Here is a 72,089-nt window from a genome sequence, read left to right as displayed (position 1 = left end):
GTTATTCACAAGGACATGTTGTTCTCTCTCACAATTCCCAAGCATGAAACGGAAAAGGGGATGTTCAGCTTTATTGACGATAAACAGATTCCAAGGGATCAAATGGTGGACCTTTGCACAGATGGGGCTCCATCTATCACAGCACTGCGGGCAGGCCTCTGCACTCTAGTTATGAATGTGTCTCCCTCTGCCATATGGAGGCATTGCATGTTACATCCACTGAGCTAGAATGGATACACCGAGAGCATCTGGTGGCAAAAGAGCTGAGCCAGAATTCTGAGATATGCAGCAGGTAACTTTGATTGTAAACTACTTTGCGCACTCCTGTTTGCAAAACTATGTAGAGATATGGGATCAGAGCATGACAATGTTCTATTACATACCAAGGCTTGGTGGTTATCGAGGGGGAGTGTTGGAAAGATTTTTCAAATTGAGAGAGGAACTGTTGTCATTCACAATGGATTTAAAAAACAGACTTTGTTGACTTTCTGTGTAATGAAAAGAAAATGTGTCTCCTTAAGTAACAGACATACAGTATTTGGGATACCGAACGAACTGAACGCAAGCATGCAGGGGAAATATAAAAACACTCTACAGATGAGTGACTGAATCAGTTAAATCCGTTTGATTGTGATCCTGGCTGTCTCGGTTGACATGCTGGTAACTGAAATCGAACATCTGATTGAGCTGTCACACGACCGAAGCATTCATGAGTCACTATGCAGGAGTTTTGGTTTCTGACTCGAAGGGAATACTGGGCTGCCTCCCTCCAAGCATTAAAACTCATTGTACGCTGATTCAGTTTTCACGTCTGCATTAAAAACAAATATCGATCCAGGTTGGGTGTAACCGGAGAAATGAGGGGAGCACTATCAACCACACCCGCTGACTTTGAGAAGCTCTGACGTGACATGCATCCATCACACATCTCATAAGTGTTGGTGAGAAAAGACAAATTATGTCAGACCAATTTGCAATTGACTGTCATAGCCCCACATTAAAAGTATGTGATAGTGAGTTGAGAATACAATCAAAAATACTGTTTTTTTCACATGGTTGGGGTCACGAGAATTTTCAGATATCAAAATGGGATCGTGAGCCAAAAAGGTTTGGGAACCCTCGCCTTAGCTGCTACATCCATTTTTGGACTTGTAAATTAATGATATGTACCCATTAATTCTTGAAGAATATAACGTGTAAATGCCTCATAAGCTTAATTCAACTGTTATACCACATCAGAACCCAAAATATAAGCTTGTACTACTTCAATGTTTGTAACCAAAGTAAATGTAAACAACCAATCTATAGCCGAAAAACATAGATTAAACTATAATTTGTATATAATGGATGATCAGTCTTTGCATCCATAGCATAGTGTATGGATTTGATAGTAGTTGCATTTCTCAAGCCCCATCCTTCAGCTTTTTACTGAAAATGTAGCGAGGAAAACACTTTGTTAATGTTTTAGGCCTTTGTTCAATCAGATCGCTTTAGCTGACATTCACATATCAGTTGTTTTGCCTGATGTCTGATCTGGGACTGCATTAGAGCTGTCCAATCCAGAAGTGGCTTTGCTTTTAGCCAAATCCTTTTAGAGCAAGCCAAATAATGTCATGTTTTAAAAAGTTATCCTAGCTCAGGATTCACTGTTTGAATGTAAGATGCCAATCATAAAGCAGACATTTCCATTGGCTTCATGGAGTCACATGAACAGAAATCCCATGCAGCCTTGTTCACAAGTTCGAACACATGTGAGATGTAATCTACACTTTGATTAGTATAATATTAATCCTAATTATTTTGTTTGATGATTTTTCAATTTGAGTGTGATTATTTCTATATTGCCTGTACCTTCCCATTCAGAACTTCTAATGCAAGTTGTGGTGGGTGTGGCTTCCTGACAATGATCTCAAGAACAGTTGCTCACTGATTTGATGGCTCCAACGCAGCTCCACCTCCTACACAGTCAAAACTTCCGCTGTGTGGGTGTCTGCTGTCACCGGTTAATGCTTGATCTGATTGAATCTAGGCCTTAATTAAGGATGACTGATTTAAACACTTTTTATAATATTTAAATAATGTTTACATTTTTAACTTGAATAATTCTTACATACTGTTTTACTCACTTCTTATGTATATATTGTTTTATAATCAAGGCTCACACCTTTTCTATCCACATACTGTCCATATACTGTCCACATACTGTCCACATATTGTCCATATACTGTCCACATACTGTCCATATACTGTCCACATACTGTCCATATATTGTCCACATACTGTCCATATACTGTCCACATACTGTCCATATACTGTCCATATACTGTGACGTCAATAAGGGATCATAGCTTTCATCTGGAGTCACATAGTCAGTCTATGTCATGGAGAAAGCAGGTGTTCTTAATGTTTTATAAACTCAGTGTATGATGGTGTGGACAGTATATGGACTGTATATGGACAGTATGCGGACAGTATATGGACAGCTAAATCCACTTTAATCAGTGTAGATGAAAGGGAGGAGACAGGTTAAAGAAAGATTTTTAAGCCTTGAGACAATTGAAACATGGTTTGTGTATGTGTGCCATTCAGAGGTTGAATGGTACCATACCCCATTCCTTTGAATGGGTTATGGTACATCACCAAGCTTAGGACCCTGGGACTGAACACCTCCCTCTGCAACTGGATCCGGGACTTCCTGACGGGCCTCCCCCAGGTGGTGAAGGTTGGCAACAACACATCCACCACTCTGACCCTCAACGCTTAGTCCCCTCCTGTACTTCCTGTTCACCCATGCCTGTGTGGCCGCACACGACTACAGCACCATCATTAAGTTTGCTGACATCACAACAATGGTTGGCCTGATCACCGACGACAATGAGGCAGCCAATAGGGAGGAGGTCAGTGAGGTGGTGTGGTGCCAGGACAAAAACCTCTACCTGAATATCAGCAAGACAAAGGAGCGGATCGTGGACTACAGGAAATGGAGGGCCGAGCACACCCCCATCCACATCGACAGGACTGTAGTGGAGCAGGTCGAGAGCTTCATGTTCCTCATCACTAAGGAATTATCATGGTCCACACACCAACACAGTCGTGAAGCAGGCCCAACAAAGTCTCTTCGCACCTCAGGAGGCTGAAAAGATTCGGAATGGGCCCTCAGATCCTAAAAAAGTTCTACAGCTGCACCATTGACAGCATCTTGACTGGCTGCATCACCACTTGGTATGGCAACTGCTTGGCATTCGACTGCAAAGCGCTACATAGGGTGGTGCGTATACGACCCAATACATCACTGGGGCCGTGCTCTCTACCATACCAGGCGGTGTCAGAGGAAGTCATAGATTGTTCTCTCTGCTGCCGCAAGGCAAGCGGTACAGATAGGACCCTGAACAGCTTCTATCCCCAAGCCATAAGACTGCTAAATAGTTAGTTAAATAGTTAACCAATAGCTACCCGGACTGTCTGCATTGAACTCTTTTGACTCATCACATTCGCTGCTGCTACTGTTTAATATGTATCCTGTTGCCTAGTCACTGTATACCTACTGTATATGTACATATCTACCTCAATTACCTCGTACCCCTACATATCGACTCAGTACTGGTACCCCATATAGAGTATATCACAAAAGTGAGTACACCCCTCACATTTTTGTAAATATTTGAGTATATCTTTTCATGTGACAACACTGAAGAAATGACACTTTGCTACAATGTCAAGTAGTGAGTGTAACAGCTTGTATAACAGTGTAAATTTGCTGTCCCCTCAAAATAACTCAACACACAGCCATTAATGTCTAAACCGCTGGCAACAAAAGTGAGTACACCCCTAAGTGAAAATGTCCAAATTGGGCCCAAAGTGTCAATATTTTGTGTGGCCACCATCATTTTCCAGCACTGCCTTAACCTTCTTGGGCATGGGGATGCCCCACAGATGCTCAATAGGGTTTAGGTCTGGGTTTAGGTTTTAGGTCTGGAGACATGCTTGGCCAGTCCATCACCTTTACCCCAGCTTCTTTAGCAAGGCAGTGGTCGTCTTGGAGGTGTGTTTGGGGTTGTCATCGTGTTGGAATACTGCCCTGAGGCCCAGTCTCCGAAGGGAGGGGATCATGCTCTGCTTCAGTATGTCACAGTACATGTTGGCATTCACAGTTCCCTCAATGAACTGTAGCTCCCCAGTGCCGGCAGCACTCATGCAGCCCCAGACCATGACACTCCCACCACCATGCTTGACTGTAGGTAAGACACACTTGTCTTTGTACTCCTCACCTGGTTGCCGCCACACACGCTTGACACCATCTGAACCAAATAAGTTTATCTTGGTCTCATCAGACCACAGGACATGGTTCCAGTAATCCATGTCCTTAGTCTGCTTGTCTTCAGCAAACTGTTTGCAGGCTTTCTTGTGCATCATCAATTTGATGCAGTGTACAGCGTATGGTCTGAGCACTGACAGGCTGACCCCCCACCCCTTCAACCTCTGCAGCAATGCTGGCAGCACTCATACGTCTATTTCCCAAAGACAACCTCTGGATATGACGCTGAGCACGTGCACTCAACTTCTTTGATCGACCATGGCGAGGCCTGTTCTGAGTGGAACCTGTCCAGTTAAACCGCTGTATGGTCTTGGCCACCGTGCTGCAGCTCAGTTTCAGGGTCTTGGCACTCTTCTTATAGCCCAGGACATCTTTATGTAGAGCAACAATTATTTTGTTCAGATCCTCAGAGTCAGTATGAGGGAGTGTGAGAGCGATGACACCAAATTTAACGCACCTGCTCCCCATTCACACCTGAGACCTTGTAACACTAACGAGTCACATGACACCGGGGAGGGAAAATGGCTAATTGGGCCAAATACTCAAATATTTACAAAAATGTGAGGGGTGTACTCACTTTTGTGATGTACTGTATATAGCCAAGTTATTGTTACTCATTGTGTATTTATTCCTCATGTTATTATTGTTCTATTGTTTAAATGTTTGCCCTTTGCATTGTTGGGAAGGGCCGATAAGTAAGCACCTGTTGTTGAAGAAGCATGTGACAAAGAACATTTGATTTGATGTGTCTGAAAACCATGTGTTTTTTTTCACAATACATTTTTTCATGTTTTTTTGTAAGGGTAGTGCACACCAGCACCAATCCAACGTACAAAAGCGCCTCTCAAAATGGACTGACCCAGCATGCCCCAGCATCATCACATACAGCAACTAATTTGCATGATAGGTGTGATAGACTGAGAGATACTGAAATATACACACACATTACATGACCCCCTTCTTAGACGGGAAACACACTCTGTTACATAGCCTGGATAAACACAACCTCTGAGACGTTGTACAGTAACAGAGAGTGTTTAACACAAAAACCTATTTGCAAATTGGCATCCTAAGTTATTTGGGGTCTTAACCCACGACCCATGTGACCTTCTGCTGCAATTGACTCAGGTGCTTGACCCATCTCACATCAGACACTGGTTATGAGTCTCTGTGTCTTCGACTGAGATTTTAGTCCTGACAGTGTCGGATTCCGTTTCATCCGTTGGCGCCCACAGTGTCACATTGCCGTCCACCCTTCTGCTGAGGGGTAATCTAGGCAACACTGGTTGCTTTTACTCTGAGCACCCTGTTTCCTTGAGGAGTTGTATGTCTGACTAGGCACAAATGAGTCAGTGCTCAACTCAGTCTCTTGTCCCGTACCAGTGCCCTCTTGTTCTGAAACAACCCCACAGTAAGGTTTGAGCCTGTTGTAGTCTACAATGGCATGATAAGGCCCATTACACTTTACTACTTCATAGCACGTCTGACAGTCTCTTTAGAATTTTTAAAGGACCCTTGAAATTCTTTCTCAACTTCCTCTGGTAGTCTCTGAGCCACACAATTTAATTTTCCTCATTCCTCTGGTAGTACTCTGAACCACATATATACATTTTCATTTTCCTCATTCCTCTGGTCTCTGAGTCACTTATACATTTTCCTCATTCCTCTGGTAGTCTCTGAGTCACACATATACATTTTCCTCATTCCTCTGGTCTCTGAGTCACATATACATTTTTCTCATTCCTCTGGTAGTCTCTGAGTCACACATATACATTTTCCTCATTCCTCTGGTAGTCTCTGAGTCACACATATACATTTTCCTCATTCCTCTGGTAGTCTCTGAGTCACACATATTCATTTTCCTCATTCCTCTGGTAGTCTCTGAGTCACACATATTCATTTTCCTCATTACTCTGGTAGTCTCTGAGTCACACATATACATTTTCCTCATTCCTCTGGTAGTCTGTGAGTCACACATATTCATTTTCCTCATTCCTCTGGAGTGTCACCTTTAGATCTAAATATTGTGTTTGTTTACCTGTAGCTTTTAGGTGATTCCTCTCCTCAGCTTCCCTTAGAATGTTTTTTATTTTGAGCACCTGCCCCCTGAAAGGTCTGTACACGGGCCTGTTAGCAGATGTACCTGTATAGTTGCTGATAAGAATGCAGAAACGAAATCTTCATTCAGTTTTAAGCCTAAATTGCATGCCCTTTATAATCACCATAATGAACTAACCTAATTTGTTGCCTATGCAAATGTTTTTTATATAGAAAAACTATATAGAAAAAAATGCAGCCTTAACTACAGTTGAAGTCAGAAGTTTACATACAACTTAGCCAAATACATTTAAAAACTCTGTTTTTCATAATTCCTGACATTTAATCCTTGTAAAAATGCCCTGTCTTAAGTCAGTTAGGATCACCAGTTTATTTTAAGGATGTGAAATGTCAGAATAATAGTAGAGAGAATGATTGATTTAAGCTTTTATTTCTTTCATCACATTCACAGTGGGTCAGAAGTTTACAATGAGTAATTACAATACTTGTTACACTGTAATTACACCTAGAGGTAGCGTTTCTGGTGGGCAGAGACTTTAATTCGGGGAGACTTAAAACCGTTCTACCTCACTTCTACCAACATGTCTCCTGGGCCAATAGGGGCGCTAGAACTAGACCACTTTTATTCTACCCACAGAAATGCCCTCCCACGTCTCCCTTGGGTAAATCTGACCATGACTCCATTCTCCTGCATCCTGTTTACAACAAAAGCTCAAACAGGAGGTACCAGTGATGTGCTCAATCTCTCCTTATCCCAGTCTGTAATTTCAACATGGTTCAAGCTGCCACCGCTGTCCGTGTTCCCAAGAGCTTCAAGGTAACCTGCTTAATGACTACCGTCCTGTAGCACTCCCATCTGTAATTATGAAGCGGTATGAAAGGCTGGTCATGACCCACATCAACACCATCATCCCAGACACCCTACACCCACACCAATTTGCAACAGATCCAACAGATCCACAGACAACGCAATCTAAATTGCACTTCATACTGCCCTCTCCCACCTAAACAACAAGAGAAATAACTGTGTGAGAATGCTATTCATAGACTACAGCTCAACACCATGGTCCCCTCCAAGCTCATCACCAAATTAGGGACCCTGGAAAAACAGCTACGCCACGTTGAGTTTCAACCCCTGGGGCCCCTCAGGGGTGTGTGCTTAGTCCTCTCCTGTACTCACAACTGACACTCACGACCAAGTTCCAAACTGCCTCTGGAAGCAACATCAGCACAATAACTGTTTGTCAGGAGCTTCATGAAACGGGTTTCCATGGCTGAGCAGCCGCACACAAGCCTAAGATCACCATGGGCAATGCCAAGCATCGGCTGGAGTGGTGTAAAGCTCGCTGCCATTGGACTATGAAGCAGTGGGAACGTGTTCTCTGGAGTGATGAATCACTCTTCACCATCTGGCAGTCTGACGGACTAATCTGGGTTTGGAGGATGCCAGGAGAACGCTACCTGCCCCAATGCATAGTGCCAACTGTAAAGTTTGGTGGTGGAGGAGGAATAATGGTCTGGGGCTGTTTTTCATGGTTCGGGCTAGGCCCCTTAGTTCCAGTGAAGGGAAGTCGTAACGCTACAGTATACAATGACATTCTAGATGATTCTGTGCTCCCAACTTCGTGGCAACAGTTTGGGGAAGGCCCTTTCCTGTTCAGCATGACAATGCCCCCGTGCACAAAGCGAGGTCCATACAGAAATGCTTGGTCGAGATCGGTGTTGAAGAACTTGACTGGCCTGCACAAAGCCCTGACCTCAAACCTATCGAACACCCCTTTGGGATGAATTGGTACGCCGAATGCGAGCCAGGCCTAACCGCCCAACATCTTTGCCCGACCTCAATAATGCTCTTGTGGCTAAATGGAAGCAAGTCCCCGCAGCAATGTTCCAACATCTAGTAGAAAGCCTTCCCAGAAGAGTGGAGGCTGTTATTGCAGCAAAGCATGGACCAACTCCATATTAAGGCCCATGATTTTGGAATGAGATTTTCGACAAGCCGGTGTCCACATACTTTTGGTCATGTAGTGTACACTGGAGTTGCTTACCAAGATGACATTAAATGTTCCTGAGTGGAATAGTTACAGTTATGACTTTAATCGGCTTGAATATCTATGGCAAGACTTTAAAATGGTTGTCTAGCGATGATTAACAACCGACTTGACAGAGCTTGAAGAATTTTTGAAAGAATAATGTGCAAAATATTGTATGATCCTGGTGTGCAAAGCTCTTAGAGACTTACCCAGAAAGGCTGTAATCGCTGCCAATGGTGATTTTAACATGCATTTCATTTTCAATACATTTCAAAAAACATGTTTTCACTTTGTCATTATGGGGAATTGTGTGTAGATGGGTGAGAATTTCAGACTGTAACACAATAAAATGTGGAATAAGTCAAGGGGTATGAATACTTTCTGATGGCACTGTACCATGTACACATTCCCTCACACACACTACATTGACACTCCCACACACATTCACATACATTGTATACGCACACACACACACACACACACAACACATACACATACCGTCCCAACACAAACACACATACATCAACATTACACACAGGCACACTCACACAGTTTTACACTCATGATTTCTGCTGCTTCTCTGTTCTTAATTTTACACTTATTATTATCTATCCTGATGCTTAGTCACTTTACCCTGCCTTCATGTATCTACCTCGTACCTCTGCACATTGGTCTGGTACTGGTACTCCCTGTATATAGCTCCACATTGATATGGTACTGGTACTCCCTGTATATAGCTCCACATTGATCTGGTACTGGTACTCCATGTATATAGCTCCACATTGGTCTGGTACTGGTACTCCCTGTATATAGCTCCACATTGATCTGGTACTGGTACTCCCTGTATATAGGTCATCATTGGTCTGGTACTGGTACTCCCTGTATATAGGTCCACATTGTTCTGGTACTGGTACTCCCTGTATATAATAGCTCCACATTGGTCTGGTACTGGTACTCCCTGTATATAATAGCTCCACATTGATCTGGTACTGGTACTCCCTGTCTATAGCTCCATATTGGTCTGGTACTGGTACTCCCTGTATATAGCTCCACATTGATCTGGTACTCCCTGTATATAGCTCCACATTGGTCTAGTACTGGTACTCCCTGTATATAGCTCCACATTGATCGGGTACTGGTACTCCCTGTATATAGGTCCACATTGGTCTGGTACTGGTACTCCCTGTATATAGGTCCACATTGGTCTGGTACTCCCTGTATATAGCTCCACATTGATCTGGTACTGGTACTCCCTGTATATAGCTCCACATTGGTCTGGTACTGGTACTCCCTGTATATAGGTCCACATTGGTCTGGTACTCCCTGTATATAGCTCCACATTGATCTGGTACTGGTACTCCCTGTATATAGCTCCACATTGGTCTGGTACTGGTACTCCCTGTATATAGCTCCACAGTGGTATGGTACTCATTGTATTTAGCTCCACATTGGTCTGATACTGGTGCTTCCTATATATAGCTCCACATTGATCTGATACTGGTACTCCCTGTTAATAGCTCCATATTATTCTGGTACTCATTGTATATAGCTCCACATTTGTCTGGTACTGGTACTCCCTGTATATAGCTCCACATTCATCTGATACTCATTGTATATAGCTCCACATTGATCTGGTACTCATTGTATATACAGTGGGGCAAAAAAGTATTTAGTACACTTCAACTATGACAGACAAAATGAGAAAAAAAATCCAGAAAATCACATTGTAGGATTTTTAATGAATTTATTTTCAGATTATGGTGGAAAATAAGTATTTGGTCACCTACAAACAAGCAAGATGTCTGGCTCTCACAGACCTGTAACTTCTTCTTTAAGAGGCTCCTCTGCCTTCCACTCGTTACCTGTATTAATGGCACCTGTTTGAACTTGTTATCAGTATAAAAGACACCTGTCCACAACCTCAAACTGTCAAACTCCCAACTCCACTATGGCCAAGACCAAAGAGCTGTCAAAGGACACCAGAAACAAAATTGTAGACCTGCACCAGGCTGGGAAGACTGAATCTGCAATAGGTAAGCAGTTTGGTTTGAAGAAATCAACTGTGGGAGCAATTATTAGGCAATGGAAGGCATACAAGACCACTGATAATCTCCCTCGATCTGGGGCTCCACGCAAGATCTCACCCCGTGGGGTCAAAATTATCACAAGAACGGTGAGCAAAAATCCCAGAACCACACGGGGGGACCTAGTGAATGACCTGTAGAGAGCTGGGACCAAAGTAACAAAGCCTACCATCAGTAACACACTATGCCGCCAGGGACTCAAATCCTGCAGTGCCAGACGTGTCCCCCTGCTTAAGCCAGTACATGTCCAGGCCCATCTGAAGTTTGCTAGAGAGCATTTGGATGATCCAGAAGAAGATTGGGAGAATGTCATATGGTCAGATGAAACCAAAATATAACTTTTTGGTAAAAACTCAAGTCGTCGTGTTTGGAGGACAAAGAATGCTGAGTTGTATCCAAAGAACACCATACCTACTGTGAAACATGGGGGTGGAAACATCATGCTTTGGGGCTGTACTTTCTGCAAAGGGACCAGGACGACTGATCCGTGTAAAGGAAAGAATGGATGGGGCCATGTATCGTGAGATTTTGAGTGAAAACCTCCTTCCATCAGCAAGGGCATTGAAGATGAAACGTGGCTGGGTCTTTCAGCATGACAATGATCCCAAACACACTGCCCAGGCAACGAAGGAGTGGCTTCGTAAGAAGCATTTCAAGGTCCTGGAGTGGCCTAGCCAGTCTCCAGATCTCATCCCCATAGAAAATCTTTGGAGGGAGTTGAAAGTCAATGTTGCCCAAACATCACTGTTCTAGAGGAGATCTGCATGAAGGAATGGGCCAAAATACCAGCAACAGTGTGTGAAAACCTTGTGAAGACTTACAGTAAACGTTTGACCTCTGTCATTGCCAACAAAGGGTATATAACAAAGTATTGAGATAAACTTTTGTTATTGACCAAATACTTATTTTCCACCATAATTTGCAAATAAATTCATAAAAAATCCTACAATGTGATTTTCTGGATTTTTTTTCTCATTTTGTCTGTCATAGTTGAAGTGTACCTATGATGAAAATTACAGGCCTTTCTCGTCTTTTTAAGTGGGAGAACTTGCACAATTGGTGGCTGACTAAATACTTTTTGCCCCACTGTAGCTCCACATTGGTCTGGTACTCGTACTCCCTGTATATAGCTCCACATTGGTCTGTTACTGGTACTTCCTGTATATAGCTCCACATTGATCTGGTACTGGTACTTCCTGTATATAGCTCCACATTGGTCTGGTACTGGTTCTTCCTGTATTTAGCTCCACATTGGTCTGGTACTGGTACTTCCTGTATACAGCTCCACATTGGTCTGGTACTGGTACTTCCTGTATTTAGCTCTATTCTTGAGTATTTTATTTTATTCCTCGTGTTACAATTATTTTTTTTGCCTTATTCTTTTTAAACTACATCGTTGGGAAGGGCTTGTAAGCAAGAACTTCACAGTGAAGTCTACACCAGCTGTATTCGGTGCATGTGACAAATAGAATGTGATTTGATTTGATAAGAGGGCACTGTAATGTAAAGTGTTACCCATTAATGCCATGGTGGAAAGGAAATTATCATTGCATACAGATGGGGACACAGCGACAGCATACACCCAGTTTGAGTCACTTCTGATTTGCTCTACAAGCATAAAAAGATGACAATATCGTATTGATTGTACCCAACTTCAAATGACTGGAGAGATGTATGTTAAGCATACCAGGCCTCGTGGGCATGAAGTTCGGAGGGGCCAGGGGCACATGCCCTGATTGCCCGTTCTGGAAACCGGCAGTGTTTGCATAACTGCACCACGTTGGGTAGGCTATTGGAGCTCGACAATGTCATTTAGAACGAAAAAATACAGGTAGTCTAATGCGAGTCGAAATCAAGGTCATGCCAACAGACACCTATTTAACTACAAGGGGGCATACTTTAGGGTTTTGGTTACTTTTAATGAAACATTTCGCACTGTTCATCATGGCGCACTGCCGGTTTACAAGTGCATAAAGACCATGAAACTCCTTCAAAGACTTTTGAGGCTACTGATTATATATGGTATATTCATATAAGAATTCAAACCGCAAACAAATACCACCAAAACTGAGCCTACACCTATAGGAATATCTCAAACACACTTTTACCTGACTTGGCGTTCTAGCTGCCGTCTGGAATGGTAGTCTTCCAAAGTTAACACTTTCCTTCTAGTTTATCCTAAATTAAGCTATTTGTACAGTCGTAGCCAAAAGTTTTGAGAAAGACACAAATATGAATTTTCACAAAGTTTGCTTCTTCAGTGTATTTTTGATATTTTTGTCAGATGATACTATGGAATACTTAAGTATAATTACATGCATTTCATAAGTGTCAAAGGCTTTTATTGACAATTACATGAAGTTGATGCAAAGAGTTAATATTTGCAGTGTTGACCCTTCTTTTTCAAGACCTCTGCTATCCGCCCTGGCATGCTGTCAATTAACTTCTGGGCCACATCCTGACTGATGGCAGCCCATTCTTGCATAATCAATGCTCGGAGTTTGTCAGAATTTGTGGGGCTTTGTTTGTCCACCCGCCTCTTGAGGATTGACCACAAGTTCTCAATGGGATTAAGATCTGGGGAGTTTCCTGGCCATGGACCCAAAATATCGATGTTTTGTTCCCCAAGCCACTTAGTTATCACTTTTGCCTTATGGCAAGGTGCTCCATCATGCTGGAAAATACATTGTTCGTCACAAACTGTTCCTGGATGGTTGGGAGAAGTTGCTCTCGGTGGATGTGTTGGTACCATTCTTTATTCATGGCTGTGTTCTTAGGCAAAATTGTGAGTGAGCCCACTCCCTTGGCTGAGAAGTGACCCCACACATGAATGGCCTAGGGATGCTTTACTGTTGGCATGACACAGGACTGATGGTAGCGCCCACCTTGTCTTCTCCGGACAAGCTATTTTCTGGATTAACCAAGCAATCGGAAAGGGGATTCATCAGAGAAAATGACTTTACCCCAGTCCTCAGCAGTCCAATCCCTGTACCTTTTGCAGAATATCAGTCGGTCCCTGATGTTTTTCCTGGAGAGAAGTGGCATCTTCTTGACACCAGGCCATCCTCCAAAAGTCTTCGCCTCACTGTGCGTGCAGATGCACTCACACCTGCCGGCTGCCATTCATGAGCAAGCTCTGTACTGGTGGTGCCTTTAGGAGATGGTCCTGGCGTTTGCTGGACCTGCTTGGGCGCCCTGAAGCCTTCTTCACAACAATAGAACCGCTTTCCTTGAAGTTCTTGATGATCCGATAAATGGTTGATTTAGGTGCACTCTTACTGGCAGCATTATCCTTGCCTGTGAAGCCCTTTTTGTGCAAAGCAATGATGACGGCACATGTTTCCTTGAAGGTAACCATGGTTGACAGAGGAAGAACAATGATTCCAAGCACCACCCTCCTTTTCCAGCTTCCGGTCTATTATTCGAACTCAATCAGCATGACAGAGTGATCTCCAGCCTTGTCCTCGTCAACACACACCTGTGTTAACGAGAGAATCACTGACATGATGTCAGTTGGTCCTTTTGTGGCAGGGCTGAAATGCAGTGGAAATGTTTTTGGGGTATTCAGTTCATTTGCATGGCAAAGATGGACTTTGCAATTCATCTGATCACTCTTCATAACATTCTGGAGTATATGCAAATTACCATCATGCAAACTGAGGCAACAGACTTTGAGAAAATTAATATTTGTGTTATTCTCAAAACTTCTGGCCACGACTGTACTTTAGTTTTCTGAGTCTACTTTAGCCTTACCAGCAGATGGTGCCATGGTCTCTCCAACAGGCAGACTTCACTGGCCTTCATAATGACTCTCCAACAGGCAGACTTCACTGGCCTTCATAATGACTCTCCAACAGTGAAGAGGTATTTTTATTTTATTTTTATTGTGCATTTATTTACGAAGGCAAGTCAGTTAAGAACAAATTATTAATTCTTATTTACAATGACGGCCTAGGTAAATCAAAAGGGGATATTTGATAGTTTTTATCAAAGTGTCGTCAAAATAAACTGCAACATAAGCTAATCGTTTTTCAGTGTTTTATGGCCACGTTTGGATGTATAACACTGAGAAAAAGAGGGGTCATTTTAATTATGTGCTTTCAAACAATCCATTAAAAACAGAGAATCTGCAAGACGCAGCTGTAATAGTCAACCATCATGCTGCGTTGTCATCTTTCGTTGTCATCCAGACAAGGCGGGGTTAAATGCCAGGTTACTCCATTTGTAGGTGGGGGAGGCCCTGTTAATGACATAGAGGGGAGTTGCCCGGGCTAGACCAGACGCACCAATACACCCTGCCAAGCAACATAGTCCTGTCGAATTAAACCCTCTCCTGTCCCTCATCAACAAAATACCCGCCGCGGCCTAGAAAACGTCTAAATCAGACAGCATAAGGTAAGAAATGCCATTTTTAATGTTAGACATTGTGGAGCGCCACTCCGGTGCCTTTGTTACAATGACACGTCAAGTCATTGCAGCAATGTATAAGCCATTTAAAGCTATGATTTAACCAGAACCGGACCGTTATATTCTTTCTATTATCATTATTGGCTACGTAGACATTGTGGACCGCCCCTCCGGTGCCTTTGTTACAATGACGCTTCAAATCAATGCAGAAATGTAGAAGCCTTTTAAAAGCTTTGTTTTAACCAGAACCGGACCTTTATATTCTTTCGATTATCATTATAGGCTACGAGATATATTCTGAAAACCAAATTTGCAGTCAGTTCTATACTACCTGGGATGTTTCGTTGGTTGGACACTATTTGCAGCAACTTTACGTGGGGGGGGGGGTCGAGTATTTTTTTCCCCCCTTCTGTTTATGGGACCTCTATTTCGTCAATGTTGCTTTGTTGTTCGTAAATGTGCGTAATTGGAGTAAAACAGCCATCGTTATGAATGACCAAATGTTAACATAGACACAATTATTTAAATTGAGCATTGCCATATCATGATATCTAAGGATGCCATATATGGACAGAGACGAGAAAACGTGGATTAAAACATAGGAAAAGCAATGACATTTGCCAAAAAAAGAGAGCAAAAAGAAAAGCTCATCAAACACAATATATTTGATAACACCATTATTATATTAAGTATGCTATACTTTCATGCTGCCCCTGTAGTGTAAAGTAAACTATATTTTAAGAAAAATAACATATTTTTTTACAACATTATTTACATTTGTATAGACATTTTATATGTACAAATTCTAGAAAGATTTTCTTCTTACATTATTTCTGGTCACTTTTCATTTTGGAATATCAAAATATTCCTCTTGTTAATGTATATTGTTGAAAAGGCTGAGAAAGGGCGTGTCAATCAAATGCCACACATTGCCCATTTGTTTAGGCCTACTGGGCATATCCCATCAACAGCTGGGCATTCTCCTATCTTTAAATGGACTTTGTAGACACCATAGTAACACTCACAACTCTAAAAACTGTTTTTGCGTGTGTGAGACAGAGCACTCTGGCACTCAGTCAGCAGGGGAATTGTTGTGTCTAAATCTTACACACACAGCTGTGAGAGGGCCCAGACCAAGGCCAGCTGTCTGACACCACAGATTTCAGCAAACCTAATCCCCATGTGACTCACTTTATCAAACTTTATTCCACTGTTAGCTGGAACAATAACCAATCATTAGTGTGTGTGTTTATCTGTGTGTGTTGATTATTTTATCCGAGAGAGAGAGAGACCAGTATGTAATATGTGTAGCATGAATGTTTGTGTGTGTGGATGAGTGGATATCTGAAGGAGAGGCCTGAGGGAGGAGCCTGAGTGGAGAAAATGAGTCACCCCTGAATCCTCCACTAAGTGCTGAGAAATGTATCTTGCAAACAGAATTTTAGATTATCAATGCATTATGCATTGATTTGATAACGTAACCCTTGAACTCTAAGATCTGATCGATGAGCAAAAATTAGGGAACATCCAAACAGAAAAATTCTAAAACATCCTCTCTCCTCATTTGTTCAATGTAATCACACGATTGGTTTATAGAAACAGCTATCAGTTCAATGCAGTGGATCAAATCCAGCATCCCCCTTCCCAGTTTGAAGGCTTTGCACCAGCCAACCCAGAAGCTTTTCTTCAGTTCATCTGATACTGAGGAAAGGGCTGGTTCACGGGGGAGGGGTGCACCATATGCAGGCCAGCAGCAAGTCTCTGGGGGTGAGAATCCTGGAATGACTGACTCACTTTTACGTGGTTGTGGAGAAGAGGGAGGGGTTATGACTTGCTGAGGTCCTGAGATTTTGCACGGAGTAACACAGTCTCTTTTTCCCATGTGCCAATGAGGCTGGGACCAGCAGTCACATGACCTGTTCTATTTATACTCCCTCCTGTGGGGTGTGGAGTCTACTAAACTACCCCCTCTGGGTCTCTGGCCAGAACACAGAGCAGATTATCATTAGAGAAGTGAGTGAGTGTAGCTTGTGTTGAAACATAACATGCACATAGTAACCTCTGCTAGTGTAGCCTAGCTAGCAGTGGCATAGATAATTCAATTCTTTAATCATACTGTATTTTGCACAATAGTAATTCAAATATTTTTTTCAGAATATTGACAATCTTAAGGGGGTTAGCCATCAGTCAATAAGTTGAGAACATACTCAAAACAGCCCCAGACCATTATTCCTCCTCCACCAAACTTTACAGTTGGCACTACGCATTGGGGCAGATAGCGTTCTCCTGGCATACGCCAAACCCAGATTTGTCCATCAGACTGCCAGATGGTGAAGCATGATTCATCACTCCAGAGAACACGTTTCCACAGCTCCAGAATCCAATGGGGGCGAGATTTACACCGCTCCAGCCGACGCTTGGTATTGCCCATGGTGATCTTAGGCTTGTGTACGACTGCTCGGCATAGACAACAGTTCTTGTGCTTCCAGAGGCAGGTCCCCTTCTGTGAGCTTGTGTGTGTGGCCTACCACTTTGGTGACGTTTCCACATCGCAATAACAGCACATACAGTTAACCTGGGCAGCTCTAGCAGGGCAGAAATTTGATGAACTGACTTGATGGTGGCATCCTATGATGGTGCCACATTGAAAGTCACTGAGCTCTGCAGTAAGGCTACTGCCAATATGGAGATTGCATGGCTGTGTGCTCGATTATTGTTGTTTTTGTATTTAACCCTTGATCTTATCTCATCGCTGCGAAGGTCGAGTCATGCGTCCTCCGAAACATGACCCGCCAAACCCCGGTTCTTAACACCCGCCCACTTAACCCGAAAGCCAGCCGCACCAATCAATCAATCAATCAATCAAATTTATTTTATATAGCCCTTCGTACATCAGCTGATATCTCAAAGTGCTGTACAGAAACCCAGCCTAAAACCCCAAACAGCAAGCAATGCAGGTGAAGAAGCACGGTGGCTAGGAAAAACTCCCTAGAAAGGCCAAAACCTAGGAAGAAACCTAGAGAGGAACCAGGCTATGTGGGGTGGCCAGTCCTCTTCTGGCTGTGCCGGGTGGAGATTATAACAAAACATGGTCAAGATGTTCAAATGTTCATAAATGACCAGCATGGTCGAATAATAATAAGGCAGAATAGTTGAAACTGGAGCAGCAGCACAGTCAGGTGGACTGGGGACAGCAAGGAGTCATCATGTCAGGTATTCCTGGGGCATGGTCCTAGGGCTCAGGTCCTCCGAGAGAGAGAAAGAAAGAGAGAATTAGAGAGAGCATATGTGGGATGGCCAGTCCTCTTCTGGCTGTGCCGGGTGGAGATTATAACAGAACATGGCCAAGATGTTCAAATGTTCATAAATGATCAGCATGGTCGAATAATAATAAGGCAGAACAGTTGAAACTGGAGCAGCAGCACAGCCAGGTGGACTGGGGACAGCAAGGAGTCATCATGTCAGGTAGTCCTGGGGCATGGTCCTAGGGCTCAGGTCCTCCGAGAGAGAGAAAGAGAGAAGGAGAGAATTAGAGAACGCACACTTAGATTCACACAGGACACCGAATAGGACAGGAGAAGTACTCCAGATATAACAAACTGACCCTAGCCCCCCGACACATAAACTACTGCAGCATAAATACTGGAGGCTGAGACAGGAGGGGTCAGGAGACACTGTGTCCAATGTGTCCGAGTAAACACCGTTCAACTGATGAACCGAGGTCAGCCTGCAGGCACCCAGCCCTCCACAAGGAGTCGCTAGAGGGCGATGAGCCAAGTAAATCTCCCCTGGCCAAACCCTCCCCTAAACCAGATGATGCTGGGCCAATTGTGCACCACCCTATGCGACTCCGGATCACGGAGATCGAACCTGGGTTTGTAGTCATGCCTCTAGCACTACGATGCAGTGCCTTAGACCACTGCGCCACTCGGGAGGCCCTTTTGTGCTCGATTTGATTCACCTGGTATGGCTGAAATAGCCAAATCCACTAATTTGCAGGGGTGCCTTTGTGAATATAGTGTATTTCTGCTTCTAAAAATAAAAGTTCAATATAAACAGTATGGAAAATTATTAATTTAAAAATCTCCAATAAAAACAACCATTCTATCAGATCTTTCAGCTCTCTAACAGAGTTGACGTTAGAAATACATTTGATGGAATTGACAGTTTATGGTTGTGACCATGGTGATTCCAATATTGTTTGTTTAAATCTATCAAAAGTAGAGAACTTTATAGACCATGAGTGGTCTTGTTGCACTACATGTAATGAGGACATGAATAATGGGTCCTTATGCTATACATGACCCTGCTCATCCCTGATTCATTTAGGATTTTTGACAAATCTGACGGATTCTTTTAGCAATCCCAGTTTTTTGAGAAATGTTGTTTAAAGGCACAGAGGGCTATTGCAAGAAACTACATCAAATCATGTTTAAGTTAATATCCATTATTTCCGGTTTTTAGAATGTTTTGGAGAGTTTGAAATTGGCATCCTTTGGTCCGGACAAAGGCATTTCCAGCCATAGTGCCTACACGGAAATTAATCATATTGAAAGTATTTAGAAAATTCCCAAAACAAATATTTTTCTCATAAGATTGCCCTTAGTGTAAATGATAAGCTCAAATAATGCAACAAAATAAAAAAATATATATTATAAAAACAAAGTTTCCCTGCTGAACAAGGATTGTCCCAACTTTCAAGAATCCCTGAGCTAATTTCCTGCTATTCTACACATTTTGCCATGAGGAATTTCCCGCAATGCAAATATATGGAGGCATGGAAACACAGTGAGCTGCAGCTGTTGTTCTCTCTATTACCAGCTCTTCATGTCAGAAAAGAGAGAATAAAAATAATGTGTGGCTGTTTGTGAAATAAGTCAAAGGTTTAAAAGAGGAGAAGAGACCGAAGAAAAAGGAACCCCAGATTCTTCGGGTCAGGGTTGCATGAATTTTGAACCAACGACTTCTCTCTCCCAAACAAGGTCACGAGTGGATTCTTTCCATGGTTGTGGCCAGTGGGCTGTCAAGAAGAATGGCAAGGCCTGCTCTGATGCTGACGGTTAGTCATACAAACTGAGAAGGAGCCTGCTCAAACCACAGTCTTTTTCTAAATAAATGAGTTGGAGTCTAGAGTCGACAGGCACGCAGATTGACCGCGGTGCAGAAAACGCTGTGTTTTTAGAAGCTGTGTTCTCTCCAGAACACAGCCTTATTTAGGTGCACAGAACAGCCTGTGTAAGCTGTCTGGAACGTTAAGTGTGGATCTAATTGATTCAGGGTGTGTTATGCTGTGTGGATGTGGGCCTACAGTAATAGTCATTTTAAGTGTTCTTCTTTAACTGTTGTGTTTTAGAAAATGGATGAAGTCACCACTTATCTTGATTGGTCACTGCTTACGAAAGATTAAAAAATATAGGATGTCTGACACTTTCCTCTCAGTGGGCAACAACTTAAAGGGTCTGGGTGCTATGGAAACAATGTGTGGCAGGGCTATTGTACAGGAACCAACTGAGGCATGATTGCCTGGCAGCTAGACAACTGGCAGACATTTTGGAAATGCTTTTCTATGGTCATTATAGTGACCTGCAAAGAGGATAGGAGGAAGGAGTTGTCTGCCAGTTAGACATCAACAGGATATACTGCTAATGTCTTCAAAATCAAAAAAATGGCCACATGCCAAAATTACCTCAAGTACAGTAGGTGGTAATCTCACTGAGCGTAGGCACCCACTTGAAGCTTTTAATAGAGCTCCTCTTGACTTTTTTGTTTCTGATATGAATGAAGTGTGAAATTTGTGGACCAGTCTCATTGGGCTGTGTGTGTGCACTGTGCTGTAGTTCATCTTCGGTCTCTCCTGGGGAGTCTCCCCTCTCTTCTCTACACACACTCATCCTGCAGTGAAGGCTGCTGAGGGGAGGATGGCTCATAATAATGTCTGGAACAACGCAAATGGAATGGCATCAAACCATGTATTTGATACCAATGCACTTATTCCACTCCAGCCATTACCACAAGCCCGTCCTCCCCAATTAAGGTGCCACCAGCGTCCTATATCGTCCTGTGGTGGCACCAGTGCTGGGGCTGTCTGTTCCAAACTGAGTCACAGCACTTCCTGTTCAGAGAGAGAAGGAAACACCCAGAGCACAGGGCACCAATGAGTCATTACACCAACTGGGCATTAATAACTCACTACTTGAAACGTTATATCCATGGCAACATCTCTGAGTAAAGGGAGTGGCTCCCCTCTGCAAACTATACCCACAAATACTAAAGATTGACGTTTATTGTTTTTCACTAGATCAATTTTGAAAGAGTCCTCACAGAATAACCCATTTCTCTTAGCAGTAACTGTCAAATCCTAACTATAATTGGTTAACAACGATCTTCTATACATCATTCATACCTTCTAACCCAGTGTGTGTGATTTCTCCATGCAGGCAGCATGGTGTACCATCCTGAGTTTGAGAAGGCTGGCCAACAGGCGGGCCTGCAGGTGTGGAGGATTGAGAAGTTTGACCTGGTGGCCGTGCCAGAGAACCTGTATGGAAGCTTCTACACGGGAGATGCCTACCTGGTCCTCAACACCATCAAGCAGCGCTCCGGGAACCTGCAGTATGACCTGCACTTCTGGCTGGGTGAGGACAGAACCAGGAGCAGGATGGGTTGCATTACAAAGCCTGGTGGATATGATTGAGGTCATAGAAATATAATTACTAGAACGGGAACATTTCCCATAACATTCTGCTAAGTGAGTGATGCCCAAACTAGGTTCATTCATTGTACCGGTATGTATCAATTGGGTTTTGCTTTAGGGAAATAGTAATCGGTGACATCTGTGAAATCTAGCAGACTAAGCAGCCATTGGGGGTTGGGCCTCCATTGATAGACCTGAGAGCAAAATGTTGTAATTCAGTGTGTAACATCTGTGGTTTCTCTGCTCCAGGCGATTTCTGCACCCAGGATGAGAGTGGAGCAGCAGCCATCTTCACAGTCCAGATGGATGACTATCTGGGGGGTAAACCCATCCAGTACCGTGAGGTCCAGGGACATGAGTCCAAAGTATTCCTGGGTTACTTCAAGGCTGGACTGAAGTACTTGGTGAGATATTATTTGAGATCATTTTCTTTTGCCATTATTGCTACAATCCTGTCCATGATACATGATATTGCATTCATACCTCAGGCAGGGTTATTGTTATGCACTATGCAGTAGTCTATACCTGAATGGTTATGGAGTAACCAACCTAATCAACCTTTTAATGGGAATAAAGTATTCCTCCATACAATTCATAGAAATTGGAATTGTATGGCGAAATGTGTCCTAGAAATGTGAATGATTCCATTAAATGTTTTTTAAAATTAATTTAACCTTTATTTACCTAGGCAAGTCAGTTAAGAACACATTCTTACTTACAATGACGGCCTACCGGGGAACAGTGGGTTAACTGCCTTGTTCAGGTGCAGATCGAAAGATTTTTATCTTTTCAGGGATTCGATCCAGCAACCTTTCGGTTTCTGGCCCAACACTCTAACCACTAGGCTACCTGCATAATAACTGTACCATATCATTTGTCACTGTTTTAGAAAGGAGGTGTGGCATCTGGGTTCAAACATGTGGTCACCAACGAGGTGGTTATGCAGCGGGTGCTGCAGGTCAAAGGTCGCCGTGTTGTCAGGGCAACGGAGGTGCCTGTCAGCTGGGACAGCTTCAACCAGGGAGACTGCTTCATCCTGGACCTGGGAAGCGTGAGTTACCATCAGCCTGAGGGAGACAGGGGGACTTATAAGTTTCATATAGGACACAGCGTCATCAAACGTTGGTGTCACATTTAAATGATAAAACAGAGAAGCATGTACAATGTAAGTTTTATATCTTGCTTACAATAAAATATAAACATTTAATAGAGAGATTGTACTTGAAATTCTTGCAAACTAATTCCTGGTCGATGCTGACCACATAATAATCATAATAAATCATAATACATGGGATTTTATGCGCCTTTCAAAAAAACAAGAACACCGTACATCAAAGAGTATAAAACAAAACAAGAATAATCAAATAAAATGAATAAAAGCTCCTTAGCTTATTCCTCTTTGTGTTGTGTATCCCTGTCTCCTCCCACAGGAGATCTACCAGTGGTGTGGCTCCCAGAGCAACCGCTTTGAGAAGCTGAAGGCCACCCAGGTTGCCAAGGGTATCCGTGACAACGAGCGCAGTGGGCGAGCCCGCGTGTACGTGTGTGACGAGGGGGCAGAGAGAGACAAGATGATAGAGGTGAGATCATAAACTACTAAAGAACAGAACTCTCTCTATGTCTGTGATTTGTTGACGTCCATTATGATGTTTAATGATGTATAATGGATGTTTGAATGAACTCCAGCTGTGGTAAAATTATTGTTTTCTTTTCTGAAGTATATCTAAAAGGGATTTTCTCTGTGCGTCTTCAGGTTCTGGGAGATAAATCTGACCTGCCTGAAGGATCCTCTGATGACATCAAAGCAGATGCCTCAAACAGGAAAATGGCCAAACTGTACAAGGTTGGAGAACAGTGAACAAACCACTGAAACGAACATCCAACTGGTCTAGTTGCATTATGAGGACTTTTCACATTCACCTGTGGCTATCAAGAGAAAAACACAACTCTTCTTCTGTCTCTCCTCCTTTCCCCCAGGTGTCCAATGGCAGTGGAGACATGGCCATGTCCATGGTGGCAGCAGAGAACCCATTCTCCCAGAGTGCACTGGAGTCCAGCGACTGCTTCATCCTGGATCATGGCTCTGATGGCAAGATCTTCGTCTGGAAAGGTCTGTTGGGGTCACCCAATATCAAATATTATCATCAGCTGATTCAGCAAGTCAATTAAAGCACAATAGCTAGACTTGTTTTGGCATGGTATGGTTGCTTTCATGTCCATTTGGTAACACTTAAAGTGTAGCATTACAGACCACATTTAAAGAATGAGACATTGAACAGTGTCACATGAACTCCCTCCGAGATGATATGATGCAACTAGAAGGGGGTTCTTCTTTTAAAAGATAATGGTCCTCTGTTATCAACCATGCTGACAGTTATACGTAGATGTTGATTTTCAGTCATTAGAGTTTCTAAGTGGTTTAATTAATGAAACCTATTTTTTTGTATTTCTCTTCCCTCCCGCACACTCTCACCCAGGCAAAGAAGCCAACCTGGAGGAGCGTAAGGCAGCCATGAAAGCAGCAGATGAGTTCATCAAGAAGATGGGCTACCCCAAACACACCCAGGTGCAGATCCTGCCGGAGATGGGAGAGACGCCGCTCTTCAAGCAGTTCTTCAAGAACTGGCGTGACAAGGACCAGACGGAGGGTCTGGGTGTGGCCTATGTCTCCAACAGCATCGCCAAGATAGCGAAGGTGTCCTTCGATGCTGCCACGCTCCACGACTCCCCTGCCATGGCTGCCCAGCACGGCATGGTGGACGGGGGCAACGGAGAGAAGCAGGTGAGCGGACGAGAGGAGGGGCTGGAGCATGTGTAGACAGCAAGCCTTCCCATTAATCTGTCTTAGAGTAACTATGTATTGCTATTAGCAACTATCAACTTGACATAGTAGGTCTATTATACAGTAATTGCATTCTGTGAAGCAGTCATGTGTGGGTTTCAGCCAGATGCAGTCAAAACAGGAAGGATATTAAATAGTAAAACAGATAGCAATCAAATGAGAGGGACATGATTATGCATGATACACACTGTATTTACATATACAGCTTTGTTTTAGTAGCCTGCCACAACTAGGGGTCACATTGTGTGTATGTTCATGTACAGATCTGGCGTATTGAGGGATCAGACAAGGTGGAAGTGGACCCCTCCACACACGGACAATTCTATGGGGGAGACAGTTACATAATCCTCTACAACTATCACCATGGAGGACGCCAAGGGCACATTATCTACATGTGGTAAGATAGACATTAAAGTAGAATTAAAATGATGGAAAATAAACAGTAGAAACTATCATAAGAGATATTTTGCATGCTAACTGGAGTCTTTCTCAGGCAGGGAAGTGATTCTTCCCAGGACGAAATTGGTGCTTCAGCCATCTTGGGTGCCCAGTTGGACGATGAGCTTGGTGGTGGGCCTGTGCAGGTAATGAGTGGGTGTTTGTGAGTGGGTTTGTGTATGGAAGAAGTGGCTTTCTTTTCCCATCGCATATTCCTTTTTTCTATACTTTCCTCTTGGCCTCATCTGTATTCAGCCCAGTAACCTCCTTCCTTACCAGTGTGTCCGATCATTCTCCCTTTTCCTCCTCTCATTGCTTCCTGTCATTTCCTGACTCTTTGTTTTTTCCAGGTTGCTGGGGCTCCTATTACCACCCAGGTACTCCTCTGCCAGGGCTGCATGACTCAGTACATAGCCCAGGCATGGGGGACTTAGAATCTGTGTATTTAACTGACATGGCTCAATGTGTTTACAGAGAAATCAAACAGGACATTCCAAAGCCATGTTTATGAGGGAGTTTGTAGAATCACGATCAAACCCAGGACTGAAGTGATGCCTCTAGCACTGCGAAGCAGTGCCTTAGACCGCTGCGCCACTCACGACCACTCTGACACATACTACTGTTCCCAGACCAGCCTATTTTCTGGCCTGCAGTGGGGGGGAAGAGCTCTCTTGCTTGTCCTTAAGAACTTAGTTCTACTCAAGCAAGGACCATTGCATAGGTTCTCTAGAGGCCAACAGTGATTCTAGGTTGTCTTGTATGCTGCAGTTCTTTATGATTTAACTAGATCATGCCTTGGCTCTGTATAAGGTTTGATGCTCTGGGAATGTCTGTGACCATCTCTTGCTGTGTGTCTGTCTGTGTGCGTCTGTCTATGCCTGTCAGTGTCTCACCCTCCTGTCTATATACAGCGTGAAAATGTTTGCCGTGCACTGCGTAGTTATGTTATTGATGTGTTTTAATGCATGACTAACAGTGATCCTAAGTTTGTGTAGAAGCCCACCAGGGTGAAAACTTCCAGCACAAATCTGTTAATGTTCCAAGCAACTGTCCCTGAAGTCGAAACGCTGATGACACAGGTCATCTCCCATACATTTGTAACAGCATAATTCATAGTCATGCAAAATAAACAGCATTTAGACTAACTTAATGCATGGAAATAAGTTAGCACAATAAACATGGAACCTTGCCTCACAAGTTTTCAGTACAGAGGCTCCTTATTTCACTCAATATGCACCTATGCGCTCCAACCCTCCGTCCAGCAGTCTCCAATTTTGGGAGAAAAAAAATCTGAAACTAGGCTTTGTGCAGGCCCACGCAGGTCCCAAACTTTCAGGAATGGTGTTGAGAGGAGAATAAACACACTCTTGAGTGACTGAACAGTGAGATAGCCACACAGTCCATCGGCCTGGGAGGGGAGAGAAGGCCCCCATTGTGCTGGGGGATGACGAGGCAAGCTGGCTGCATCCAGCAAACAGGACGCCCTGCTGTCAGACAGCTAGACATACAGACAGGCGCACAGTATGCTGGGAGATTAGGGTAGGGAGCGCCATGGAACACTTAAATCTGTCAGAGTTTTCCTACCCTGTTGTTGTTCAGAGCTCACTGATGCCACCCTGTGGGGTATTACTGTAGACGTATGCAAGGCTACAATTATATTCTTCCAAAGATCCACTGCTTCCTGATTTTCTCTACATTTGGTCTCAGAATTTCTTATTGCACAGACAATTATTTGTGTGAAATTATCCAGCATGAATCACCATGATTAACAATGTGTCCAACTGCTGTACATCACAACAGTATAGATGTTTGTTAAGTAGTTTGCTCTGTGGTCCAGGTGAGAGTAGTCCAGGGCAAGGAGCCAGCTCACCTCATGAGCCTGTTCAGGGGACAGCCCATGGTGGTGTACAAGGGAGGTACGTCCAGAGACGGGGGTCAGTCCGCTCCTGCAGAAACACGACTCTTCCAGGTGCGCTCCAACTCTGCAGGGTGCACAAGAGCTGTGGAGGTGAGTAACATGGCGATAGTGCCCTGTTTTTCTGAAATTAGCTACTCAACTGCACTATATTTAAATACATGACACTCGTGGTCATTTTCCACACACCATGTTTCATCCATCCACCTCTAGGTTGATGCTGTGTCCTCCAACCTGAACTCCAACGACACCTTCCTCCTGGTGACCCCAGCAGCCTCGTTCATGTGGGTGGGCCAGGGGGCCAGTGACACTGAGAAAAATGGCACCCAGCAGCTCTGTGACATTCTGGGGGTGTCCTCCTCAGAACTGTCTGAGGGTGGAGAGACTGGTATGTACTGTACATTGTGGCAATGAACATAGGCTTTTCTTTGCTCTGTGGCTGGCTGTAGCATGCCCTAACCAACTGCCTGCTGTGTGTCTCTGTGCAGATGACTACTGGGAGGCTCTGGGAGGGAAGGCAGCATACCGCACCTCCTCCAGACTGAGAAGCAAGGACAAGATGGACGCCCATCCACCCAGGCTCTTTGCCTGCTCCAACAAGACCGGAAACTTCATTGTGAGTCCCATATTATTACTTTCAGCCATTCGTGGTTAATTAACCTGGTCTTTCTAATGCTCCTGGTTTCCTCCACTCAGATTGAGGAGGTACCTGGGGAGATGACCCAAGAGGATCTGGCTACCGATGATGTCATGATCATGGACACGTGGGATCAGGTAGATACATTAGCATGTGGTATTTTCTAAGATGTGAATATGATTAAGTGTGGAGATGTATTAACAGTAACACAGTGGATAACAGATTCATTTTAATGTCACTTTAATAATGTTCTCATACTGTTTTACCCACTTCATGTGTATATACTGTATTCTAGTCAAGGTTCATCCTATATAACTACTGCTCTACACACCTTTTCTATTCATATAGTGTCCATAATTTCTATACATATACATACAGGTGTTTTTATTTTATTTCACCTTTATTTAACCAGGTAGGCCAGTTGAGAACAAATTCTCATTTACAACTGCGACCTGGCCAAGATAAAGCAAAGCAGTGCGACAAAAAACAACACAGAGTTACACATGGAATAAACAAACGTACAATCAATAACAATAGAAAAATCTATTTACAGTGTGTACAAATGGAGTAAGGAGGTAAGGCAATAAATAGGCCATAGTAGCGAAGTAATTACAATTTAGCAAATTAACATTGGAGTGATAGATGAGCAGATGATGATGTGCAAGTAGTGTGCAAAAGAGGAAAAAAAGTTAATAAAAACAATATTGAGATGAGGTAGGTAGTTGGATGGGCTATTTACAGATGGGTTGTGTACAGCTGCAGCGATCGGTAAGCTGCTCAGATAGCTGATCCTTAAAGTTAGTGAGGGAGATATAAGTCTCCAACTGAAGCGATTTTTGAAATTCGTTCCAGTCATTGGCAGCAGAGAACTGGAAGGAAAAGCAGCCAAAGGAGTCGTTGGCTTTGGGGATGACCAGTGAGATATACCTGGAGCGCATGCTACGGGTGGGCGTTGTTATGGTGACCAGAGAGCTGAGATAAGGCGGAGCTTTACCTAGCAAATCATTATAGATGACCTGGAGCCATTGGGTCTGGCGACGAATATGTAGCGAGGGCCAGCCGATGAGAGCATACAGGTCGCAGTGGTGGGTGGTATATGGGGCATTGGTGACAAAACGGATAGCACTGTGATAGACTGAATCCAGTTTGCTGAGTAGAGTGTTGGAGGCTATTTTGTAAATGACATCACCGAAGTTGAGGATCGGTAGGATAGTCAGTTTTACGAGGGTATTTTGGCAGCATGAGTGAAGGAGGCTTTGTTGCGAAATAGGAAGCCAATTGTAGATTTAATTTTGGATTGGAGATGCTTAATATGAGTCTGGAAGGAGAGCCTAGTCTAACCAGACACCTAGGTATTTGTAGTTGTCCACATATTCTAAGTCGGAACCGTCCAGAGTAGTGATGCTATTCGGGCGGGCAGCGATCAGTTGAAGAGCATGCATTTAGTTTTACTAGCGTTTAAGAGCAGTTGGAGGCCACGGAAGGAGTGTTGTATGCCATTGAAGCTCGTTTGGAGGTTTGTTAGTGTCCAAAGAAGGGCCAGATGTATACCGAATGGTATCGTCTGCGTAGAGGTGGATCAAGGAATCACCCGCAGCAAGAGCAACATCATTGTTATATCATTGTTATATATACATATATACAGAGAAAAGAGTCGGCCTGAGAATTGAACCCTGTGGTACCCCATAGAGACTGCCAGAGGTCCGGACAACAGGCCCTCCGATTTGACACACTGAACTCTATCTAAGAAGTAGTTGGTGAACCAGGCGAGGCAGTCATTTGAGAAACCAAGGCTATTGAGTCTGCTGATAAGAATACGGTGATTGACAGAGTTGAAAGCCTTGGCCAGGTCGATGAAGACGGCTGCACAGTACTATCTTTTATCGATGGCAGTTATGATATCGTTTAGTACCTTGAGCGTGAGCTCGGAAACCAGATTGCACAACGGAGAAGGTACGGTGGGATTCGAAATGGTCAGTGATCTGTTTGCTACCTTGGCTTTCGGAGACTTTGGAAAGGCAGGGCCGGATGGATATAGGTCTGTAACAGTTTGGGTCTAGAGTGTCTCCCCTTTTGAAGAGGGCGGCAGCTTTCCAATCTTTAGGAATCTCGGACGATGCGAAAGAGAGGTTGAACAGACTAGTAATAGGGGTTGCAACAATGGCGGAGGATAATTTTAGAAGGGTCCAGATTGTCTAGCCCAGCTGATTTGTACAGTTCCAGGTTTTGCAGCTCTTTCAGAACATCTGCTATCGGGATTTGGGTGAAGGAGAAGCTGGGGAGGCTTGGGTAAGTAGCTGCGGGTGGTGCGGAGCTGTTGGCCGGGGTTGGGGTAGCCAGGAGGAAAGCATGACCAGCCGTAGAGAAATGCTTATTGAAATTCTCGGTTATCGTGGATTTATTGGTGATAACAGTGTTTCCTAGCCTCAGTGCAGTGGGCAGCTGGGAGGAGGTGCTCTTATTCTCCATGGACTTTACAGTGTCCCAGAACTTTTTTGAGTTAGAGCTGCAGGATAAATATTTCTGTTTGAAAAAGCTAGCCGTTGCTTTCCTAACTGACTGTGTGTATTGGTTCCTGACTTCCCTGAAAAGTTGCATATCGCGGGGACTATTCAATGCTAATGCAGTACACCACAGGATGTTTTTGTGCTGGTCTGGAGTGAACCAAGGGCTATATCTGTTCTTAGTTCTATTTTTTTTTTGAAAGGGGCATGTTTATTTAAGATGGTGAGGAAATTACTTTTAAAGAACAACCAGGCATCCTCTACTGACGGGATGAGGTCAATATCCTTCCAGGATACCCGGGCCAGGTCGATTAGAAAGGCCTGTTCGCTGGTCGTTTGACCGTGAACCCATAACGGATGCAGGGAATGAGGCAGTGATCGCTGAGATCCTGATTGAAAACAGCAGAGGTGTATTTGGAGGGCAGGTTGGTCAGAATAATATCTGAGGGTGCCCATTTTTACAGATTTAGGGTTGTACCTGGTGGGTTCCTTGGTAATTTGTGTGAGATTGAGGGCATCTAGTTTAGATTGTAGAACGGCTGGGGTGTTAAGCATATCCCAGTTTAAGTCAAACTCTGAAGATAGATGGGGGGCAATCAATTCACATATGGTGTCCAGGGCACAGCTGGGAGCTGAGGGGGGTCTATAACAGGTGACAACAATGAGAGACTTATTTCTGTAAAGATTTATTTTTAAAATTAGAAGCTAGAACTGTTTGGGCATAGACCTGGAAAGTATGACACAGCTCTGCAGGCTAACTCCTCCCCCTTTGGCAGTTCTATCTTGATGGAAAATGTTGTATTTGGGGATGGAAATCTCTCTAAACCTAGGTGACGATGAGAGAGGTTGCATCTCTGGAGGCACTAGTTATGAGGTCAACGCATGTGTGGGATGTGGGACAAAATAGGTATCTGAGGCATGTTGAGTGGGGCTAGGGGCTCCACAGTAAAATAAAACAATGATAACTACTCTAAACAACAGTATACAAGGCATATTGACATTAGAGAGAGACATAAAGCGAGCCATAAAGCAATCACAGGTGTTGATTGGGAGAGCTAGCTAAGAAAACAACGGGTAAGACAGCAGCAGCTAATCAGCTAAGACAACAACAACAGGTAAAATGGCGATGAATGGGCAGAGAGGGTCAGTTAAACTACACACAGGGCCTGAGTTGGAGGCTGGGGCCGACAGATAAACAAAATGGAGGACTGTGATTAATGAACAGTCCAGCAGGCATCAGCTATGTAGCCAGGTGATCATAGGGTCCAGTGAACAGCAATAGATGAAACAGGGAAGCCGTTAGGTAGTCGTTACTATGCTAGCAAGCAGGAGACACAGCATTCAAAAAGATAGCAGGCCGGGGCTAGCAGAAGCATCTTCACCTACGTTCCGCAAAGGCCGGTTGAGGGCACAACGGACGGAATTACGTTGGCAGACCAGTCGTGATGGATCGGCGGGGCTTCTTGTCGACAAAGGCCAATTTGCAAAAGAGGTATTGTAGCTGGAGTAATTTAGTTTGCTAGCCAGGCGATGTGCCTGGCTCGAGGCTAACTGGTGCTAGCTTCGTGACAAGGGTGTTAGCCACTATAGCCACCCGGTAGCAGCTAGCTAGCTGCGATGAGCCGATGCAAAGGTCCAGAACTTATGACAGGAATCGGTGATGTAGTGGCTTCTAGTCGTGTTAGTGAAGAGTCCGGGAGGCATCAGCTGTGTAGCTGAGTGATCATAGGGTCCACTGAGCAGGCTGGGAGATGGGCCTGGCTCAAGGCTAGCTTTGGGGCTGGGCCACTCAGTAGCAGCTAGATAGCTGCGATGATCTGGAGTAATGGTCCAGAGCTTACGGCAGGAATCTGGTGATGTAGTATAAAAAAGCAGTCTGGTATGCTCAGGGTTGATATCGCGCTATGCAGACTGGCGGGTATTATCCAGGCTAAAAGTGGCTGGTGTCTGAGCTAAAGGTAAAGGCTGCTAGCAGTGGCTAACAATAACTAAATAGCTAGTAGCTAATTAGCTGGTTAGCATCTGATGGCTAGCTTCTGATGGAGGTTCTAGCTATAAGGTCTAAAAATAGCAGATCCGTATCACATTGGGTTGCCATTTAAAAATGGAAAAAGAGATTTAAATATATTTTAAAAAGACTGAAAAAATGTACACGGGACAATGACAAACACGTCTGCACTACTACACTATCTTGGATCAAGTGCATTCGGAAAGTATTCAGACCCCTTCTCTTTTTCCACATTTTGTTACGTTACAGCCTTATATGCCCAGGGTCCCTATGAACGTGCCTTAGGCATGTTGCAAGGAGGCATGAGGACTGCAGATGTTGCCAGGGCAATAAATTGCGATGTCCATACTTTGAGACGCCTAAGACAGCGCTACAGGGAGACAGGATGGACAGCTGATCTTCCTTGCAGTGGCAGACCACGTGTAACAACACCTTCACAGGATCGGTACATCTGAACATCACACCTGCAGGACAGGTACAGGATGGCAACAACTGCCCGAGTTACACCAGGAACGCACAATCCCTCCCTCAGTGCTCAGACTGTCCGCAATAGACTGAGAGAGGCTGGACTGAGGGTTCAAGGACAACAAAGTCAAGGTATTGGAGTGGCCATCAAAAAGCCCTGACCTCAATCCCATAGAAAATTTGTGGGCAGAACTGAAAAACCGTGTGAGATCAAGGAAGCCTAGTAACCTGACTGGTGATCCTAAGTGACCCAAGAAAGATCATTTTTACCAGGTTTAAATGTATTTGGCTACGGTGTATGTAAACTTCCGTCTCGAGGGCCCTCTGATAACATCGACTCTTCTTGACCCGGGCAATTCCATGCGAGGTGTCCCCGGGAGCCACACTCAAAACACCTCCTTTGGTCTTCATCCACCTGGAGTCGGCGGCGGCAGGTCGACTCTCCCCCGTCTGTCTCTCCGCGGGTCTGCAGTCCTTTAGCCCGGCTGACTGTCAGATTGGGGAGTACGGTGGTGGGGTCAGCCTGCGTCTTGTTCAGCAGGGCCTCAGTATTCTGGTGCGTCTCCACGGCTCCCAAGAGGTCCTCCAAGGTCTGGGGCGCGCATAGGCTTGGTGCCCTCTTCATGTCATGAGATAACGCCCGTAAGAAGTGATCCATGACCACTTTGTTGATAACGGGGAGGTTGTACCCGTAGCGGCTGAGTACCTCCCTCGCTAACCGTAGTTAGCCTCCTGTTCGATGTTGAGGTCATAATATGTCTTATGGGCGTCTCCGCACAGGAGCGGTGCCAGCAGACTCACACACTTTGCCTTGGGCCATCCTTCCCGAAGTGCTGTCCATTCAAACGTGCAGAGGTAGGTCTCGAAGTGGTCATCTTCCATTAGATTGATTAAACACTGACTGATTGGGATTCAATTCGGTCTGCGTTTCTCCTCGCAGCTTCCTGACTTCCTCAAGCGGGCTTCTGTAGACACGGTTCTTCCAGCGTTCGTTCCTGACTGTACTGTTGCACTTGTTGGGCCCGAACTAACTGAGCTATCAACTCGTCCATGCTGATACTGCGTAAATGTCAACCCTGGTCTGACCACTTTGTCAGATTTTCCCGCATTTTCTAACACTTGTGGCAGACCAAGGGGTTTGATCAAGACTTTTACACAGATCAGACACTGACATAAATGTGATAAACACCCTTGAAACTGATGTATTTTAAACAATAAAGGAAAAGAAAAGAAGCCAGTCTCCTCCAGGAGACCTCTTCCGGGTTACCACCTTCTGGGCTCTGGGGAATGCTGTCTACTCTGGTGTAGAACACCGAGCCCCTTGGTTCTAGAAGACCGTGAGCATGTCTATCCAGTAGCAACCTCTTACTACCTCCAACCCTCCCGTGTAGCTTGATGGGCCCCGTATGGCTGGTGAGCAATCAGCCCCTTGGTTACTCACCAGCCTCAATTAGTCTTGGCCGGAGGACCCGTCGAGATCTGGCACATCCAGCAGAGGGAGCCACCGCTGTGTGATGTAGACTCTCTGTCACCAGGCCTCGATGAGTCTCCCCCTGGTGGCTTGTCCACGGTACGCCACAGTATTGTTAGGTGTTACTGTTGGAGCTAGGAACATAAGCATTTCACTACATCCGTGACAACATCTGCAAAATATATGTACACAACCAATTAAATTGATTTGAATTGCTGTACGTAGTCTAATGTAGGTTGAATATCCTCTTCTAGGTGTTTGTCTGGATCGGGAATGAAGCCCATGAAGAGGAGAAGACTGAGGCTATGGCCTCCGGTAAGTGAATATGGAAAACTGCTGAATTTAATTATTCATTCATTATCATCTAGACTGTTTTCCATAGAGAATGTACATGGCATGCTGCCTTTTGAGTGCATTACTCATGTCATGACCAAAATCATTTGATTGAAAAGTTTACCACTGGGAAAACTGCTCTCTATAGAACCCTCATTTAAACCCCTCCTCCCCTAGCTGTGCGTTACATTGAGTCAGACCCTGCCAACCGTGACCGCAGGACGCCCATCGTGAAGATCAAGCAAGGGTTCGAGCCACCCACGTTCACCGGCTGGTTCCTGGGCTGGGACCATGAGTACTGGACCAGCGACCCCCTGGAGCGTGCCATGGCTGAGCTGGAGCTCTGAACCCTCGCCTTTAACCCTGCTGCCTGGCTCTACAACACACACTGAGCAGCTCCAGTCATGAGACTTTCAATGGTTGAACCCTTTATGCCCTGCCAACGTCCTTACCTCTGACTGCCAGTGGGAGAAGGAGGCTTTTTGGAATAAATAAAAAAATATATATTGAGAGAGTAGAACAGGCTTTCATACACCTGTTGAGCTGACACAGAGCACTGGTACACTATATTAATCTCTCCTGATAATACTTTATTAGCTTTTATACATATGCAAATAAGCATGTAAGTGACCAATAATAAGGGCTTAAATAGAACCGCAGGCTTAGATAAGGGAATCTGCATGGATATTTAAATATATTTTATGTGTGAGATATGCTATAAATGTATTTCTACAATGTCAGACTGTTTCTCGCTATTCAGAATCTCCCAATTTCAACATGAAGAACTTAGCATATTACACTGAACAAAAATATAAACGCAACATGTAAAGTGTTGGTTCCATGTTTCATGAGAATGAAATAAAAGATACCAGAAATGTTGCATTCGCACAAAAAGCTGAGGAGTATTTCAGTCTGTAATAAAGCCCTTTTGTGGGGAAAAACTCATTCTGATTGGCTGGGCCTGGCTCCCAAGTGGGTGGGGCTATGCCCACCCATGGCTGCACCCCTGCCCATAAATCCATAGATTAGGGCCTAATGAATTTATTTCAATTGACATTCCTTATATGAACTGTAACTCAGTAAAATCTTTGAAATTGTTGCATGTTGCGTTTATATTTTTGTTCAGTGTACAATCTTCTGAACCAGAGGCAGGGGGTAATGCAGTAAAACACTGCCAGACATAACCCCACCCAAGTAATACAACCATTATAGCCTTAATCTATAATACTTCATGTTCAGTATGAAGTTACTCGTCAATGCAGCGGTTCTCTGCCATAATGGAAAGGAATGCAGCGGTTCTCTGCCATAATGGAAAGGAATGCAGCGGTTCTCTGCCATAATGGAAAGGAATGCAGCGGTTCTCTGCTATAATGGAAAGGAATGCAGCGGTTCTCTGCCATAATGGAAAGGAATGCAGCGGTTCTCTGCCATAATGGAAAGGAATGCAGCGGTTCTCTGCCATAATGGAAAGGAATGCAGCGGTTCTCTGCCATAATGGAAAGGAATGCAGCGGTTCTCTGCCATAATGGAAAGGAATGCAGTGGTTCTCTGCCATAATGGAAAGGAATGCAGCGGTTCTCTGCCATAATGGAAAGGAATGCAGCGGTTCTCTGCCATAATGGAAAGGAATGCAGCGGTTCTCTGCCATAATGGAAAGGAATGCAGCGGTTCTCTGCCATAATGGAAAGGAATGCAGCGGTTCTCTGCCATAATGGAAAGGAATGCAGCGGTTCTCTGCCATAATGGAAAGGAATGCAGCGGTTCTCTGCCATAATGGAAAGGAATGCAGCGGTTCTCTGCCACAATGGAAAGGAATGCAGCGGTTCTCTGCCATAATGGAAAGGAATGCAGTGGTTCTCTGCCATAATGGAAAGGAATGCAGGGGAGAGGGACTGAACCAGGCCAGTTTTGTTTTTATTTGGTGTGTCACAACAGGAGCACCCTTCATTTCTTTAAATTGTTTATTTATTTAACCTTCAACTAGGCAAGTCAGTTGAGAACAAATTATTATTTACAATGACGGCCTACCCACAACTGTCAATGGTTTTCTCAGGCCTTAGTGCTTCTATTCTAGGTGTCTCACTCCTCTCCTCACTGGTCAGTGCATGTTGGCCTGGCTCTGTCTGCAGCCTTACAATGTGGTTCTTCATCGGGAATCCAAAGCTTTGCTGCTATAACTCTCATTAGCCACCACATCACACCTGTCAATTGTTTTCCCCAATTGTTTCAATAAAAAACCCAATGTCACCGACACTAGATGTGTTGAGGGTTGTCTCCATCGTATACCATTTCAAGTGTGTATATACTTTTTATTTAAAGGTTGAATCATAGTGGAAAGAACACGCTACAGCTTTGAAGGTCACACTAACATTCAAGTTCATGTTTTGTAGTACAGGTTAATGATGTGGATGTGAAAATATTAACTTGATATAGGGATGGGCGATATGGCCTAAAAGTAATATCTACATCTACTCATTTTTTTCAGAGGTTTGGACAATTCACAATATATATCTTGATATCTTGTTTTTCGCTAAACAAATTAAAAAAGGCCAAGACATAATTCTTAACGGAATTTTCTTCATTTAAAGAAAAAAATATACAAGGCCTCATGGCCTATTTGTGCAAAACAAATTAACAAACCCACACGTCTATTCTATTGTTTAGGAATGGTTGACCACTAGCTGTTGGAATATTTAATTTATATAATTAATTTAGTTCATTTGTTATAATTAAAAACAGCCTATGGTTATTTGCTATTGGATTGGCAGAATGACAACTACTAACACATTAGCCTACAGCTGGCCTGAACATAACTTTTTTGAATGCACTTTAACTATCCAATGTCACACTTACCGATGGCGAGGTGAATGAAGCCTGTGCCCAAAGCACTGCAGTCCGGTCCAGTTGTTCAAGCGCAATGTTGTTGTTTTTTTGCTCCTGCTGTCAGTTGTCATGTACACCTGTTGGTCTTCGCTCATCTTCCACGACGCCAGAGTCGTTGAGATCCTGGGCCATTACTTCACCCGTATGATCATCGGGGAAGTTAGACGTCTGGAGGCAGACATTTCGCAATTTCCAGTGTTCATTGATGTAGTGGACTGTCAAACTTCGGTACGGCTCTGACGTTCTGCTCGACCATAGATCGACTGTGGTGGAAAAATAAGAAACACTAGCCAGCTTCTCTGCGACTCTTTCGCCGGTAGCAGTGTATAATCGCTTCTTCCGTCAAATACCTACGGCTTGGAAGCTAATATTTGTGGTCAACTGTACTTATCAGCTTTTTAAAGCCTGACTTTTCTACTGTAAAGACTGAAACCATATATTTCGCCATGTAATAGGTCAATGCATCCATTCTCATTCCACCTCAAACATTTCTTGTCATAAGGGATTGCGTCTGAAAAGGTTTCGGCTATGGTAGCTTCTCTTTTAATTATTAAGACGTTTTGGGACTCAGGCGACTGGAATCATCATTGCGTAGTCTCACGCATTCCACCGTGTTTCAGTTGCAGGTGATGGAAGGCGTTGGTTGTGCTGCTGCTTTTCGTAGCAATTCTCTTTCGACACATTTTGCACAGGACATTCGTTTGCTTAACATCAGACCTCTTAAACCCGAACCCCTTCCATATTACAGAAAAAACTATTGCTGCCCTTTTTGGGGATGATTTCATCCTCACGAGAGGCTGAGCTGGCTTCCTCACTTTCCATGTTGGTGGAATCTTACCGCTAATACACCTCTCTGGCGTGGTTACAACTTGTGAAAGGCTGTCTAGGGCTGTGGTGGATAACCTCTGTGCACGTGTTGGCACGCAATTGGAACATGATTCGACATTGGGCTGACAGAAGAGACAGTGAGATGATTCGACATTGGGTTGACAGAAGAGACAGTGAGATGATTCGACATTGGGCTGACAGAAGAGACAGTGAGATGATTCGACATTGGGCTGACAGAAGAGACAGTGAGATGATTCGACATTGGGCTGACAGAAGAGACAGTGAGATGATTCGACATTGGGCTGACAGAAGAGACAGTGAGATGATTTGACATTGGGCTGACAGAAGAGACAGTGAGATGAATCGACATTGGGCTGACAGAAGAGACAGTGAGATGAATCGACATTGGGCTGACAGAAGAGACAGTGAGATGATTCGACATTGGGTTGACAGAAGAGACAGTGAGATGATTCGACATTGGGTTGACAGAAGAGACAGTGAGATGATTCGACATTGGGTTGACAGAAGAGACAGTGAGATGATTCGACATTGGGTTGACAGAAGAGACAGTGAGATGATTCGACATTGGGTTGACAGAAAAGACAGTGAGATGCTGCATTTGTAAAACGTTACGTTTAAACAGAACCTCGATTATTGCGATACAGGCATTTTCCACATCGTGCTAAAACACAAACTCAAATATATCGGCCAGCCCTAACTTGATAAGAAATCATTTCAATATGATGAAAATAGGCTACAACAGAGCAGTTTAGTAACATACATAATAAGGGAACAATGTCCTTTACACAAACAGCAGAGTAAACATAAAACACATACCAGGTTTTATACAGTAAAGTAATTTATACTGTATAGGATCTGTAACAGCATCTGATCACAGTGCTTTTCTGATTCAAAGACATCTTTGATCTGGATGGAACCGATCACTAAACTCTGTGCCAATACAAACACTGATCAGGACTCTCCAAAGATGATATTTTTGAAATATAGCAATACATGAGTATGCTATCAGAAAATGCAGGACCAATTTCCAAATCCCATACAAATTACATGTAGCTTCTTTCACACTCATGAGTGTGGTTATAAAATACTGCTATTTGAAAATATTAAAATCCATTTCCAATTTCCATCCAGATATGCATAGAAACGACATGAAATTAGTACACTGACCCATAGCAATGACTTAAGGCTTGAGAGGTTTAACATGGCCATAGTAAAGAGGTTTCTGCCCATAGAGACAGACAAACAGGGTCCCTAGTACATCCTGGTCTCAGCCTCATAGCAGTGCAGGAAACACCACACCTCAGTAGAGCTGGTGACTCAGTTTCCTTTGGTTTTGTTCAAACCCTGTTTCTCTGTTCACTTTAATTGCGTTAACACACACATAAAATGGTGACATTAAGTTCTTTGACGCATAAGCTTAGGCAAGCTCTCTAACTATCCTCCTCTGCACCAGCTGGCATTGACCTAAGAACATTTGGCACAAGGGAAATGGTTCACTCAATCACAGCCACTACATTTCTACAGCAGATTCGCAAAGCAACACACTATGATATATGTGTGAACGTTTGTTTCTTGAATGTGTGTGTAACAGCAATTACAAAGCACCCATCAGGCTCTCCTCAGTCTCTCTTCATGAAGGCCTGCATCATGTCCATTGGCAGAGGGAAGATGATGGTGGAGTTCTTCTCGGCAGCAATGGTGTTGAGCGTCTGCAGGTAGCGCAGCTGTAGGCCAGACGGAGACTCAGCGATTACCAGGGAGGCCTCCTTCAGAGCCCGTGATGCGTTCACCTCCCCCTCCGCTGCGATCACCTACACACAAGGGCCCAGGGGACAGCAGGCAGGGAGGAGGAGGACAGATACAGAGAGAAAGGGAGAGATGGAGGGAAAAGAGGGACCATTAATTCATGAAGAGAGATGAGAGAGAGAGAGAATTCCACAGTATGCACAGAACAAGTGAATGTGAGTATATAGAGAGAAACCATAGAGAGAGTGGATGATTAAATAAATAAAATAAATCAATCCCAGAGACCTCATCTTTAACCAGCAGATTCAACATGTGAAGATGGTATCCAATCAGTGTAATGACCGATGGGAGGAGACTCGGTTAGAGGTTCCCCTGCTTGTGGCCTGCTTTGCTCTCACTATCTATTCTAGCTTAATGGAAGAGTTTTTACGGCAAGATCACTGGTTGCAAAGGAACAAGGCAGATGACATCTTGACCCTACACAAAAACATTTTCATCTGAATGATATATTTTGAGAGTAAATCAAGCCAAGAAATAACACAACTAAGAAGACAACTGGAATTTTCACTCAGAGGAAAAGGATTAACCTCAAAAATAGACTAAATGCATGTATGTTCCAGCGTGTGTGTTACCCTGGTCTGTATGTGTCAGTGCTGTACCTTAGCCCTGGCCTCGCGGCTAGCCTCGGCCTCTGCTGCCATGGCCCTCTGGAGCTGCTGAGGCAGTTTGACGTCCTTTATCTCCACCCGCTCCACCTTGATACCCCAGTCATCTGTAGCATCATCCAGGGTGGACTGGGAACAACACAGGTGGTAAAACATTCAGCTCCACATCCAATAGGTAAACTCAGGTCATAATAGGCCCAGAACACCCCTTACTTAGCATCTCTTTGAAGACTAGATGACATGTGAATCTGACATACAGGTACTGTAGGGGTTAGAGCATTGGGTCAGTAACCGAAAGGTCGCTAGTTCGGATACCCGAGCCAACAATGTGAAAAATCTGTCGATGTGCCCTTGAGCAAGGCACTTAACTCTAATTTGAACCAGCGGCTCCGTACTTCTACGGCTGTCCCTGTAAAACAACACATTTCACTGCACCTATCCAGTATCTGTGAAAACAATACATCTTTATATTAAACTGATAGAGATCCAAATGTTACTGCAGCAGTAAGTCTGGAGGATGAAATGTCTTGAGAGACCAGGTTAAAAACAATGAGAAAGGCCATAACCGGAAGATCAATGAATGAGTTTTCTCCAATCCTAACCTTACCCATTACAGTGTACATTCTAAAAACAGAGCCATTCAGTGAACTCTCGCAATATCTTCTCCTGTATTATGGCAATTATGGCTTGCTGTTCAACACTAAATGAATAACTATAATCTACACAGTCCTCTAGTACATGCATGATGTGGAGTTGTGCATGTCAGTATATGGTCAGTACAGAGTCATTAGTGGTCGATGTGGTTCAGTACCTGCATGCTGTGGGCGATCTCATTACGGTCAGATAGGATCTCAGCCAGGTTCTTGGTTCCCAGGACGTTTCTCAGGGTGGTTTGTGCCAGGAGGCGGGTGGCAGCGTCAGCGTTGGTGATGTTGGCCACAGCCAGGGTGGCATTCTGAACACGGTAGTATACCACACCATCGACACTGACCGTCACTGAGTCCTTTGTCAGAACCTGATGAGGGGGGAACATTCAGTTACACTGACAACTATGTATTACATGATAGGCTAATCATGGTAGTACGGGGGGGCCTCACCTCTTGTGGGGGGATGTCGAAGGTGATGGTGCGCATGTCCACATTGATGAAGCTATCTGTGCAGGGCAGGATGAAGAACAGGCCTGTGGGGTGTGACACACACACACAAATTTAACAGCAAAGTTTAAAGCTACTCAATATCACAAAAGCTGAGAAAATGTCATTGTCAGTAAGGGTAGCATAAACCATTTAACATACAGTACAGTAGAATTGAGTAAATGTCTGGCATAAGACTACATTCAAGCCTGAGTTCCATTAGTCACACGACTGCTGTTGGTCATGACTATATACATTTGCTATTTGTTTGCACACACTCAGGTTCAGCATGGTACAATATAGCACAGTACAAACACAGAGTGCTGGGCATGATGGTGTGTAAGAAAGAGTTTTAACAGAGGCATTTAAAACTTCACTTGTGTATACATTTCCTTCTCCTTCCTTCGATAATAATTTTTCCTAGCTGGGACTTTAGCCCAGTGCCAGCTGGCCCTGGTAATACTGCAATGTAGGAGTATGCTCTAAATTTGCTATGAAAAGCATCATGGGATATGATGGAAGATTCCCACCCTAAAAATGGCAACAACTTGGTTAAGGCTAATGCAGAGCAAGACCAATGCATAAAGCATCAGGGAAAGATCTGGCATAAAAAGTAATGACTACTGACTAGCCTATAGTCTGACCTATAACAGTTGATCCTGTTAAAAGATCTTATCCGTCAGTTGGACAAGGCTTGCTGCGGAGGGCGAGGGAGAGAGCGTGGAGATGAGTAGAGTTTACTTGGGGAAACCAAATACTAAACTAAGCGTTGGTGTTTATGCCTGGGCTCTTAGGGCAGATGAGGAACGTGAAGGTCCCTCCGTGATAGATGGAGAGGGTCTATTATTACCCCAGGCTGCTATCATGTGGCTGTTCCGGAATCCCGTGAGATCATGTTTCATCCATGGAGAGCATAACAGAAGGCTTCCCACAAACATAAAACAGACTTGAGAGTTTGAGGTCCATAGCATGGCTATGGTAGATTAGATACACTACTGTGGCCACTTTACAGTTACATTAGTACCACCCCTGCACAAGTAATGCCATGTCACCTGAAATCACTGGAGGTTGGAGGTTTGTGTAGTAATAGCATATCTTCCACATTGTTAAAGGGATAGTGCGCGATTTTGGCAGTTAAGCCCTTTTCTACTTACCCAGTCAGTAAAAGTGAAGAATATTTGGTTAATTTGGCTCTGCATACTGTTACTATTACTTTTTTTTGTTATAGACAACAATTATCTACAAATAAGTTAAAAACATTCTCTGAAGATGGCAATTCCTCACAGAAGGAACCATTTAAAACAACCTAAACGTTGCAAGATCGAATCCTCGACCTGACAAGGTAAAAATCTGTCGTTCTGCCCCTGAACAAGGCAGTTAACCCACTGTTCCTAGGCCGACATTGAAAATAATAATTTGTTCTTAACTGACTTGCCTTAGTTAAATAAAGGTAAAACAAATAAATAAATACATTTAGTGAGGAGAGAGAACCTCATTCTGGTCCCCGCAAATGTTTTCAGTGTTCAATGTCTTTACTGAAATGTGTAGGCCCTCTAATAATTTGTTCAGGCAATCATTTAAATCCGGTCAGCATTCTTGCCGACAAACTTGACCCAGTTTTGACGGTGCAACTACTTATTTGAAGTCTGATATTCCAGTTGTGTCTTTGAAAATAAATGAGGCCTGCATATTTGTAGGCATTTTCATGTATGCTTTGTCCTGGACAGAGTTGATAGAAAGTCATACAAAATTAGAAAAGGTTATATTGAAATGCCGCTTGACTCAAGTACACTAAATAGCCACAAGTATGTGGACACCCCTTCAAATGAATGAATTTGGCTATTTCAGCCACACCCGTTACTGACAGGTGTATAAAATTGAGCACACTGCCATGCAATCTCCATAGACAAACATTGGCAGTAGCTGCCCCAGTCAACTGTAAGTGCTGTTATTGCGATGTGGAAACGTCTTGGAGCAACAACGTCTCAGCCGCGAAGTGGTAGGCCACACAAGCTCACAGAACGGGACCACTGAGTGCCGAACCGCGTAAAAAGCATCTGTCCTCTGTTGCTACACTCACTACCGAGTTCCAAACTGCTCCATGAAATGGATTTCTATGGCCGAGCAGCCGTACACAAGCCTAAGAACAACATGCCAATTGTAAAGTTTGGTGGAGGAGGAATAATGTTCTGGGACTGTTTTTCATGGTTCGAGCTAGGCCCCTTAGTTCCAGTGAAGAGAAATCTTAACGCTACAGCATACAAGGACATTCTAGATGATTCTGTGCTTCCAACTCTGTGTCAACAGTTTGGGGAAGGCCCTTTCCTGTTTCAGCATGACAATGTTCCATTGAAATTTCCTTTGTGGCCCCATGCACAAAGCGAGGTCCGTACAGAAATGATTTGTCGAGATCGGTGTGGAAGAACTTGACTGGCCTGCACAGAGCCCTGACCTCAACCCCCTTTGAACACCTTTGGAATGAATTGGAACGCCGACTGCAAGCCAGGCCTAATCGCCCAACATCAGTGCCCAATCTCACTAATGCTCTTGTGGCTGAATGGAAGCAAGTCCCTGCAGCAATTTTCCAACATACTCCCGGACCACCACAAAATCTAACACTAGTGTAAATACAGCTAATTAATCAGCCATCTTAAGAACGACACTATATACTGAGGGAAAACTGTCAACAAAACCCTCAGCATCACTCTTCCACTCCAACTACAAAGAGAGAGGAGAGGCATGCCCTCTGCTCAGCACATCAGTTACAGAAATTAGGAAAGAGAACCCATTGCAAATACCCATTACAACATCATGGCAACGCATGTCAAATAGGGATAGGGTTAGCATCAATCAAAGGGTAATATCATCAGGGCGAAGGACAACACACAAACAAAAAATACAAAAGAAAGATGAGAGAGAGCAGAGGACTGAAGAGGGATGTGGGTGTTTATTCTTCACTACCAATCCAGCACCATGACTAGGCCCACTGCTGCTCATCAAGATGTCAATCTGTAGACAGGATAGCAGTAAAGCTCTCAGATCACTTTAATTCAGACACGATCTTTAGTTTAAGCCTCTTAAGAGCATTAGTTAATTGATTGCAATTATTGCCAGATTCTGTAGTGACCGTATTTGTTGAATAATGACCTCTTTAAAAGTTCTGCTAAAGTATTCTATGAAGATTTGCAGGGAACATATTTGCATATTCAGTTTATCATACCAGATACACCTGACATCTTTTACAGTTTAACCAAGGCAAACATCTTACCACACAAACTATGCTTAAGGAAAGAAAGTGTGCTTGCTGAAAGCATGTGTGAACCCTGGAATTCTGTGTACATTCGGGAATTATGTTAACACATAAGTTACTACAGGACAGGAGAGGTTAAACTAGGACACAGGATGTGCAGAACTGACCCGTTGCAGTGCACCCCTGCACAATGGTCCAATGGAAGTAGTAGTGCAGCAGCCCACTACAATGTAAAACAAATAGGTCAAAGCAGATGTACCCCTAACCACATTAACACTGAAAAGAGGCTTGACTCTCTCCTAACATATTTTCACAGTTAAGGTGGTTTTAAGACAGGCCCACATACTTTTTATTGCAATTTAAATCCATCTCATACGGTCTGTGATCATAATATGTTTAATCAAGGGTTTTGGTAAAGTAAGTATGGGACCTTGAGAGAATCATAGCAAATATGTACAGTGAAACTTTCTCCAGGGGCAGTGCATGTGATGGTGGTGATGGGAAGTGTATCTATTACCTGGCCCTTTGGCTCCTCCTCGTACGATCCGCCCCAGGCGAAAGATGATGGCCCTCTCATACTCCTTCACAATCTGGGAGAGAAAGAAACAGTGGCTTAATTAGTTGTCCCCTGGCCCTCATTTGACATTTCTCACTCTACCTTCACTGATCAGTCAATATTGAAATACCACTGATTGGGTATCAACAATCCCCCCCCCCCACCCCCTTTTTTAAACTTTAAAGTGAGTATATATATCTAACAATACAACTCTGGCAGCTGGTGTAGCATTAAGAGGAGAGAAAGCCAATTTCACTGGGAATAAAGGCATACTGGTAAGTGATCAACTCATAGAATAAATAGAATGACACCACTAACCAGTTCTCAGTTCACGCATCATCTATCTTGTGTGGATGTATAGGTAATAACTGTACCTTAATACACATCCATATGGAGAGAGGCAGAGTTGCAAGCATCAGAAGGATGGATAAGCCGACTATGATCCAACCACATAGGCCATTGTCAGTATCTGAGCTCTCCAAGGCTGAAAGACAATACAAAAACATACAAACAAAGTAAAATACAACCGAAGACAGAAAATAAACCCTTTCACATCCCAGCCATTACAAGAGCAGCCCCTTCAACATCATGCATTTCTGGTAACTTCTTTACTCTTTATTTTTCATTTGGATTCTTCTGTGAATTGCCAAGTGAAAGGGAAAGGGGGATACCTAGTCAGTTGTACAACTGAATGCCTTCAACTGAAATGTGTCTTCCACATTTAACCCAATCTTCTTTTTGTGACAGGCAATTCTGATATTTTTCCCACTAATTGGTCTTTGTCCAACCAGATCAGCTCTGAAAAAGATCTGATATGGTAAGACATGATGTGATTGGTCAAAAGACCAATTATGTAAAAAATATCAGAATTGGGCTGCCTGTGTAAACGCAACCTTAATAACCTAAATTGTGAATCAGATACATAGGCTACAAACAATTAGGCTGAAATTTGTTTTATAACTACCGGTAATACCCAGAAACAGTGTGCATGTGTCTCATGTCAGCAACCAGCGGAAGCATCCCATCCAGGTAACACTAACCTTTCCCTAGATTAACAACCTGAACCACCCAAATAAAATTTGGCAAATGCAAACCCCTAAAGTTTTACTAATTGAATTAAACCTACAGGCTACATATCTAACAAGCATCTATCCCTTCAAGGAATCACAATCAGTAAGCAAACTTCTTGAGCCTACAGAGAAATGTCATACAAAGCATTCACAACAGTAACATTGCAAGCCTTTAATGAGGGGGATACACTCATATAATAGCCCAGTTAGCAAAACTATTCTGGTGCATTCTAGGGCTAATAGTTACTAATACTAACTGACACTAAACTAAGTTATGGATTTTATCTGGCAAATAACCTTACTATACTACTACCTAGCAGGGATGTCGCCCTACCTAAGCTCAAGACCAAAAATGCAAAAGTAGGCTACAAAAAAGTAGACTAAAATCATTCCAAACCCAATTAAAATGCAATGGCAATTTAGCATCAATTGATTGGCTGGCTTTAGGACCATGTGGAGCATCTCTCTGAGAGAAGCTGCCAGCCTGCCCGCCATTCTCTCAAGAGAGTACCAGACAGTACCAGTTTACTTTGCCGGTCAGCCACATTGTTTGTTGAGTTGCAGCGGTCAGTGAAAAGCAGTTAAATATTTAAAAATACAATCGTAGGAAAAACAGTTTAGAAAGCAAATGGCTTTTTCTGAAAAGAGAAGAAATAGACTAAACTGCCTCAACTCCCAATTGAGTGAACAGTAGCCTATCTATCTTATTGGCACCAGTGGAGAGCATTGGCCATATCTCCAGTGAGTGTGCCCATATTCACTTTCTTAATCATTGGATCACTACCACTGGAACGTGTTTTTGGGGACAATCATTTCCTCCTCCAGGCTAGATGGATGTCATACTGTACAATTTGCTTCTCCCCTTTTCGTAGACCTAGATTAGATGGTTGATCTGTTGGTCAGTGTCAGTAGAGTAGGCTACTAATTTGTGAGTAGGAGAGTAGGCTACTAAAATAGGCTTATGCTTATGTCTCCAGTCATATAAAGTTTAGTAGAATTGCATGAAATGTGTTTATAAAAAAGGCTACATTATTCCTATGCAACGAAATGAGAAGAAACGTGCTCAGGCATGCATTGTTCAGAACTGTCTATTTTGCTAACAGTGATTGAGATATATTATTAGCCAAAATGATGACTATGCAATCTACTCACATTAGGAATAGTAGCCTAACATGCTCGCATCGCGTGCGGTACATGTTATTCAATCACTGCGCCTCAGCGAACGTCTGCGTGGCCAGGCGCTAAAATAGAAATAGGTTCTATTTGTGACCCTCAACGCACTGCAAGTCTGGCCTATCCCATCTCCTCATTGGTTTTTAAGAGCATATACCCACGTGCCATCTCCTCATTGGTGTTTAGGAGCACATGGGTGATTGAAAGATGAACTGACATCCACACTCCAGTCGGTTGTAGTAATGCACCGTAAAGTTGGTTGCCAACCACCATATAAAGTCCAAAGAAGTAAAAAAGAAGGCTGAGGAAGGAGGAGAGATGACGAGAAAGGAATTCGGTTTACCGTTTTATCTGTGGATTAATAATTGTTGCAGTAAAGGAACCTTGTGCATTTCAGGTCAAATAACAACCCAATGTTTATATCCAAGGACAAATTAGCTAGCAACAGCAAGCTAGCTAGCTAAATTGCCAGAAATGTTTTATGCTTTTCGACCTAACCCCAAATTAATATAATTGGTTCAGAGTTTGTTTTGATATTTCAACCTGCGTGCCCTGATCGTGTCTGGTGTGGGGGTACAAAATCAACATGCGCATGCGCGCGTCCAGTTTGGTCAGCATGTAACTGACATTAGTCTGCAAATGTAACGATCCGCATTGCCTTTAGAAATCATTCACACCCCTTGACTTTTTCTAAATGTTGCTGTGTTACAGCCTGAATAATTGTTTTATTAAATGTAGATTTATTTTGTCACTGGCCTACACACAATACCCCATAATGTCAAAGTGGAATGATGTTTTTAGAAATGTTTACTAATTCAGAATTTGCAATAATGCCCCGTTCAAAACAACTGAGTCCTTGGAAAAATATGAGGTGAAATCATGACGTCAGTGATCTTCAGGTCGGAACGTAGGAGCTCTAGAAAGAGGCCCGAGTTCCCGAGTTGGAATTCCGAGTTGGATGACTGTTCAAATCGTTTTTTCCCAGTCAGAGATAGTTTTTCTCAGATTTACCAGTTGTTTTGAACGCACTGAAGTCGGAGAGTTACGAGTTCACAGTTGTTTAACGTGGCATTAGATAGAGCCCGTTAAGATCCTAATTACGGTCTGAGGCTGGCAGTGGCGTGTATTCATGGATGCCAGGCTTCCCCCCCAAAAAAATGACCAAGAAAAAAAGAATACAGAAAAGAATGTATCTTTCGTATCTCTGTGTTTCATACTTTTTCTTCAATTTGCACGAGGCTGAATGTACAGTATTATCACTGGAGAAAGCTACCAAGTGAGTGAAACAGCGCCCCTCTGTCTCTGTCTGCTAATGTCTAGTCCTAAAGAGTATGACGTCTTTGCCGCCCGTAACATTGAATGCAAGGAAAGCCAGCGAGCATTTGGCCTTCCTTGATTAAAAATATATATATAATATGGCTTTCGAGCTAAAATGAGTGAGCTCAACTGTGAATGGTCCTGGCGCACTAACAAAAAGTGTCAAGGGAAGCCAGTTTGAATTTGGCGTCACTCCTATCAAATCGCATTGAGAGCATACGTAAATGACAGAAACAACTTGAATTGTTACATCTCGCTGTGTTTTTGTCCTCCTGGAGGCTAGCTAGCTAAAATTGCCCTTTCATAAACTAGCCATGGATGGAGATAGGGATTTGTACTTCTGGTTTTAACTAGTTCTCCGTACTGGTCAATGATTATAATGGCAACTGATCCAACCATTCGTTCATACACTGTTCCCCTGGCCTGAGGGGATGGAAGTTCAATATGTAGCTAGATGTAGAAGGCTAATGTTAACTAGCTAACGTTGCCCATGCAAGGAAGTTAGGCTAGTGAGCAAGAATTTTAACCAGGTAGCGTAGGACAACAACAAATAAAAGTGTGTACTTCATGACAGAGTGACAGACCATTTTGTCAACATGAAAGAGAGAAGGGTGGCATTGGCATTTCTCTACAAGTAGGGCGAGTCAACATGTTTTTCTACTTCCAGAAACACACAAATAGATCAGAACCATGGACAGCCACATCATATTTAACCAGTGGCGACCCGTCATTCACAGCAGGTGGGGCCGAGCAAAAAATAAAAAAATAAACTACATTTGCCAAAATACGAAGTATACAAACAGCGGACACCTTCAGTGCTTTTAGGGCCCATAATGCAATTCTTTGGAAAATGGGGGTGGATTCACATCGTTTTCGGGTTTGAAGAAAATGGCAGAAAATATGCAGCCGAAGTCCAACGAGAGCGGATTGAAATTCATTGCTTAAACTAATTATGACAAATATTAAAATGTTGATCAATATAATAAAGTAATGACTTTTCAAATAAGTTACCTTACACGTTATGTTGGCTGACAATTTTTTTGCTACGCTATCCTTATGAACCACATAGCATGTCATTACAGCAGTATGTTAGCTAGCTACCTAACGTTAATTGGCTACTAATACATCAAACTTGCCAGTATATTAACTATAACCTAACTACCCAACGTTTATTGACCTGATTATTCCTGTCATTCTTAACTAAGTGGTATAGTTGTTGTTCGTTCTCAATGGACATTCGGGTGCCTTCGTAAAAATTTGCTCTGGCTATCTACTCCGATTTCAGAGCACTCTACCAGAGCACAGAATAACTTATACATTTACGAACGCTCAACACCCGTTGAATATGGCCGGCTTCAGTAAACGTCGGCAAAAAAACGTAATTAAATTGTTGCCAGCAGCAACGCTCTGGATAACATGAAAACTGCCTAACCAGCTCTGCTAGAGCGAGTAAAATGGTCAGAGTGTGGTGTCTCTCATTTGTGTCTGTAAGTAGCTAGCAAGTTGGACAGTTAGATTGGGTGCTTGACTGCCGTTGTAAGTTTACATTGTTCAAATCAACCCTACTCCTGGGGCCTACATTTCTCTAAAACCGGTTATAGGCCTGTGCACCACCATGTCAGAGCAGTGGGTGAAATTATGAGGGGAAAATATACCAAATTATTAGGATGAGGCACATGGGCTACTAACAGCTTACTACACGACTAAAACCGTCCTAGCTCGCTCATTAATGTCTTGATCATTTTACGTATTGCCTCTTATGTATTGTCTTCCCCCTTATGCTGCTTATTGTCAGTAGAAAGCGCATTTGTTCAAGCAAGTCAGCTATGTTTTTTAAAAAGTCAGTAATTGAGGCTCAATGAACTGTATCGCTGCCAGACAAGGCTCCGCTGTTAGCCAGGTGAGGCAGTGGTAAAGTGTTGGGACTGCTGTTGGGACAACTTTATGTAGGCCCTAACAGTTTGTGTTCACCGTTTGTCACCATTTATAGTGCAAGTAAATAATTTGCCCTACCAAGATTTACATGCTAAAATCGCCACTGTATGTAGCTTACGTTGATTGGACTAAGTTGTTTTTGGTATCTTTTAGTTGTCAATGTATTAGACTAAGCACATGTGATATGATGGTGCTGGAATAGTGGAGGCAGCTCCTGTTTTCTTTGTGACTTGCATAACTCTCGTGATTCTAAATCAATTGGCTAGTTGTTTAGTGGTCCGAAAATGTCGGGAAACATTAACTTGCTTGGTCAATTAACTGTTTGTTTACATGCAAATTGCTTTGTGGACTTCACCGGATAGAGGTTGCACTCCGGTTTTGTGATACAACAAAGGGGTGGTTGAATTTATTCTGCTACTGTGTTTTCTTATTGTCTCGGCCTTTAGGCCTATATAATCACGGTCGCAATGCATATGAAATAACAGGTTCTAGAGCAAACAACTAAATTATCACAACACGGGTTGTAATATGGCTATTTTTTCTGACTTTTCCCTGGTGATTTTATCCACGCACAGCTACTGGAAGCTCGTAGCTTCTGCACAACACTGTAGGCAAAATATGTTCAATGCAACAATGTAATTGTAATCTCAAACTGTAACCGTTATATCAGCAAGTCTGCTACATTGTGGCATAAATGCGTGGGTTGCTGGACTTGCATGACACAGCCGTGTTTTGTAGGGCGTGTCCCTGTCCCACTACTTTCTTTGGTCATGTGTTGTCTAAAGAGACGCAAATGTGGCCATTTTGTCTATAAATATAAACATATCCGCCGGATTTAGTAAATAAACCGGATTACCTGCTTGACGTTCCCGTCTTTTACTCTCTCTCGACTGGGTTTCTTTGCCGTATTCTTCCATTGTAAAATACAGTTCAGTCACTGATCTCAGAGCTGTGGCTTCAGGTTAGTATGTTTGTTGCTGAAAACCAGCTTGTGTTTGAGTCACAATATAGTAGGCTACATTTCCCGATGACGCTTAAATATATGTTTTCTTAATTTTCATGCACTTTGTCACCCCCTACTGGGTATAATAGGTCAACCACTACAATGAAATAGAGATATATGGAGGACTCCAGTGCCAGAAAGCTCGTTTTACGTTTTAGCATGGGCAGCAGCATTGAGGACTTTCACCATTTTGTAGTAGTCAACTGGGTGGACTTCCTATAGGTTAAGGAAGTATCACATAATTCCACCCAGATCACAAGGATGGACCAGACAATTAATTATACTTGTAAGCAAACATTCCATAATTACAGGTGGCATAAATCGCCAACCTTGGCTTTCTACCTGTTCAAAAAACACAGTCCAGGTGGCAGTATGCACCTTTTCAGTTTGCTTGCCAACTCAGTAAAATAAGAAAATTGACCACTTCAAAATGGAGATGGCCAAAATGACACTAACCATGCTCTCATAGACGCCATGGTGGGACAGATAAGATGTTGCATCCTCTAACTATCTCTATGGATGTGCCTTTATCCCAATAGTGGGGTGGTGTATCTGATAAATTAATGTTTTGATAAAAGCACCACATTTAGCAATGATGTAGATTTATGTGCCCTGAAAATATTTAGATATGGAGCCACCCCAGATTTGACCTATCCCCCATTTTGGGGAAAAATGGCCCCTGACTGTAATTATATTTTACAAATCAGAAGGACTGCTTTGAGGTCAAGGGACCAAATTTGTCATAGAGCTTGATTTATGGACCCTGAAAATATATTTAAATATGGAGCCACCACAGATTTGGCCCCTGGGGGCCGTAGCGGCTATCATTTGAAATGGCTGCTAACGGTAGCACTAATTAACAGTTCAGATGGATTTTTTTGTTGTTGAGACAAACACACCAAATTTGTCACAAAGCTAGATTTATATAGCAAGAAAAATTTGATATGGAGCCACCACAGATTTGGCCCCTTGGGGCCGTAGCAGCTATCATTTGAAATGGCTGCTAACGGTAGCACTAATTAACAGTTCTGATTTTTTTTTTGTTGAGACAAACACACCAAATTTGTCACAAAGCTAGATTTATGTAGCAAGAAAACAATTAGATATGGAGCCACCACAGATTTGCCCCCCTGGGAGTCGTGGGGCAGTCATTTTACTAAATGGCCGCAGACTATACCACTATTTTACAAACCTTTAATCTACAAAACGTGGCCTCTACTTCTTGCCCTGGATCTCCTGAAAACCAAAAGGTTTAAAGGCCCAGTGCAGTCAAAACCATGATGTTTCTGTGTTTTAGATACAATCAGTGGCCAGTTTATTAGGTACACTACCTCACAGACAGTGAGTCACGTGGCCGTGGCTTGCAGACAGGCATTGAGGCATTCAGTTGCTGTTCGATTGAATATTAGAACAGGCAAAACGAGTGACCTAAGCGACTTTGAGTATGGTATGATCGTCTGTGCCAGGCGCGCCGGTTTCAGTACTTTAGAAACGGTCGGCTTTTCAGATATGACAGTATTTAGGGTGTACCGAGAATGGTGCGACAAGCCAAAAACATCCAGTCAGCGGCAGTCCTGTGTGTGAAAACAGCTCGTTGATGAGAAGCCGAGGAGAATGGCAAGAATCGTGTAAGCTAACAGGCGTGCCACAAACAGGCAAATAATGGCACAGTACAACAGTGGTGTGCAGAACGGCATCTCGGAACGCACAGCTTGTCTGTCCTTATCACACATGGGTTATTGCAGCAGACGACCACACCGGATTCCACTCCTATCAACTAAAAACAAGATGTGGCTCCAGTGTGATCACAAACACTGGACAATTGAGGAGTGGAAAAACATTGCCTGGTCTGACGAAATCCGGTTCCTGTTCCATTATCCTGATGGCAGAGTCAGGATTTGGCATAAATTGCCTGGTCTGACGAATTCCGGTTCCTGTTCCATTATCCTGATGGCAGATTCAGGATTTGGCATAAGCAGCATAAGTCCATGGCCCCCTCCTGTCTGGTGTAATTAGTACAGGCTGGTGGCAGTGGTGTAATGGTGTTGGGAATGTTTTCCTGGCACACATTAGGTCCCTTGATACCAATTTCCTTGCTCCGAAGAATTCAGGCGGTTCTGGAGGCACAGTGTGGTCCGACCCGGAACTAGATGGGTGTACCTAATAGACTGGACACTGAGTATATATTTCCACTATGAGGTTAGAATAATTCTTTGAAATTCCTAAAGTAATTTAGTGTTAGAGCTGTTTGAAAAGACCGGCTGAAATTTCAGCCTGTTGTGGTGGGAATTGTTTTTGCCTGCCTGGTGACATCACCAGGTGGTAAATGAGTTAATAGAGCAATAATAAAAATAATTTGAAAACTCTCTGCCAATAGCAGCTAGTTTTCAGTTTTCCCCTCCCCACTAGAAGCTATTTTTGTTTCTTTTTGACCATTTGAATTGAAAACAATCACAGTAAGGTACTAGCCTTTTACTGATGTGGGCTAAATCAGGGTGTTTCTTGGTAGTCTTAAACCAATCTACTTTGAAACAAAAGTATAGACCTCACACATATGGTTATGGGCTTAAACATGAGTAATGTCAGAAAAACTAGACATAGTAGGATAGTTTATATATTTACCTAGTTGGCTTGTTGTTGTGTGTTCTATGCAAGAGAAATATTGCTCAAGGCGCATTCAAGTTACTTGAATTGAATATAGGCAAAAAAAATATAGGCCACATTTGTTTAGTAAGCTACTCAAACTTCTACCAGCCGCACTGTTTTACAGTTTATACGTAATGCGTATGGTCTAATGAACGAAAGCCTGAATTAATGCAATGATTAACTGATAATTAACAGAATTATCAAAAACAAATAGGCCTACAAGCTTGCATTTGTGCAGGCTGTGTATCCACCGCATTGTTGTTCTTCTAAACGGGTAAAAAAAGGTAAACGCAACATGTAACGTGTTGGTCCCATGTTTCATGAGCTAAAGGAAAAACATCCCAGACATTTTCCATAAGCACAAAAAGCTTATTTCTCTAAAATATTGTGAACAAATTAGTTTACATTCATGTTAGTGAGCATTTCTCCATTGCAAACATAATCCATCCACCTGACAAGTGTGGCATATGAAGAAGCTGATTTAACAGCATGATCATTACACAGGTGCACCTTGTGCTGGGGACAATAAAAGTCCACTTTAAAATGTGCCGTTTTGTCAAGCAACACAATGCCCCAGATGTCTCAGGTTTTTTAGGGAGCGCGCAATTGGCATGCTGACTTGCAGGAATGTCCTCCAGAGCTGTTGCCAGAGAATTTAATGTTCATTTCTCTACCATAAGCTGCCTCCAACGTCATTTTAGAGAATTTGGCAGTACGTCCAAATGGCCTCACAACCGCAGACCACATATAACCACGGCAGCCCAAGACCTCCACGTCGGCATCTTCAACTGCATGATCGTCTGAGGGGTGGTGGGGGTAGCTGAGGAGTATTTCTGTCTGTAATAAAGACCTTTTGTGAGGAAAAACTCATTCTGATTGGCTGGGCCTGGCTCCCCAGTGCGTGAGTCTGGCTGCCAAGTGGGTGGGCCTATGCCCTCCCAGGCCCTCCCATGGCTGCACTCTTGCCCAGTCATGTGAAATCCATAGATCAGGGACTCTTGTATTTATTTCAGTTGACTGATTTCCTTACATGAACTGTAACTCAGTATAATATTTGAAATTGTTGCACGTTGCATTTACTTTGTTGTTCAGTATATTTCTCAGGTTAGGCCTTTCACGTGAGCTCGGCTTTCCAGGGAAAACCTTGGCAACGTGTTGTATTCTCACGTGCAGAGAACTTGGCCACGCTCTGCGCTTGGACAAATTAGAACGTTTTTGCCCCACACAGAAGGGAGAGTTCCCAGCTCCACACACTCTCAGTGCGTGCATGGCTGCTGTGTCTGCCTCGCTGAGCACAGAATGGAAATAGCAAAAAAACACAACACAACATGATCCTCAGTGTTTAAAAAGTGTTTAAATACATATAAACTCAGTTTTTTTTTACATTCCTGCCATTTAAGCCTAGTAAAAATTCCCTGTCTTAGGTCAGTTAGGATCATCACTTTATTTTAAGACTGTGAAATGTCAGAATAATAGGAGAGAATTATTTATTTCAGTTTGTATTTCTTTCATCACATTCCCATTGGGTCAGAAGTTTGCATACACTCAGTTAGTATTTGGTAGCATTGCCTTTAAATTGTTTAACTTGGGTCAAACATTGCGGGTAGCCTTCCACAAGCCTTCCACAAGCTTCCCACCTCCTGACAGAGCTTGTGTAACTGAGTCAGGTTTGTAGGCCTCCTTGCTCACACACACTTTTTCAGTTCTGCCCACAATTTTTCTATATAATTGAGGTCAGGGCTTTGTCATAGCCACTCCAATACCTTGACTGTGTTGTCCTTAAGCCATTTTGCCACAACTTTGGAAGTATGCTTGGGGTCATTGTCCATTTGGAAGACCCATTTGCGACCAAGCTTTAACTTCCTGACTGATGTCTTGAGATGTTGCTTCAATATATCCACATAATTTTCCATCTTCTTGATGCCATCTATTTTGTGAAGTGCACCAGACCCTCCTGCACCAAAGCACCCTCACAACATGATGCTGCCACCCCGGTGCTTCACGGTTGGGGTGGTGTTCTTCGGCTTGCAAGCCTCCCCCTTTTTCCTCCAAACATAACGATGGTCATTATGGCCAAACAGTTCTATTTTTGTTTCATCAGACCAGAGGACATTTCTCCAAAAAGTACAATCCTTGTCCCCATGTGCAGTTGCAAACAGTAGTCTGGCTTTTTTAAGGCGGTTTTGGAGCAGTGGTTTCCTCCTTGCTGAGCGGCCTTTCAGGTTATGTTGATATAGGACTCATTTTACTGTGGATATAGATACTCCTGTTTCCTCCAGCATCTCCACAAGGTCCTTTGCTGTTGTTCTGGGATTGATTTGCACTTTTCTCACCAAAGTACGTTAATCTCTAGGAGACAGAATGCTTCTCCTTCCTGAGCGGTATGACGGCTGCGTGGTCCCATGGTGTTTATACTTGTGCACTATTGTTTGTACAGATGAATGTGGTACCTTCAGGTGTTTGTAAATTGTTCCCAAGGATGAACCAGACATGTGGAGTCCTACATTCTTTTTCTGAGGTCTTGGCTGATTTCTTTTGATTTTCCCATGATGTCAAGCAAAGAGGCAGTGAGTTTGAAGTTAGGCCTTGAAATACATCCACAGGTACACCTCCAATTGACTCAAATGATGTCAATTAGCCTATCAGAAACTTCTAAAGCCATGACATCGTTTTCTGGAATTTTCCAAGCTGTTAAAGGCACAGTCAACTTCGTGTATGTAAACTTCAGACCCACTGGAATTGTGATACAGTGAGTTATAAGTGAAATAATCTGTCTGTAAACAATTGTTGGAAAAATGACTTGTGTCATGCATAAAGTAGATGTCCTAACCAACTTGCCAAAACTCTAGTTTGTTAACAAGAAATTTGTGGAGTGGTTGAAAAATGAGTTTTAATGACTCCAACCTAAGTGTATGTAAACTTCCGACTTCAGCTGTAGATCACTTTAACTAATTTGACCAATATGTTATTTAGCTCATTTCTGGAGGTGGAAATTATATTTTAGATGGTGTCAGCATAATTTAATTTGAATTATTTTTGGAATAGAACTGAGTTTCTCAGTTGTTCTACATAAAACCCCCAAAACAGGGAGAGGAACACCCACTTTAACCATCCCAATATTACACTTTACATACATCACAGAAGACTGAAATATAACAAAACTATTTGACATAGAAACATGTTTTTTTCGGCAGTTAAAAAAAATAATGTTGATTAATTATGAAATTATGAAAAATATTAATAACATTCCCCCCATGGAGGCAATTTGGTAATTTGACTGCAGGAAAGGGGTATGATATTTTCGGCAGTTTAGGCAGGTTTCTTTAGTGCACAGGCACTATGGTGGTCTGCTTAAAACATGTTGGTATTACAGACTCGGACAGGGAGAGGTTGAAAATGTCAGTGAAGACACTTGCCAGTTGGTCAGCGCATGCACGCAGTACATGTCCTGGTAATCTGTCTGGCCCTGCGGCCTTGTGAATGTTGACCTGTTTAAAGGTCTTACTCACATCGTCTGCGGAGAGCGTGATCACACAGTCTTCCAGAACAGCTGTCAGCTCTAGCCTTTAGCTCACTGCAGATTTTGCCTGTAGTCCATAGCTTCTGGTTGGGGTATGTACGTACAGTCACTGTGGGGATGACATCATCGATGCACTTATTGATGAAGCCAATGACTGATGTGGTGTACTCCTAAATGCCATCGGAGGAACCCTGGAACATATTCCAGTCTGTACTAGCAAAACAGTCCTGTAGCTTAGCATCTGCTTCATCTGACCACTTTTTTTTATTGATCTAGTCACTGGTGCTTACAGTTTTAATATTTGCTTGTAATCCTATATAAGCCCCTTGACGAAAATGTAACTTCCTGTTCCAAGGACGTGCGGACTGGCAGTCCCCACGTTGAAAGGACAAAGACCACCTACAGAACTAATCCAACATCAGCAAGAACCTAACGCAATAGACATCAAATTTCGATGTGGTGACGACCTACACGCGGAAAGGATGAATTTCGACTATACCAGCCAGAGTATAGCATGAGCTTAAAAGTATGGCAACTTGGTATGAACTTTGAATTCTTATTCACTAAAGAAGTGATACCTCCTAGCCGTCGCGTTAGCGCAGCAGCTGTTGACGTGGGCTAGGAGGAGACAGACAGAGTAACTGTTCTACCACAAGACGACGGTACTACCAAGTATCCATTCTACCATCAGACATTCTTCAAAGGACAACCCGGCCTCACATCTACGACCAACCGATCGAATCGCAGCTCAGAGTAAATATTTATTGCATTTTCCTTTTTCAAATGGGAGGTAATTTAGAATGCATAAGATACAGTATTTACAATAGCGTAGCTATCGCCCAATTTTTCAGTTTTTGATATGTTAAAAAAGTTTGAAATATCCAATAAATGTCGTTCCACTTCATGATTGTGTCCCACTTGTTGTTGATTCTTCACAAAAAAATACAGTTTTATATCTTTATGTTTGAAGCCTGAAATGTGGCAAAAGGTCGCAAAGTTCAAGGGGGCCGAATACTTTCGCAAGGCACTGTAAATGTATTTGGCTAAGGTGTATGTAAACTTCCGACTTCAACTGTAGTCTCGCTATTGTTATTTTACTGCTGCTCTTTAATTACTTATTACTTTTATTTCTTATTCTTATGCATATTTTTTAAAACTGCATTGTTGGTTAGGGGATCGTAAGTAAGCATTTCACTGTTGTTGTATTCGGCGCATGTGACTAATACGATTTGATATTGTGATAAAAACGACTGAATTGGACCTTTAACTGTTACACACAGTAGAATACAGTAGTGGATTATTATTTGTTCAGATAGTGAAGAAATGTAAATAGGTACAAGAAGGAAAAACCCCAAATGCATGTCCATACTAAAGACTCAAAAACAAATGAAAAGCCTCATGGTCACCAACTAAACCAGCAGGCTCTGCAAGCTGGCACTCAGACTGACAATCTCAATTGGCTGCCACTACCCCCAGGGGACAGATATGTGGTGGCTCCATAACAAAATATTTTCAAGGTACAGTATGTACATTTTTCTCTGTACTAAATTTGTTACGTTTATATTAAAAAAAGCTTTCAGATCTGTAACATTGTATTACCGACAGTAGCCATTTTGCAGGATGGCTGTCACGCTCCCCTAGGGGCCAAATCTGGGGGTTTATTAATAACTGCTAACTTTAAACAGTGAGGAGCACCAACGGGAGCACCAGGAAAATCCTTCATTTGAAGCACATTTCCTGGAGTAGGCCTAGTTATCAGCCCCCTAACCTTTGAACGGTTTAGGCTAGAGGTGAGCCGTTTTCTACATTGTAGGCTAAAGGTTCAGCCAGCATGACGGTCTCAAAGATGAACACTGCTGCTACCCTGTTCTCGAACCAAGGTACATGAACTAGGGAGAAAACGGAAGTTATTAGTGTTTTGTCTTTGTAGGGCAGAGTTGATCAAATCTTTTTTTTTTTTAAGTGCTTCGGCCCTCATTTTTGTTTTACACAGAGAAATGATGTGGGTTTTATATATTGGAAGTGCATTTTGTGAATTACTCTCTTATTTCACACAGGTAGGCCTATGGGCAGAAAGTAGTAGGCCTACCTACAAAGGTTTATCACAACAATAATTTACAGACAAAGTAGTATGCTATAGTAGCTTCAATTAGCCTGATCAAGGACATCCCTAATGACAAATGAATAGCCAACTGGCTACAGCTCAGTCTATAGCAGATCACAGCTGTGTGTTCAAAGTGACCCAGGCCCACTGCCTACCATTCCTCTACTGGACTGCCTTTTCCAGGCTCCAGCTCCATAGAAAGCCCTGCAATTCCTGGAGGTGTGATTATCCTGGGAAAGCGAGGGGATGGAGGCTGCTTGCGCGTGTTGGAGCGGCCCGGGAAAACGCCATGCCGGCTAATCCTCTTTTAATTAGGGTAAGGAGAGAGGATCTGGGACCCCTGCTGGATTAGTCACAGCACATTGACAAAGCACCAAGCTGGGACCAGTGCACTGGACTGGCTGGCAGTGGCCAGTTAGGGCCCGCCAACGGCCTCTCGGGCGTGAAAAAATGCTCTTCCCTCTCCCAGCGGCTACCTGGGATTTTAGGTTCTTTGGTCTCTGGTGGAATATGATTACAGAATGTAATTCACACATTTTCCAATATCTCTCTCCTCCTTTCTCCCTCTTGGTCTATCTGTGCTTCTTCCCTCTCCTTATTATCCTTCCCCCTTTCTATTCCCCTGTCACCCTCTCACTATGTATTTTCTCTCTCCTATTTCCAAATTTCCCCCCTCTCTCTATTCCCCCTCCTCCCTTTCTCTCCCCTTTCCTGACCCTCTTTATTTTCACTGCGCAGTACTAATGGAGGTGAGAAACCCCTCATGAGAGTAAGGATTGAGTTGAGAACAAAAGGATGCTTGAACCAATCACGTCTACACAAAAAAAGGCATTTATGGTGCTGTAAATATCATCAGGGCACTATTGCAACCTATGAACGGGCTTGTAGATCTACTAGAACATTAATGGTAATTAAAAACACTAGATTTGGGGTTCTGAACACTAGAGGGCAGTGTTGCTCTCCAAACAAGATCAAATCAAATCAAACTTTATTTGCCACACGCGCAGAATACAACAAGTGTAGAACTTACCGTGAAATGCTTACTTACAAGCCCTTAACCAACAGTGCAGTTCAAGAAGAAGAAAATATTTACCAAGTAGACAATAATAAAAAGTAATAATAAAAAGTAACACAATAAGAATAACAATAATGAGGCTATATACAGGGGGTACCGAGTCAGTGTGCAGGGGTACAGGCTAATTGAGGTAATCTGTACATGTAGGTGGGGGCGAAGTAACAATGCATAGGTAACAGACAAACAGCGAGCTGGAACACATTCAAAGATAGAATCCTCCATTAAAACGATAACAAATTGAGCACCCAGCTTCAGTTTTGGTAAAAGCTGCAGGATGGGCCTAGAGAAATAACTGTTTTGAGGCTATACAGTGTTTGTTTACATTTACATTGTTTACAGACATTGGAGTAGAACAAGCTCATATTTTGGGTTCTGATGGGGGTACGACTGTTGAACTAAGCTCATGATTAATTTACAAGTTATATTCTTCCAGAATCCGTGGGAATACATCATTCATTTAAAAGCAACTAAGGATTCTAGCTTTAACAGCTCTATCGATCAATTAGCCAATTGTAAGGAAGGTATGCATAACTGAAACATTAAACATTTACTGCGGCACATTGTTTCTACATCATTTAGCATTCGTGTACATACTACCTCAATTGGCCCGACCAACCAGTGCTCCCGCACATTTGCCAACCGGATTATCTGCATTGACGCCCACCACCCGCCACCCACCAACCCCTCTTTTACGCTACTGCTACTCTCTGTCCATCATATATGCATAGTCACTTTAACCATATCTACATGTACATACTACCTCAATCAACCTGACTAACCGGTGTCTGTATGTAGCCTCGCTACTTTTAAAGCCTCGCTACTTTTAAAGCCTCGCTACAGTCTTTTTACTGTTGTTTTTATTTCTTTACTTACCTATTGTTCACCTAATACGTTTTTTGCACTATTGGTTAGAGCCTGTAAGTAAGCATTTCACTGTAAGGTCTACCTGTTGTATTCAGCGCACGTGACAAACAACTTTGATTTGATTTAGGGTTTGAAACAGACACTTATGAGTGAAGAAGACTGAGTAAAGCAATAGAATAGGTCTTCAAACTGTTCTCATTTATAGTCACTGTAGTCTGAAGATCACACTGGTTTCCATGTATTAAATACAAATTCGGTATATTAACGAGAGCATTTTCCTCCTATTACAGTGATACATTCTGTATTGTCTTATTACATATAAAAATGGGCTGTATGATAAAACCATGCTCACTGGGTTAACATAATCACTTGTACGTACCACGTTCAGAGCTCACTCAGTGGGCCTTATCATGCGGTCAGTGCCTGATAACCTAAGAACCTTTTGAATATTTAGCGTTTGAAAATTCCGGAAATACCAGTATGTGTGGTGCGGTGCCTGAGCTCTATGATAATGTAATAACATTATGATAATGTAATAACTGCTCAGGCAACCACTGCTTTCCATTGTTCCTGTTTGTATCCAGGGTGCAACTGGGTATCCAGGTAGTGTGCTGCTGCCTTGCGAGGCGTCTGCCTGGCTGTGTTTGGCATTCTGCTCCACTTCTCCCAGTGAAATGAGTTCTCTCTCTCAACTTCCAGAGGATGCAGCGCCCACACAGCTGTTCTCCCCTGAGCTGGCGTACATAAAACATAAAAGCCGGGCCTATATGAAAAATGCACAGAGAGCTGGAATATAATGCGCTTGATACCCTGATGCTGTGTGGAGAGAGGCAATAATAAAGAGAGAAGCTTGCCCTGGATAGATTCTCTTTCTCCTCAATTCGTTTGACTGCAGATCTTGGATGGCTGCCTGCTCAAACATTTACTCACAGTACTCCATCCGCATATCACATTACAAGGATTGATTGCTCGCTTGCCTCTCACCCACCAATGTTTCATTGGCCAATATGAAAACAAATGGGATTCTTGAAAGGAGAATTAGACGGGTAAAATTGTTATGCACAGAGCAAATGGCTGCAGCTCTGCCAAGGGTAAAGACCGGCTTAGAGGCCTGTGTGTGTTTCCCGGAAATTCACACCATTGTTCTTATTGTGTATTGAAGATGAATTGAATGCTGGGTCCAGGGACAACAAATCAAGATGAAAATGACTGTAACAGTGCATTAAGCGGAACAGAAGACAGTGGCTTTTACATATAATAACCACCATAACTATAACTATTTGTACTTATGGTAATTATGTTGTGAGAGGCCTCTACATCAAATAGCATTCAAAATACTTCAAATGTAATGACAAATGGTATTTGTAAAGATATGTTTATTTAGGCATCGATTGTTGTGTCATCTATATTCAGGTCTACTCTCAATTGAAATAGCCACTAAAGCACAGCAGCTGAAATTGGTGCTGCAGGATGCAATTACTACAGATATTTAAGTTCAAATTTTTATCTTGTGTTCATCTATAGTTTTATTGGTTTTGGGGCACTGCAGAAGGAAAAACTATCCAGGAAAGAAATATTCCAGAGATAGAGGGAGAAGGAAATCTCATAGCAAACAATAGAAGATGCCTCCGGTCCCATGATGCAGTGCTCGGAGCAGATTGAAACAGACATTACTCTCAGTTCAAGGTGACCCACAGCTTTTACCCCAGTCTTTTCCGACCAACTACACCAGCCAACGCAAATCAATCTGCAGCATCTAATTTCATGTAGTAATAAAATACGTACTCCCCCATGTTTTAATCAATAGTGGCGTAAAAGTAGGTAAAAAATGAGCACACTGAGCCCTGGTGGAGAACGGGGCTGAGCGGAGCACAGGGCTCTGAGCAGCTGCGGTGTGTCAGAGCAGCTCCAGTGGAAGTAAGAGGACAGATCAGGTGCTTTGACCCTGGGGATGAAGGGTCAGCACACAGGATGCTGTGTTTCTCCTCAGCTAACCTGCTTTCAAAATAACCAAACCGCTCTCTGGGACCCAAGGCAACTGCAGATTAGCCTCCCTCTGCCGCATCATGTCCTCCCTCACCAACATATCCCCTCTCCTCTCTCTCTCCTCTCTTTCTCTCTCCCTCGCTCCCTTGCATCGTTAGCATTTAGATAGACGAGAGCCGAGAGGCTTGGGTAATAGGCTTTCCCCTTCCCTCCATCCCTCCATTTCTCTTTCCCTCTTGCTCAAATCAACTGAAGTGTGAGGGATTAAATCAAAAGAACAACAGTGATGATGAGAGAGAGCGAGGGAGAGAAAGAGAGAATCAGAGGGGAGGGAGGAGAGAGAGGGGAGCATCACGCTCGATCGGCTATGAGCTCATTAACCGAAGCCTTGACAGAAATGATGTTAGAGGTGATTGGAGATTATCACATTTAGGGAATACTTCACCCCTCCCCTCTCTCACCGTCCTCCCTCGTTCTCTTTCTCTCGATTTCATCCAGGTCAGCCGTCCCCGGTCAGTTCCCCAAGCCCTGGCCTGGAGCGGGAGGAGGCCTCACAGATACCATCAACACTAGCTGTCTGCTTGATCTCCTAATTCTGCTTCATTTAAACTTCATCAACTGTTCCACTGGACCGGAAGAGTGGAAGAATGGAAACAGCTTGGGTGGAAACAGCTTTTTTTTTCTCTGCTCCCTTTGGTTGTCAGATCTCTGATATGATATCCCCATAGCTACCCCCTCTCCCCTCCCCTCCCAACACACACTCTTGCACATACATGCGTACACCAGCCCCCCAGAACCTGACCGACCCCAGAGATAGGAAAATACACTAATCCTACGCACCTGTACCCCTGTACCCCCCTATGCTTAGACAAGGAAATTTAGCATGCCCCTTTGGCTGAAGCAGAAAATGAGATTACTGTATTTAAATGAGTATGGTAATAGAGAGCATGCTGTCGGGCCCCTGTAGGATAGGGGATTTCTCCTGCGCTCATTGTTAGCAGTTTTGCTAAGCGCCATCGTCCTGCTCCTAGTTACAATGGGGATGTCATCTGAAATATATTTTTTTCAATTTCGTTCTCCTCTGTTCTCTCATTTCCCTTTGCCCCCCTCACTATGTTCCGCTCCACTCAATTTCAGTTCCTCAAAGGACTTTGTGTGTGTGTGTGTGTGTCACCCTCTCCAGACCAAGGTGAATGTTGTTCATTCAAAGCCTCACTGCAGTGATTGGAAACGCTCAGTCTGTCTGTAATCCATTTTATGTTTGCAATGAAACACCCAAAGGACTCCCAGCTCTACCTCCTAGCTCCATTTTGAGAAGAGAGGCCAGGTGTCCAGTAAGTCAGTGAGTCGGGTGTTTGGTCATACCTGTATGACTGCTCAACTGCCCTCCCAATAGCAAGGTTTTGTTTCATTATTTTCTTTCTCCAATCTATCAAGAGGTGGTGGTGGAAGTAGAAGGAGAAAGACAAGAGATTAGGAGCGGGAGAACATGTCTTTATTAAACAGCTCTTTATCAAGAGGTGGTGGTGGAAGTAGAAGGAGAAAGACAAGAGATTAGGAGCGGGAGAACATGTCTTTATTAAACAGCTCTTTATCAAGAGGTGGTGGTGGAAGTAGAAGGAGAAAGACAAGAGATTAGGAGCGGGAGAACATGTCTTTATTAAACAGCTCTTTATCAAGAGGTGGTGGTGGAAGTAGAAGGAGAAAGACAAGAGATTAGGAGCGGGAGAACATGTCTTTATTAAACAGCTCTTTATCAAGAGGTGGTGGTGGAAGTAGAAGGAGAAAGACAAGAGATTAGGAGCGGGAGAACATGTCTTTATTAAACAGCTCTTTATCAAGAGGTGGTGGTGGAAGTAGAAGGAGAAAGACAAGAGATTAGGAGCGGGAGAACATGTCTTTATTAAACAGCTCTTTATCAAGAGGTGGTGGTGGAAGTAGAAGGAGAAAGACAAGAGATTAGGAGCGGGAGAACATGTCTTCATTAAACAGCTCTTTATGGGGTGTATTTTGTGGGTTTGTATCAGGGTCAAGCAGTCACACACTCCTCCAATGTGCTTCCTCATGTCGATGACCACCACAGTAATTGATTACCACCCCCCCCCCCCAGTCCTCCTACCTGTCCCAATCCCCATCCCTGGTCCCTCTCTCTCCAGCAGAGGGAGCGATAAATCACGGCAAATGGGAGCCGCCGATGATTTGGCTGCGGGGTGCAGAGAGTTAGAGAGCGAGCGTAGAGATGGATTGGAGAGGAGCAGAGGGAGGAGGAGAGGAGGAGGGGAGAGTGCGGGCTACAGCACAATACAACCACCAGACAGGTTACTGATGCTGTTGGTTTCTCCAGGGCAGAGCTATACCTGTGTAGGGGGCAGAGTGAGTGTCCCCTGGGTGTTACATAAAGAAGCTATTGGTCTGTTATGGGTCTGTGGTGGACACAGGGAGCTTCCAGGACACATACACTGGGGGAGGTGACAAGAATTACCTAGAATATAGGCACAGCATTACTTATTCTGGCCAAGCCATTATAACAGCACTACTCTAGAGAGCGGAAGGTGAGAGAGAAATGGAGGGTGGAGGAGGGAGATCAGGTAAATAGTGTTGAATACATTAAACACAATTAAAACTTCATTTGTATAAATCTGTGGATTTTTGCCTCATTTAAGCCCTGGATAAGAGAAGCGTTTAATGAAGTGTCTACGGCTTACATTTAGAAGCTATTTTGTTCTGAAACGTTCTCAAAATGGGTGCTAGTTTAGAATCTTTAGGCCAACTCGAGACAGTCAGACTGGCTATCCATTATTAATGACCTAAGAATTTGATTATGGTAATAGGGTGAATATTGATGAAGAACCTCCAGCATGATAGGCTACACTGGAGTCTCTGTCATCACATTGTGAGAGTCAGAATGCAAGTCACCTTTTCTGTGCCTGTCACCTCTCATCTGCTTGTATGTGTGTGTCTCGGTCTCAGCCGCAGCATCTGCTTGTATGTGTGTGTCTCGGTCTCAGCCGCAGCATAGGAAGTCACTACACAAACACGAAGCTGCCTGCCAGGAATAATGAACCACAGCGAGTGTGACGGGGAAGCCTGAACAAGATTCCTCGCAGTGTTCAGGCTTTTACAGTACAGCGTTTCTCGCTGCTTGCCCTTTTAATGGATGTTCTCTGTTTCAGTGTATTTCATCAGCGTTGGCGAGGTGGCAGGTGGGAGGGATCCTGCCTGTGAAGGAGTGGAGAGGGCTTTTGTTTGCTTTAGTTTACACGCTGCCACTCGTTGTTTGTGGCGTGTTCGGCAGCCAGCTCTCTGTCATCAGCTTTGCCATCATTGAGGATGACAGCTCGCCGCCATGTTGTGAGGGAGGAGGAAGAATTACTGTAAAGGACAGAACAACAGCAACAGATAAAACAGCCTTACATCTCCTTGAATGATCTTCAGAGCAGATGTAAAGATCTAATCTCACTTTGGTTGTCATTTAATTTGACTGATTGGCTGAGGCTACATAAGAGCTAAGTGATAAAGAAAGGGGTGATTTTTTGGGGGGGGGGAGAAAAGGGGGGGCAGGGGGTCTGGGATTACAGAGATCATCCTGCCATTCATCCTAGCCCTAAACAGACCCCGTCTTCCCTGCCCAAACCCTGCTAATTCCCTTTTGATGAGGCGTGCTAAATAAATCCTTTTTTCACGGCTTTATTCCCCACGGGCTCCCGCAGAGCTGATCAAGCAGGCAGATCTGAGGGCTTCTGCTGCCTGCCGTGTGTGACCCACAATGGAGTCTGTCTATATCATGTATGGCCTGCTTGGTCCACTCAGCAGCCTCATTACGCTTTCACCCCAACACATGTCTGACTGGTGGCCCACAGACAGACACACTCATCTATATCCAGACAATAATAACACCAAAACACGTTTACACAGAGATGTAGCCAACAAAGATACATGTTGTGTGATTGCAATGGACTGATCGCTGACACATCAATACATCAACGTTAGGACTATGGCTGAGTTGTGTGTCTGTCTGACGTGTGTGCTGTACTGTACATCTCCCTCTTGTTCCCTCTCCGGTCCAACAAACGCCTCCACTCTCGTCCCATCTCCCATGCTGGGCCCCTGATCCTGTCTATGAGGCTAACAAGCTCCTCCATCTCCCTGCCTCTTCCCACCAGGGCCCAGTTATTAATGGGGACCAGCTGGGAGTGGTGAAGGTACATACACAGCCAGACAAAGCCCCATATATAACCATAAAGTAATAACAAACGACCTGATGTAAATGAGGGAGGGTGAGGATGGGGAGAGGGGGGGGGGGGGCTTCTGAGTGGAGCGAAGGGGTATGGAGAAGCAGTGGCGTTGGAAGATGTGGGTGATACGTGTCATCGCACGTAAAAATGGCCACTGCCCTCTCAGAGGGACCTGTCCGCCTTGGCCTTTGACACTCTGGACACGACAAGTTGGAGGTCAGGCCTTGCGAGTCACGGCTGAGTATGTCTTGGGCGGGTTAGTTGGCTGCTGAATGGAGCAGTTAGCCGGAGAAGATTGGCTACCATACGTAGTCCCTCTATGGTGCTGCTATAGACCTACCATGACAGACTAGCTACCACTCGGAAAACACATAATAATAATGTTTCAATTATTACATCAAAACATTATAGAGATTGCTTTAAAGGCTGAATTGTTGAGGGGACGGATGGATTGAAGGAGGATGGATTTGACGTATCATTATACTGTACGGTATGGCAGGCAGAGAGTCGGAATCCTGGCCTGCTCATCTGTAGTATGGAGGCGTCGCCAAGGCTTACCCCGACACATGCTCCCAATTAGCTGGCCTTCTTCATGTAAATGCTTCATAAATTATCCCCCCTGCTCCGGGATTAGGTGTTCATAAAGAGAGTTAGCATCTCAATAAACAGCCAGGTTGTGCATGGAGAGCAAATTAGTGGGACAGTAGGAAAAGGATGGTGAGGGGGACGAGGGAGGTGGAGGTGATTGCAATGGATTGTGCTTCTAGTTCCGACAGTGCAGCAATATCTCACATGTAATCTAACAATTCCACAATAACTACCTAATACACACAGATCTAAGTAAGGAATGGAATAAGAATATATACATATAAATATATGGATGAGCGATGACCGAGCGGCATAGACATGATGAAATAGATGGTATAAAATACAGTATATACTGTACATATGAGATGAGTAATGCAACATATGTAAACATTACTAAAGTGGCATTATTAAAGTGACTAGTGATCCATTTTTATTAGACTGGCCAATGATTTGAGTCTGTATGTAGGCAGCAGCCTCTCAGTGATGGCTGTTTAACAGTCTGATGGACTTGAGATAGAAGATATTTTTCATTCTCTCAGTCCCAGCTTTGATGCACCTGTACTGAATTTGCCTTCTGGATGGCAGTGGGGTGAACAGGCAGTGGCTCGGGTGGTTACTGTCTTTGATTATATTTTTGCCCTTCCTGTGACATCAGGTGCTGTAGGTGTCCTGGAGGGCAGGTAGTTTTCCCCTGGTGATGCGTTGTGCAGACCGCACCACCCTCTGGAGAGCCTTGCGGTTGTGGGCGGTGCAGTTGCCGTACCAGACGGTGATACAGCCCGACAGGATGCTCTCAATTGTGCATCTGTAAAAGTTTGTGAGGGTTTTAGGTGACAAGCCAAATTTCTTCAGCCTCCTGAGGCAGAATGATGTGGTTTGATGTTGTGTATATGTGTGTTGTATTGGAAATCTCCTTCGCCAGTGGATTTTACAAGGTATATTTTGATGTAAGGTTGAATGAAGCCAATTGGTTGTCCACCTCTAGCTGCATAACAACATGTATTACCAAGCATTCTGTAAACATCCATTCTTCAGATGACGTTGACGCAAATAACTATTTTCTATATCCCTGACCTTACAGAAGCCAATCTTTTCGATGTCTTCTGGTAAACCAGTGTCTCTCTGTGAGATCTGATATCTGTAATGGCTGTGGCATTATGGGGATTAGACTGCTGAGTCTGTCTGAAGGTAGGAGAGAGAGAGAGAGCCCTGAATTCTGAAGGGCATGTAAAGCATCTGTAAACCCATGACACAAAGAGCCTTAACAATCTAAACCACAAGCCACACTGCCCATACAATGGAGCATCTTATTGAATTGGCCCAGTGCTGCCTAGGGGAGAGACTATCTGGTTAAAAAGAGAACAGGGTGTGAGTTAAGCTGGGAGAAAGCAGCATGGTGGACACTTGTCCATGTCGGGAATTCACACTGTGCTTTAGACACCACTGTCTTCTCTGGTTTATATAAGCACAATGACATACTCTGTCAGACATTCATATAAATGCAAAGTCACTTTTTATGTGTGACCGTGACACACACACAAACATGCACACAAACACACACACACATCCACAAACACACCTGTGCACACATGCACGCAGGCATGCAAGCACACACATCCACAAACACACCTGTGCACAAATGCACACAGGCATGCAAGCACACACAAATCACCAAAACAACCAGTCAATAAACTGGGGGGAAGGGATTCATTCTAAACCTGCCTTCTTTTCATACAGCACAGGAGCTGCTGTCCCCAGATCAGGCACCAGATGGCGCTGTGCCGGTGGGTGCCATGAGATAATCGGGACAGATCGGGTCACATTACTCCCCATTATCTTCTCATTATTCTTGTGTGGAGCGCTGATCCTGCCGTTTGTGTAAGAGGATGGCACAGAGAGCCTGCCTGTCGCCCCCGGCAACATGGATTCCTCCCACTCCCCTCACCTCCTCGGGGACAGAGCGAGAGAAGGGAGATCAGCTGGGGGTGGGGGAGGAAATAGAGGGGAGGTGGCAGCATAGAGGGTTAAGGCAACCAACCTTATCAAAATTCTTATAAGACACTATCTGTAGTAGCGATATGCCTTAAAGTAAGGAAGGACCCTGGAACAGGAAGAATACACTGTAACCTGCAACCTTTGACCTGTGTCAAATAATATGTGGTATCATGCCCTCATACTGTATTACCTACCATACGATTGCAGCTGTCATGATCCGTCCCCTTACTTCCTGGTGTAGCCTATACCAACATACTAAAGATGCAGTCTTTTCCTTCTGATGACTCTATAAAGTGGTGTAAGGATACAGTTCAGTAACACTTTATTTTAAAGGTCTGTAATAAACCATTTATAAGGCATGTATAAATTGTGTGTTCACCATTTATTAATCATTACTCCCACATGAATAAACCATTTACTAATCATTAGTCAAGTCTTTTTGCAGTCCCTAATCTAAAATGAGTGCTATTTATACTTTATAAATACTTCATGAATGTCTGAGTGACCAGTGTAATTTCTCACAAAAATATGGGCATGCTGTTGGTACAAATACACACAACTTATAAATGCCTTATTAATGGTTTATTTGGGACACTTAAAATGAAGTGTTACCCTGTCTTAAAATGAAATGTTACCCTGTCTTAAAATGAAATGTTACCCTGTCTTAAAATGAAGTGTTACCCTGTCTTAAAATGAAATGTTACCCTGTCTTAAAATGAAGTGTTACCCCCTTAAAATTAAGTGTTACCCTCTTAAAATTAAGTGTTACCCTCTTAAAATTAAGTGTTACCTACAGTTCAACTCTCTGAGGTTCTATTTTTACAGAGCCTGCGCAGAACAGACTCACCCCCAAAGCACAGCAATAACTGCTCGGTGGCATAATGGCTTACCATGTGATGGGTCCTATGTGCACACTCTTAAGCGCGACACTACCCAGAACATCTTCACTTAATTATCAGCATTTTGTTCAGCAGCCTCCTATTTTGCATATTAATATCTGTCAGCTCAGTAAGTAATAAGAGAAGAGTAGAGGATAGATCCCTGCCAAGATCTTACAGTGAAAGCACCATTCCTCTGAGTGATTCACTCTCACTAGACATGATATGGAGGCCAAATGCTTCAATGCATTTTTCTGACTCATAAGTACATCTGTGCAATGTGTGCATATTCTCAATCTTCAAAGTGTGTATTTACAGTATGTTGAGTATCTGTGCATTACGTGTGGATGTTTTATGTGTGTGTGTATGTTCGCATATGGATGCGTGTAGTGTGTGGGTGATCAAGAAAACATG

The 72,089-nt window shown here is 43.4% G+C and overlaps 2 protein-coding genes across 3 annotated transcripts; one reads left to right on the top strand and one right to left on the bottom strand.

Annotated features, from left to right (window-relative positions):
* The first annotated feature begins 14,728 nt into the window (after window positions 1–14,728).
* LOC110509860 (gelsolin) lies at window positions 14,729–36,460 on the top strand. 2 transcript variants are annotated; one of them, XM_021591022.2, is made up of 17 exons: window positions 14,729–14,885; window positions 21,335–21,532; window positions 21,841–21,995; window positions 22,481–22,642; window positions 23,022–23,171; window positions 23,345–23,434; window positions 23,569–23,701; window positions 24,069–24,373; window positions 24,697–24,830; window positions 24,927–25,017; window positions 25,222–25,248; window positions 26,709–26,879; window positions 27,000–27,174; window positions 27,275–27,402; window positions 27,483–27,560; window positions 34,126–34,186; window positions 34,382–36,460. In XM_021591022.2, the coding sequence occupies exons 2-17, from the start codon at window positions 21,340–21,342 to the stop codon at window positions 34,549–34,551; spliced, it is 2,223 nt and encodes a 740-aa protein (XP_021446697.1). In that variant the 5' UTR covers window positions 14,729–14,885; window positions 21,335–21,339; the 3' UTR covers window positions 34,552–36,460. The 2 variants fall into 2 exon arrangements, with proteins under 2 accessions (XP_021446697.1, XP_021446698.1); XM_021591023.2 differs by lacking the exon at window positions 25,222–25,248.
* A 2,069-nt stretch (window positions 36,461–38,529) lies between these two features.
* LOC110509861 (erythrocyte band 7 integral membrane protein) lies at window positions 38,530–51,825 on the bottom strand. Its single transcript, XM_021591026.2, has 7 exons — window positions 51,638–51,825; window positions 45,661–45,770; window positions 45,248–45,320; window positions 41,445–41,527; window positions 41,159–41,362; window positions 40,342–40,476; window positions 38,530–39,747 (listed from the first exon to the last, which is right to left on the bottom strand). The coding sequence occupies exons 1-7, from the start codon at window positions 51,696–51,698 to the stop codon at window positions 39,556–39,558; spliced, it is 858 nt and encodes a 285-aa protein (XP_021446701.1). The 5' UTR covers window positions 51,699–51,825; the 3' UTR covers window positions 38,530–39,555.
* Window positions 51,826–72,089: the final 20,264 nt, after the last annotated feature.

Source organism: Oncorhynchus mykiss, chromosome Y, assembly GCF_013265735.2.
Source record: "Oncorhynchus mykiss isolate Arlee chromosome Y, USDA_OmykA_1.1, whole genome shotgun sequence".
Lineage (NCBI taxonomy): Eukaryota > Metazoa > Chordata > Actinopteri > Salmoniformes > Salmonidae > Oncorhynchus > Oncorhynchus mykiss.
The sequence above is the reverse complement of the archived record's forward strand: the minus strand, read 5'-3'. Positions and strand labels throughout refer to the sequence as shown.

What these genes read in the sequence shown, in the direction of transcription:
- LOC110509861 (XM_021591026.2), bottom strand. Translation starts at nt 51,698, where the DNA reads ATGGAAGAATACGGCAAAGAAACCCAGTCGAGAGAGAGTAAAAGACGG. An exon ending in AAGACGGGAACGTCAAGCAG is followed by an intron (nt 45,771 to 51,637) that starts GTAATCCGGTTT and finishes ATTGTCTTTCAG; the next exon opens with CCTTGGAGAGCTCAGATACT. An exon ending in AGATCGCCCACAGCATGCAG is followed by an intron (nt 40,477 to 41,158) that starts GTACTGAACCAC and finishes TGTTGTTCCCAG; the next exon opens with TCCACCCTGGATGATGCTAC.
- LOC110509860 (XM_021591022.2), top strand. Translation starts at nt 21,340, where the DNA reads ATGGTGTACCATCCTGAGTTTGAGAAGGCTGGCCAACAGGCGGGCCTG. An exon ending in AAATGGCCAAACTGTACAAG is followed by an intron (nt 23,435 to 23,568) that starts GTTGGAGAACAG and finishes CCTTTCCCCCAG; the next exon opens with GTGTCCAATGGCAGTGGAGA. An exon ending in ACAAGACCGGAAACTTCATT is followed by an intron (nt 27,403 to 27,482) that starts GTGAGTCCCATA and finishes TCCTCCACTCAG; the next exon opens with ATTGAGGAGGTACCTGGGGA.